The 72,089-nt window shown below is 33.1% G+C and overlaps 4 protein-coding genes and 2 pseudogenes across 4 annotated transcripts; 1 reads left to right on the top strand and 5 right to left on the bottom strand.

The window, feature by feature from the left end:
* The first annotated feature begins 5,718 nt into the window (after positions 1-5,718).
* Positions 5,719-6,825, top strand: LOC120187943. Its single transcript, XM_039191526.1, has 3 exons — positions 5,719-6,006; positions 6,265-6,508; positions 6,570-6,825. Exons 1-3 carry the CDS (start codon positions 5,785-5,787, stop codon positions 6,791-6,793), a joined length of 690 nt encoding a protein of 229 aa, XP_039047457.1. The 5' UTR covers positions 5,719-5,784; the 3' UTR covers positions 6,794-6,825.
* A 10,955-nt stretch (positions 6,826-17,780) lies between these two features.
* Positions 17,781-20,250, bottom strand: LOC120187960 (annotated as a pseudogene).
* A 594-nt stretch (positions 20,251-20,844) lies between these two features.
* On the bottom strand, positions 20,845-21,523 carry LOC120187950 (auxin-responsive protein SAUR71-like). Its single transcript, XM_039191532.1, has one exon. It carries the CDS (start codon positions 21,369-21,371, stop codon positions 20,946-20,948), a length of 426 nt encoding a protein of 141 aa, XP_039047463.1. The 5' UTR covers positions 21,372-21,523; the 3' UTR covers positions 20,845-20,945.
* Positions 21,524-33,619: 12,096 nt separating this feature from the next.
* Positions 33,620-42,097, bottom strand: LOC120187965 (UPF0481 protein At3g47200-like). The gene is made up of 3 exons (XM_039191541.1): positions 42,009-42,097; positions 39,474-40,374; positions 33,620-34,285 (listed from the first exon to the last, which is right to left on the bottom strand). The coding sequence occupies exons 2-3, from the start codon at positions 40,363-40,365 to the stop codon at positions 33,681-33,683; spliced, it is 1,497 nt and encodes a 498-aa protein (XP_039047472.1). The 5' UTR covers positions 40,366-40,374; positions 42,009-42,097; the 3' UTR covers positions 33,620-33,680.
* Positions 42,098-54,538: 12,441 nt separating this feature from the next.
* Positions 54,539-56,043, bottom strand: LOC120187961 (annotated as a pseudogene).
* A 2,876-nt stretch (positions 56,044-58,919) lies between these two features.
* On the bottom strand, positions 58,920-61,516 carry LOC120187962. Its single transcript, XM_039191538.1, has 4 exons — positions 60,897-61,516; positions 59,861-60,477; positions 59,192-59,773; positions 58,920-58,948 (listed from the first exon to the last, which is right to left on the bottom strand). The coding sequence occupies exons 1-4, from the start codon at positions 61,514-61,516 to the stop codon at positions 58,920-58,922; spliced, it is 1,848 nt and encodes a 615-aa protein (XP_039047469.1).
* Positions 61,517-72,089: the final 10,573 nt, after the last annotated feature.

Genomic DNA, 72,089 nt, shown 5'->3' on the forward strand with positions numbered 1-72,089 from the left:
GGCCAGATTTTACGGGTTATGGGTTTTTGCTCTGCGACATTTTAATTATTATTTTTATTTCCAAATGAAGTAAGACAATTATTGTCCTTAATTAGGCCTGTAAACGAACAGAACGCACACGAACGGAGGTATGTTCATGTTCGTTCATTTAATAAATAAACGAACATAAACAAATAAACAAAATTGTGTTCATGTTCGTTTATTAAGGAATATAACTTGTTCATATTCGTTCATTTAATAAATAAACGAACATAAATGTTGGAGACCCTACCTTCCATTGTTCTTTCATGAAAAATAGTCGACAATGCAAATCAACCAAATCTACAGTGACAAATAGCGTAAGAGTTGATTAGCAGTGATGAAATGTTTGAAGATATCAAATATTTCGATCGATCTTTTAAAGATATTAAATGATTCACACGACTTTAATTTAACGCTATAACATTTATCTTTAGTGGTCCATGATTACATATGAACAATCATTTTTTCACTACATTATTCTAATAAATTCGCCGACAAAAAGTTTTGTGACATCAATGTCAGACTTTAGTGAGGTTTGTTAATAATAATCCTTTCTGTTGGCATAGTAGAAAATTTAACAGCGTGAAGATTTCGAACGGTACAAATTGGACTACAAGGCAATAACATAGATTCGAAATCCCTTCGATGCTACATATCGTAACTGATATTATTGCTAAACCACCATTCAAAATTTTAACGTACCTAAAGTCTACTCCACAACTAAAGGTCACACAAGAACTATGAAAACAAAAAATCATTGTCAAAGTGTATTTTCTACTTATTAATGGGTTCTTCCTGGAAAACTCATTACTTCCGCTATTACACTCTTTTTCAGAAATTACATAGAAACCTTTGTTTTGTTTTCTGGCAAATTCTATATATTTTTCTCTTTACTGATGCTCATATACTTCCGATTGTTACATTTATCTTCCCATCTATTTCTAGAAAGAAGTATGATGTTTTCTTGAGTTTTAGATGTGAAGATATCCGCAATAACTTTACATATCAACTATTAAGTCAAATAAAACAGAGAAAGAGATTCAAACAGACCTGTAAAACTTCATATTGCACTATAATATAACTTGTTTTGAAGCTTTCAGCGATCGTCTCCACTCTCCAGTGAACACTAGGGTTTGGGAAAAAAGAGGGAAAATGAATATAGGTGTGAGGTGCCTCACGGGTTAACATATTGGATTTAATCTCCAAATAAAATTGGGTTAATTATGGAGTTGGTCAGTAGAATATTAGATTAATTAATATTTTTAAGATACTTACAAATTGGTCACCAAAATTGATTTAAGAAGATTGGGTTAAACATACATAAACGAACATAATCGAACGAACATAACTGAACGAACATAACCGAACGTTCACGAACGTAAATGAACGAACGAGACCTATGTTCATGTTCGTTCATTTTAATTAAACGAACAAAAAATCTTGTTCATGTTCGTTCATTTAATAAATAAACGCACATAAACGAACTTCCCGCCGCACGGTTCATGAACGGTTCGCTGAACGTTCAGTTCATTTACAGGCCTATCCTTAATAATAGTTTTGATTGAACATAAATAATTTCTTGGCATATTTTGGTGGAAAATCATTTGGATATTTTTCTTAAATATCATAGGTTTGAACTCAAATCCAACAAAAATCATTTATTTTATGATGATAAACTAGTATAAAATAAATACTTGTTCTAGTGAAACTATCACAATTAACATGCCTAACTCAATGGCTTGGTGTCTCCCGTCTCTTTTCAAAAGGCTAAGGCTTGATTCTCATTATCCTTACATTTGAAGTTCTTTTAATAGAATGGGTGATCAGAAAAGTAATATATGTTCAGAATTTTTCTTAATTATTGACAATGCACAAGTAGAAATCACTAAGGCCACACACACGTAAAGTTCAGTGAGTAAATTGAAAAAAATAAAAAGTAAAGTGAATAAAATAAGAGAGAGAGTAAAATTCAATTATCAAACGTGTAATTTACTCATAAAGTTATGTGAGTAAGTAGAAAAATTAATAAATACTTGTTTCGGTGAAACTAACACGATTAATATGCCTAACTCAACGGCTTGGTGTCTCATCTCTTCCCAACAGGCTTGGGTTTGATTTCCGTTATCTTTATTTTTTGAAATATTTTTAATAGTATGAGTGATTATAAGAGTAATATTTGTTTAAAATTTTTCTTAACTATTTACAATACGCGTATACTATGTAGAAATTACAGAGGCTACACACAAGAGCGCACAAATCTATAACCTCGAGGAAAAATAATAATCTCTTTAACTATTAGGACCTCTTGATGGGTTCCCTACATTTGAAATTAACGCACGCACACCATATAATAATCATTGAAAACACATTAACGCACGCACGAACCTAGAGCATGAAAGAAGAATAACAATTTCTTTAACAATTAAGACATGCTGGTGTGTTCTCTGCAATTAAAATTTTCTTAGATTTTAATCTTATATTAAATATATTTTATTTTCTTAGATTTTAATCTTATATTAAATATATTTTCTGGTGAAAGTAACACAATAAACATGGTTAGCGTAGTGGTTAGGCTCTTATTTCTCACATATTTTATTCTTGTATGTTCCTTAATTTTCTAAGAATATATGATTAAAATCATATGATTACATGATTTTGAAAGAAAAAAAGAAAGAGTGATAAAAATATAAATGAAATAATAGGTATTAAATAGTATAATAATCTTTTGAGAAAGTTTATTTCTATAATTCATATTTAAAGTTGATTCTCATGAATCAAGTAGTTTTCGTGGTAAAAGAATTGTTGGTATCCCTTGAGGACAAGGGTTTGAGTATTAGGAGCGTGAATGTTCAATATCAAAAAGTTAAAAGTTATCTTTAAACATATATTGCCTTGTACTTATCTAGATTAATAAAAATTTAATTTTAGTTTTATGGCTGGTTTTTTTATAAATTTTACACGCCAGTCAACTGGTAATTAAAATGCATGGGAAGTGACAAAGGATTAAAAGTGGTCAAGATAAAAGAGAAAGGATCATTATCCTTAAAGAAAAATATTAAAAAATTATATAAAATTTATAAATCAGAAAATATAATATTAAATCATTAAAATTAATAAATTAAATATATATATAAATTCTTTGATGTATGAAATTATGATTTTGATATTTCAAATTAATTGATAGAATCCACAAGTAACTCTAAATATCTATTATATAAATGTAGAGATATATTGGCATTGATTTCAGAAATGGAGTTAACTTGTGGAATTCATTTTGTAATAAAGTTGAGAATGAATGAGACTCAGAATTTCTGGTGAAACATTAGATGAGTGTAGCTTAGGTTCAATATATATTTAGACAGAAAACTGCAGGATGCAATTAAGAACATTGTTTTCAGGGCATTTGCAAAGTCTTATTCACTATCAATTTTCTGGTCTGATTCAAGAGGGACATGGGAATATGACTGCTCAATATGGTGCGTGTATTGGGATTAGTGCTCACTATCCATACTTTCAAACATATCGTTTAGACCTTATGATCACCTCGAATTAGTAAAAATAAAAGTAAAGGATACAAATAATCCTTACCGTTTGAGATTATGAAATCAGATTTTATAATATCCCAGTCAATAGGTTAACATACAGCTCAGACTGTCGTCAAATTTTTAACGGAAAAAGATGAGTTTGGAACAAGTCAGATGACCAATTTATAACTTTTAATAGTTAAAGGTCTCAACAAAACAACTCTCTATAGTTGAAAGACCATTTTGAATAAAAAAATCAAATTGGATTTTAGAAAATTAATATCTAACACAATAATGGTGTTTTATTGCAAACCTTAACCCATTAGTAAAATTTATGAAATTTAAAGCGGAACTAGAAGAGATAATAAATGGTCTTACTATGATCCCTTTAAAAATGGAGAGACATCAATCAATGACCAAGTCTAAATTTTATGCTTCTGGAATTTTCTCCTCGCTAAATTTGTAATTTATTTTTATTTTTCAAACTTACATTTTTTTGAATTAATCACTAGTATCTGATCTATTGACCACTAATCTATATCGGGTATTTCAGAGGCGAGAACGACCCTCCCAACCCAGTTTGCTCTATTCGCAAACGTCAGAATTCGAACCCTGACATTACTAAGGACATAGTGTATCATCCTACTAGACCAACATATTATTGATTCAAACTTACATTTTATTCACAAATAAATCAAAAACCACAACGCGCTGGAGTTAAACATTTAATGTTCTACCAAAGCAACTACACGAGCATTGAATTTCGCATTAAATCACCGAAATATCAAAAGAAATTAGTAGAAATTGATGGCAGAAATTGCAACAAAATTTTTCTGGTAAGAGCAGATTAATGCATGGTTTTGCTTTCAATTTGTTGCAAGTATATTTTCTTTCTGTAAAATAGTATGAATATAACACATTTAATAAATATTCATTTTTTACCACTTAGTTATAGTTAAATAATTAATAAGAAAAAAAAAACAAATCCATATCTAATCATAAAGTTTTCTTAGTTGCATAATTAATGAGAAAAATACATTTCCAAAACAGACGTGCATTATTAAAAATCTATCTGCCTTCAACTAAATGCAATAATTTCGTGTGCCCAAAAATTTAATAAAGTCAAACATGCTTTTCTCCTAAACCAAGACCTTGATTTCTATACGAGCAAAGTTTGAACCAACATTGTTATATTCATCATAGTTTAAAGTATTTCTATTTAATTTGTATTGTTTAGATTTTTCTAGTTTCGTGTTCGTTTATTTACTTTTAAAAGTATTCATGTTTACTTATTTAACGTTCGCAAACATGTTCGTTTAACAGTTACAAAAATATTCATTATATGTTTGCAAATATATTTATTTATCGTTCGCCAACATGTTCGTTTAATGTTCATTTCATTCTGACAACCAACACTAACCTTTTACCCTTTCATTTCAAGCCAAAGAAAATTATGTCACTAGTCCTTAAAGTGCTTACAATTTCACAATTTGAACTTCAAAGTTACTTTTACTCACTTTATCTCATGCCTTTACCAATATTTAAAATATAAAAAAGAAAAAGAGAATCGAATAAACGAGTCGATAAACGAACTTCTTTGTGAATATAAACGAACCGAGCACATATATATTATTGTTCGTTCGTTTATTAAATAAATATTAAAAAAATTATTCATGCTCATTTGTCTAACTTAATAAACGAATATTATACGAACAATTCACGAATAATGTATACAAAGTAAACAAAATATGTTATAACATACTAAATTCAATTCAATATAAAATAATAATTTATAAAACACGTAAAAATTATTTCTACAAAAATTAAAAAAGAATCATAATCACTATCGTACTCTAGGCCGAAGCGACTCACACGTGTAGAAATCTACTTCTAATGGTTGTCTACTTGTATTTCGAAGCAATTAATGTGGCCATTTATTTGCACGCCTTTCCCATTTTTATTGAATTTCTCACTCTCCCTCCTACCATAAATAAATATGCAAAACAATAAATGAAACAACTAACTATAACAAATTAAAGCATTGGGTTAATTTATTTCTTTTAAATTGAAATTTAATTAATTCAACATTAATACCACTTTAATTTTATTAATTTTTTTATATTTTTCAAAGTGGGTATAATACTCAACACTTATAAATGACTCATTCATTGTTATATAAACAAGGGAAGAACAAAAGAAAGCCACTCATTTCCTCCTCCTCAAGAAACCCTCTTTGGCTATGGCTGCCGATGTTAGCTATTTACATAGAGTTTTAAGCAGGTACAAGGATGATCGAATGGCGAGAAACGAATCCGATGGAGCAAAATCAACGGCTTTGATCACCAGAGACTTGCTCGGAGGTGGTGGCTCCGCCTTGATCAATATGAAAACTGATCAATCAGAAGAATTTGATCTTGACCTTCAAGTCCCTAATGGATGGGAAAAGCGCCTAGACTTGAAGGTATCTTGAATTTTCTCATCTCACAAGTAATGAAACGATTTCCTTAATTTTTTTTTCATATAATAAGATCATGTATGATAACTTATTACTTGATTTTAATCATGTTAACCGGATGCAAATATGATTATTTTATTTTTCTTTTAGAAATATATTTTGGAAATGAAATGATCATTTTCATTTGGAAATTTTCCTCTACTTTCTTTGATTCACTTGTGCTATATAAAGTATGATTCACTAATTATTTTTTAATGGTTGCAGTCTGGCAAGGTGTACTTGCAAAGATGCAATTCATCAAATTCTTCACAATCATCGGATGGAACCAAACACCAAAACAATCGAACAGTGTCAAAGCTTCAAGATTTGAACTTCCCACCGTCGCCCTCTAAACCTTTGTTAAACCTTCTCGATGAGACCAACTTAGAACTTAAACTAGTCCCATCGTCTTCTACCAATTATCAAAGTGTGTGCACACTCGATAAAATAAAATTCGCACTCGACAGAGAGAGAGAAAAATCCAATCAAGAAGCGGTCGTTTTCATCGTCGTCGTCAACGTTGTGGAAGTCATCCTTGTCACCTTCGTATTCTTCATCCTCATCTTCAATCAAAGATTCACATTATGTCGGTGATCAAGAGAGGTTGTTCTCATTGCCGGTTGCAGCCGGCTGCCCCGGATGCTTATCGTATGTGATGGTGATGAAACATAACCCTAGATGTCCTAGGTGCAATACCGTTGTTCCAATGCCTGCTTCCAAGAAGCCTCGCCTTGATCTCAATATATCAATTTGAGAAGAAAAAATTTGAAGTTATTCTAGCTTTGATGTCCAATGCTTGACTATAATTTTGTAAATGATATGGATAAATTAAAGTTCAAATATTGGCAGAAAATGGAAAAGGATGGCAAATACCAAAAAAGAAATATAATTTTAATATTCACATATTCATATATATTTTACATTATTTATTGTCCTACTCAGTGGTCTTAACCTACATAGTAATTCTTAAATTTCTATTTATATGATGTTCTTGGATTGTGTTTCAAACGATCCAATAAGTTATTAGGCATTGTTTATAGTTTAATATTTGGGGTAAAGTATATAAATGGTCTCTTGATTATATTGTTTTATTAAATTACTACATTAATAGAAGTTACAAAAGGGTCCTATGACTATATAATGTTGCTTTGTTGAGTCCCTCAACTATTAAAGTTACAAAATGGTCACTTGACTATTTATTGTGTTCCAAACTCATCATTTTTCGTTAAAAATTTGATGGTCGTCTGAGTTAGACGTCAACAAGATGAATGAAATATGAAAGTTGTTTGAGATATTAGAATCATATTTTATCATATCACAGTCACATGTTAACATTTAGTTCAGAATGTCATTAATTTTTTAACAGAAAAAGACGAGTTTGATACATAATAAATAGTCAATGGACTTAATAAAGTAACACTCTATAGTCAGATGATCATTTTATAATTTTTGATAATTGAAGGACTAATTATAAAGCAGTACCCTATGGTCAAAGAACCATTTGTGTTTTCACTCTAATATTTATTAGTTTGAAGTTTGAATATATATTTGATGTTATGTGAGCGTATATGTGTATGTATTGGTTGTGAGCCAAATGATATAACCTTTGCCATGGTGGTATCATTTTTATTATTATCGATATATATCAATAGAAAATAAATTGAAAGGAAAAAAAAAACTTAATTATGAATGCCTCAAGTTAGGTGCTCTTGTTCCCAGCGATGGACCTAAGCAGGGGTGGGTAGGATAGTCACTCTTAAAATTTTAAAATTATTATATATTTAAAAAATTTTCTATTTATTTTTTATTGAAAATATACTTTCGTCTCTCTAGAATTTTATAAGTTTAAGTTCACACACCTGAAATTTTATAAGTTCAAGTTCACACCTTCGACATAAAATCATGCATTCCTCCCTGTGTTTGTTTCTTATAATATATTTCAATATGAGCCTTTCAAAACGATATTGTTTTGGAAAGATTGTTCGTATTCTAAACAACATCGTTTTGATTATCTAGTATGATATTCGACCCATACGTGAACTAGATCCACAACCAAGATCTGTGTTTGAAATCTTTGGATAAATTTCAATTTTGGTCTTTCCGCTCTTGTTCCCAACGATGGACCTAAGCAGGGGTGGGTAGGGTAGTCACTCTTAAAATTTTAAAATTATTATATATTTCAAAAATTTTCTATTTATTTTTTATTGAAAATATACTTTCGTCTCTCTAAAATTGTATAAGTTTAAGTTCACCCACCTGAAATTTTATAAGTTCATGTTCACACTCTTAACATAAAATCATGCATTCCTCCCTGTGTTTGTTCCTTATGATATATTTCAATATGAGCCTTTCAAAACGATATTGTTTTGGAAAGATTGTTCGTATTCTAAAACAGCATCGTTTTGATTATCTAGTTTGATGTTCGATACCTGAACTAGATCCACAACCAAGATCTGTGTTTGAAATCTTTGGATAAATTTCAATTTTGGTCCTTCCGCTCTTGTTCCCAGCGATGGACCTAAGCAGGGGTGGGTAGGGCAGTCACTCTTAAAATTTTAAAATTATTATATATTTCAAATTTTTTCTATTTATTTTTTATTGAAAATATATTTTCGTCTCTCTATAATTGTATAAGTTTAAGTTCACCCACCTGAAATTTTATAAGTTCATGTTCACACCCTTAACATAAAAATCATGTATTTCTCCCTGTGTTTGTTCCTTATGATATATTTCAATATGAGCCTTTCAAAACGATATTGTTTTGGAAAGATTGTTCGTATTCTAAAACAACATCGTTTTGATTATCAAGTATGATGTTCGACCCATACCTAAACTAGATCCACAACCAAGATGTGTTTGAAATCTTTGGATAAATTTTAATTTTGGTCCTTCCGCCTTTCTAACTGTCGTAATGTTGACCCGTTTTGTTTTAATTAATATTATTGTGTTCTTTTAACTTCATGTTTTTTGCAATTTAGTCCTAACATGGTGGTTTATTTATTTTATTTAAATTTTGCAATGTTTATTTTTTCTACGTTATAATTATTTGTTATAACTATTATTATTAGCATTCTTTTTTTTTTCATTTATTTTAAAAACAAAATAATAGGTACTCAAACTCAAACTCAGCTACCACTCGAACTCACAAATATGAATTTCCCTTCCTGGTTTCACCAATTGAGGCACCTCTCATTGGTTTGGATTTAACTGGTTATATCACTGGTGATACTCCCTGTCCACCAAAAACCATAGTCTCGACAGAAAAGAATGATGCTCATGAATCTAAAGAAGTTCCGAATCCTGAGTACCATCTTTGGGTACGGCGATAGGCTCCTCTCTTTCAGAAATTGTTGTACTGGTGATGGCTAAATGTGCCACGTCCATGGAAGCAATGAACAAGTGATTGCTGTCTTTCTAGCAAAACAAAATCGAGAGTGATAGCACACAAAAGATCCTTGACGATGTTGACGCAAGGAAACAAACCCGTCGTTGAATTCCTTCAAACCGCCAAGACCTTGGCTGATGAACTCGCCCTAGCCCAAGCCCGATCCTTGATGATGAATTGGTGATTCATATCTTCAGCGGAATTAATCCCAAACTGAATGGTGTTGTCACTGCATTGAAAGCAAGGGAAACAACACTCACTTTTGAAGAGGTTTTTGATAAATTAATTGATCACGAGAAAGACTTGAAACGGCAAGAAGAATGGCTCATCACACCTCTTAGTGTGAATTATGTACAACGAGGAAGAGGTAATCATGCTTCGCGACCACTAAACAAGGGAAATTACCGTGGTAACAATTTTGATCCTAACTTCAGAAATCGAAAGAAGCAAACTTTGGCCGAAAATTCTGTTCAAGGTCCCCAACGTTCAACCTATCAACTTTGTGGTAAATATGGTCATGATGCCAAGAGATGTTGGAGGTACATCGTAACTCAAAATCAGCAAGAGCAGGCAACAAAACGTATACTTGACATACATGAGCGGTTCCACATGGAGGGAGCCAAACCTACCTCTACACCAATGTCTACGACCACTGTGATCAAAGCCAACGACGGTTCAGGCGTGAAAAATGCCACTGAGTTTCGACAAATCCTAGGATCCCTACAATATGTACTTTTGACAAGACCGGACATTGCGTATTCAGTAAATAGATTGCAACAATACATGCATGGTCCAAAGGCCAGTCAATGGGCAATGGCAAAACGTATCCTTCGCTATCTCAAAGGTACAGTAAATCACGGATTATTCTTGAAGAAAGGAAATGCAACTACAATAACAGCATTTAGTGATGCTGATTGGGGAGGTAACAGAGATGATAGAACCTCTACAAGTGGCTATGTGGTATATCTAGGTGACAATCCGATCTCTTGGAAGTCAACAAAGAAAAGAACCGTCGCATGGAGCTCAACAGAAGCAGAGTATCGATCTCTAGCTAATGCCGCAGCAGAAGTCAAATGGCTCATCAACTTGTTACAAGAATTACATATTCCGATCGAGAAACCGCCAAACTTACTATGTGATGCGACATACTTGAGCGCCAATCCCGTCTTCCACTCAAGAATGAAACACGTAGCTCTAGACCATCACTTTGTACGGCAACAAGTACAAGAGAATGAGTTGAAGGTCCAATATGTTTCCTCTACAGAACATTATGCGGATGGACTTCGGAAACCTCTTTCCAGGCAACGGTTCGAGCATCTATGGAACAAGAATGGCGTCCTTGATGGGAGCTCATTCTTGCGGGGGCATGTTAAGAGAAAGTCTACGGCCAAAAGATCAATCGAAAGTTGCTGCTCCAAAATATCCTAATTACATGCAATTACTATTAATTCTCTAATTGTAATTTGGTTGTCATATTACATTTTTTATACATTGAAATTCACCAAAATAATTATTAATCACAAAATTAATAATAATCTAACTAAATTAATTTATCTTTTACTTTTAAGGTCTATACTTAGAGACAAATTTTAATTCTAATTTCTATTATTCGACGAAATATAATTAACAAATTCCAACTCCATTGTACGCTATATTTCAAAAATTAAGAAATTTTCCTTTTTCCCGATCATTACTTGTTAATAATATCTATAATTTTTTAGATTTCAGATGTCATTCCTATTACTTTTTTTACAATATATTTATCTATTAAACTATTGCATAAACTTTTTATTCAATTCATCTGTAATATAGGCAGATGATAAAAAAGGGATGGTGATGGACCGAGAAAATGAAATAAAATATGGTTATGTCATATAAATGTTTGAAAACTGCATTCACCTAAACTTGGTCACATATATTATGGTTGCTGCATGAAAGCTAATTAAAGGCCATTTACTAGACCAATTCATTAATATACCTAACCTTATTTAATGAGAATTTAATTTCATCATGGCCTTTAATGTCCTTCTACCTACCTTTCGTTTGTGTTTTAATGTTTAGTTCCCAATACCAATCCTTATATTTCTTTTCAATTAAACCAACCTCTAGTTGGCCTAATTAATTTTTGATGTGAAAATTAAAAAAATTATATTCATTAATTATACATTAATTTTAATTGAAAATAATTTAATAAATCCAATTTCTTAAATAATATGGTGATATATGTCACAATTTTGTGATGGGGTGAGAGAACTGAACTTGGGTATTAGAGTGGGTTTACATTTGGCAAAATTGGTCCAACAGGTTATGCGGCTAAAAAATTTAGCATATTAAATTATCTTCAAAATTAATTTGAGATCTACGATAAATGTTACAGTAGAGGGTAAACTCGTCTTGCCCACATATCGAGTTTTCCCTATTAATATTTTTTTTAATTTAAACTCATCATGTCAATGTGATGAGTTCAAATAAAATATACTTTTTTATTTAGATTTTATCACGTAGAATTGACATGTTTCAATAAAAAATTATATACTTCCCAAAATAAAATATCTAGTGTTGCAAATGCTAGCTGGAAATCAGACCTGAAGTTGCTCATCTCTTCTCGGGTCAGGTTTGTGGCCTGAGCACAAGGCAAGTCTGGGATAATTTGCGTGTTGATGCCCCTAAAATTCCCTGACACCATCTGATCTGGTTCTCTAGGCGCATTCCCAAATTTAGCATTGTAGCATGGATGGCAATGCTTAATAGATGTCTACTAGGGTTAGGCGTACATATGGGCTTATCCATTGAAACTGACATGTGTTTCCTGTGTGGCACTGCGTCAGAAACAAGAGAACATTTATTTTTGAGTGCAGCTTTGCTAAGGAACTATAGGGATCCATCCTTGATCTATGTGGCATTGAACGTGGAGTTAGCAGCTGGAACGGTGAGCTGACCTGGACTGCTCGTTTTTTTAAAGGCAAGTCTCTTCTTGTTTGGGTTCTAAAACTTGCTTGGACTGGTCACATAAATGGTATTTGGATGGAAAGAAACACCAGATTATTTGGCAAAAGGGAAGGACATCAAGAAGATTATTCGAATCCGCCTGCAGTATTCGGCTTTTAGCATAACAGAATCGACCAATGCTGCTATGTGTGAAAAATGGGGTATTACTTAAGAAGAGTTTGTTATGTTGCCTTCTTTTCCTACGCAACCTGGGTTAGCTATGTTTGTTGTCATGGTTATGCTTAATTGTATTGTTTATTAATTTTGGACTCTGTATTCTGTAGCAGTTTCCTACTTCTTGGGTAATGAAATAGAATTATCCAAAAAAAATCTAGTATCGTATTAGACTAAATAATTAATCTGTCTACGATATTGGGACAAAATTACGTTTACATTTACCTTAACCAAAAACCAAGTTTATTATTTAATTCAATGTTAACAATCAATTACATTTAGTTTAATTTTTGGTTGATACATTAATATAAAAAATATATAAAAACGATAGGATCACAAGAGTTCAAACTTGGGATCTAAAAGATGTAAGAATAATATTTAACCATTGAACCAACTTAAATATTTATTTTATGATTTTTTAAAATTTACATTTATGTTAAATTGTGTTTGATACAATTTTTTATATTTTAAATTTAATTTTAATATTTTTTCTTTTTTTTTTTTACAATTACATTTATATAACGCATACTAGTTTTAAACCTAATTATAGTTACCAAATTTATTCGAGTATAAGGCAATACATTTAATTCGATGTCACTTTTACTCATACAATTATCAGCTAAATTTTAAATAAAAATAGTAAGTTAGTATGGATCTAAATTTTAAATTTGGAATTGGGTTTGGGTTTTTAAAATTTGAGCCTTAAAATTCAATTGTGATTTTTGAATTCGGATGGGCCATTGGACCCTTTGTATCTCGGATTATTATTTTTAAATGTTTTAATTATTATAACATAGGAAAATACATCGTCTAAGGAGTATCGATGAGAACTACTAACAATGAGTACCATTAATTTAATTTATAAAACCTTAAAATTATAAGATATTCAACGTGTAATTATCAATTAAACATTTAAACGTAAATTATTTAAAATAAACGATTAATTACATTATTTTTATAATCTTATTTTAAATAATAATTAAATCAGACATTAACCCCTAAATTAAAAAATTTCTAATTATTTTATTTTGACACGACGATAGTAGCGGTGGTGGCGACGGTGGTAGCAGTAACGACGACAGTAACAACAGTGGCAACGATGACAGTGATGGCGGTAACAATAACGACGACATCAGCGATGATGACTTAAAAAAAGAATATAAGTTTTTTAATTTAGAGATTAATATTTTGATCTAATTATTATTTAAAATAAGACTATAAAAATAATATAATAAATATTTTATTTAAAAATTTACGTTTAGATTTTAACTAATTTATAATTATATGTTGAATATTTTATAATTTTAAATTTTATAAATTAAATTAATAGTACTCATCATTAATGATACTAATCGGCGTTCGTCAAGCGTGGCAGAATCATCTTATAATATAAATATACGTGTGTGTGTGTATATATATATATATATATATATGATATTTTATTATTATTACATTCAGAGGATAAAATATATTAAAATTATAAAAATAAGAAAAAATCAAAAGGGGTTAATGCAATTAATACATCGATTTACTCTTACAGCCGACACCTCTTACAGTGGACACCTCCTACACCCCATTGTTAAAGACTTATTCTACATGCGACACTTAAACACTTATTTTAGTTCTAAGACCGACTAAAACCTTTAAAATATATATACGATAGAAACTAAATGAAGTAGAGAAAGAAAAACAATATACTTCAAATAAAAAATAAATAAAAAACTTTGATATTCATATTTAAATAAAGTTTTATTAACTTTAGAGAATACTTTATAAAGTTTAATTTAATTAAATTGAGTTAAAAAATTTAAGTTATTTAAAGAGTTAAAAAAATTCTAAATTATTTGAATTAACAAGTCATATTTTACAACTCTAATTTAACTTGAAAATTTTTTGAGTCGAGTAGAGTTATTCAAGTTTCTATGCTAATTTTATTATAATTATTTATGGTATTATGGTAAAGATTAGTTCTAACTTTCTCTACTTTTTCTAAACATATAAGATATATATATATATATATATCATATTCTTTCCACTAAGCCTGTAAATGAACCGAACGAACATGAACGAGGGTATGTTCATGTTCGTTCGTTTAACTTTAATCGAACACAACGAACGAACACTAAACAACTAAACGAACGATTTATTATTCATGTGTGTTCATTAAGAAACAGTGTTCGTGTTTGTTCATGTTGTTTGTTAATATGATAACGAACACAAATGAATGAACGAACATAAACAAACAAAAATATAAAATTATTTGGATTATATTTGAGAAGAGTTTTTTTCCTTTCCTTTGATTCGAGTATTTTTGTTTGGGTTTAAAATTAACTGAGCTTTAAAATATTAATGGGTTTAAGGTTAAAATTTATTAGTTCTTAATATTTCAAACGAGCATGCAGATTGGGCTGAACGAACATAAACAAACGAAATTAAACGAAACAAAAATAAAATAATATAAACGGACATAAATGAACGAACATAAACTAACGAATTATCAAACATTTACGAACATAAATAAACGAAGTGCCCTTTGTTCATTTAATTAAACAAACATAAAATTTTGTTCATGTTCGTTCTTTTAACAAATAAACGAACTTCCGCCGAACGATATGCTAAATGTTCGGTCGTTTACAGGCCTACTTATCACATTATAATGTTATTTATATATCAAAAAATATAAAATTATAAAATATATTCATAATTGTCGCAACCACCTTTCGGGTGGGCCCAAAATTTGGCTTCGACTTAAATAAAATATTGGAGTCGCCACCGATCGTTTATTTTTCGTAAAAAATTTGGTTGATCAGATATCATCTTACCTGATCTGCGTTTTACCAGAAATATGTCGGATTCGGGAGTCGATTACAGTCAATGAATGATTAGCACCCTTGAACATCCCTTTCGGTACCATTTAATTTGTCGGTTGTCTTAATTGCGAAAATTAAAATTAAAATTTAGAGATTCGATTATAATAATTGACCTTTTTATCAATTAAAATTATCCATAAAAATCATAAAAAAAAGTAAAAAAATTAAACTAAGAAAAACAAAGAGTTATTATTAAGATCAAAATGTATAAAATAAATAAATAAATAAAAGGGAATGAAAGAGAATTTATAAAATAATAATAATAATAAATTAGAAATAATTAAAATTCACGGATCGAATTAATTCTAGTAATGAGCTGCAAGAGAAAAACAAAAACTTAAGGGATTAAATAGCAAAAGAAAAAAAATTAAAGTACTAAAATAGCATAAATAAAAATTAAAGGATTAAAGTAGAAAGATCTAATAATCAATATGAACAAATAAGATCTTCAACAATCAATTTAAAATAAATACAGGGGCCTAAATTGTAATAAAATCTAATTATATAGGTTAAAGTGCAATAAAACAAAAGATGGTAACTAAACAAAAATAAACATGGATCGAAATGTAAGGAAATAAAATAATCTAGGCTAAATCAAAAACTAATAGTGATTAAAATAAAGGAAATGAAAGCTATAGGTATAAATCATTGCAAAATATAATATATTGGTGATCGAATTGAAAATAATGAAAATAAAGTGCCTAAAATAAAATAAAATAAAACGTGGAGGTTCGGTGACTAGAATGTAAAAACAAGGTAATATTAGAGGACGTAAACGTGATTAACCTCACAAGTTTGGTGACTGATTTTTAAAAAATGCGATAATGGAGTGGCTTAAACATAAATAGTTCAAAATTTTAAGAGACTAACATAAAAGATGACAAGAAATTAAAGGGCCCCTGTGTGAGGTTAACTCAAACTTAAAATGAAATCATTTTTTACTTCCCCCAATTCCGGAACGCGTGAACCACTTTCCCTTCCCCTTTATCTTAATTATGTGCAATGAACTCTCACATTTTCTTAGTTTTTCTTCCTCCTCTCACAACACTCATCGCCGCTCACGGTGGAGCCATAATCCGCGCCACCTCGATAAGTTTCTAACCCATTTTCATATATATATATTTGAAAGCATTGAATATAAACGACAAAAAAAAAAAACTATAAACTAAAATCTACTACCTTAATTGCATTTCAATAACTAAACTAATAAACCGAAAATGAAATCAAATTAGAAAATACCTCTTTGCTTTGAAACAAATTCGGTTCTGTTTTTGATTCCTGAAGAATTCTTTTTTTTTTCTGTATTTTTTTTGCTCGTTCTTTGCTGAAAAACCGAGAGGAACTCCCCCCTTTCCTTACATTTTCATTCGGCTATTTATAACCCTTATTTTACATAGCTTTAAATAAAAAAATAGCAACTTGATGTGACCATGCTTTAGATCAGATTTCACATGCATTTTTATCCTTGTGAGTTGGCAGGAAACATGCATTAGTGGAAGCTTGGTTTAATGCTGGGATGAGGACAAAATCTGTGGTCTACAATAATATTATATTTTTCTTTATTTTGAGAGTAAAATATTATTGAAAGTATAAAAGAATCAAGGAATTGATGGGAAGAAAGAATCTCAAAACAATTGCAATCAAAATACTAAATTAAGTAAAATACAATATTAAGAGTCTAAATAGAGAGAGAGAGCATATTTTTAGTAAAAAAATAAGAATTGAAGTACATATGTGTTCTTTATTGGTTTATGAGCATGTCGTTCAAATTTGATAAAAAGTGACTTAAAATAAAAGATAAATTGAAGAAATAAGAAAATTATGAAAAATTGAGGGATTAAATTAAAAAATAAAAAACTTGTTATCAAAAGAGGAATTGAGAGTAGATATATATTCTACAATGGTTTAGGAGCATGTGAATCAAATTTGGTTAAAAATGAACTTAAAATGGAGGAATCAAAGGAATAATGAAATTAATGACTTAATTGTAAAATTGCCAAAATACATTGTCAAATTCTCGATTTTTCGAGTAATTTGAAATTTCCAAATTTCAACTCGAATTCGAAAATAGAATTAATAATTTGAGTTGACTCGAATAATTCAAAATTAAAAAAAAATGAGTGGAGTGTATGTACAGAGTCAAAGAGTGCATACCATAAACCTTCATGATTTCCAGAAGTGGCAAGCTGTTCTTATTGACATTGAACACAAATGAAAGCTGCATTAATTTTAAATTTTAATGTTATTAAATGATTATACAGATGACTGGAATCGACATTGTCATTGATTTTTTGAAGAATCATGTTACAATCTTCTGGAAAGTATCAAATGTGTTTCCTGTTTCTGACAGTGCATTCAACAGGTCGGCCCTGAGGGAATCGTTTTGCGTCTTTGCATTAATTGTAAACCATGTAATTCTTTTGCACCCATGTCATTACTTTCTGACTGGAAGAATCCATCTCCTGCGAAAACCAGGCACTGTTATTCGACGAATTCGAAGGGCAGGAAGAATCTCCATTAGACCAGACACAAGCATTAGCAGTGAAGTTCCTGAAAGACGCTGTGAAAGGTGCCTGGTTTCAATCGGTCTTCACTTGGCCTCCTCTCGTGGCCCAATCATCCGCATTCCATAGGCTACAATACATTCTCATGGCTTGGTTTTTCGGGTACTGAACACCAGCTTGTTCCAGGTTTTTTAACTCTCTAATCGGTCTACCATCTACATAGAAACTGGAACAAATATTTGTGCCAACGTTGAGAAAAGAGTTGCAAGAACGAGATGACAAGAATGGATGTTGATAAATCTTTATATATACTTACAGAACGTGTCCGGGATTCCAGAGAATCGAGTAAGTGTGGAAATCAGCAGTGGGGTCGAACCACGGGTAGAATCGTTGCTCCCTGTCACCTTTGCCTTTCGTCTAAACATTAGTGTGAACGATGTACGGATCACCACTCAGGTTCCCCAAGAATTCGAAATCGATCTTATCCCAAGACGATCCTTGTGATTTTAACTGCAGCAAACGAGCAGAAAACCGTCTGTAATTAACGAATTCGTACAAAAAAACAAACTTTCGAATGTACTATATAATCAATTATATATAAAGTTACTTACGTCGTAGGCAGTGCCTGGCAGAGCTGCCAGGCACAAGTTTCAGTTGCATATAGAACTTCCCGTACAGAAATTCATTCTTGGATTGGAAGCCTGAGCCAGAGGCTTTATCGAGGGAGAGAGTAAGAAGCTGGCCATCGTTGAGGATTTTTGCACTACCATCTCCCCATGTGACATGGACATCCCGGTTAAAGTTGCCCGCAGAAGCAACCATTAAAGTTTGAACCACGAGAGCACCAAGGAGAAGCATTTGTAGAGCGTTTGGAAGAGTGGAAACTGTATCCGTTGGCTGTAGTTTAGACTTTAGGGAATTGATTTAAGATTGAATTGTTACACTATGAAAGATTTGAGGTTGTGGTTATTTATTGGAGCGTAGGGAATGTTTATTGGATATTGTAAAATTGGTTGTTGGAATGATCTACGAATTGGACAGCTGGATGGCATAAACAAGCACAATATTATAACAGAGTCCAAATGGAAGGGGTGTTCTAGGACCTATAATGTATAAGATTAGCTGCTTCCCAGGTTGTAAATGTATGAGTCATCCTACCCAGAAATAAGCGCGTGTTGGGTGTTCTAGGTATATGATAGACTCATATACTTGGGGACGATCAAGGGTTGGGTCCAATCAGATTTTTAGCATATTTGAATTTGATTAAAATATTATGTTTTTCCATTAGTAAAATTAGCGCAATAACAATGATGCCAAAAATATTTTAAAATATACCGTAAGTAGAAATTTATTTTAGATATATAATATTTATTACATTGTTTTACAATTCATCATATTTACGTGATGTGTTTCAATTATAAATTATTTTATTAAAATTTATCGCGTGAGCATGATAAATTGTCGAGTTTCAATAAAATATGATTTTTTTATTAAAACTTATCATGTTTCTTTGACAAATTCTAATAAAAGAATATATTTTATTGAAACTCATCATACTCATACCCACGTGATGTGATAGATCTCAAAATATATTTGAAGGTACCAATTTCGCTAATTTATTATTTTGCCTGTATTATTTACTTGATTTCATCCTTTCTATTAGTATTTGATTCAAATTTAAAAATATTTTATCTAATTTTATTTTCAATTTATCTTCTCATGTTTCTTCTTGTTTTCTGTCAAATATATTTCAATTAATTTTTTTAGCTGAAATCTGATTCCCTGTAACTGAATAAATGAATTAAATGATTAGGTATATCCTTTAATTTTATCAGTTTATTCCAGAATTAACCGTAAAAATTAGAGATCGTAATCTCTCATAAATGTATATCCTTTCAAAACATATGCATTATTCATTGTACCAAAACGAATCAGTCTTTTATAACTGAAGTCCAAATATGTTAAGAGTGAAGTAAACAAATAGTCTCTCGATTATAGGAATTGTTTTATTGAGTATTTCTATTATTAAAAGTAGTAAAATAGTTTTCTGACTAAGGATGTTGTTGAGTCTGCAGACTATTAAAAGTTACAAAATGACCGTTTGATTATTCATATGTTTCAAACTCATATTTTTTCATTAAAATTTGGCAATCATCTAAGTTGGATATTAACTTATTGACTAATATATGATAAAATTTGATCCAATAAATTGTATTTCGTGGATTGACTTTCCGTTTACATTATATCACCAATCTAGTGCTTGAAATACAACCGTGTTACCAATAGACATCGTTAAGATGATTTTATCATATCTTAGTCAACAAGTTAATATCTTTTTCCTGAAAAAGTACGAGTTTTGAACAAATGATTAATAATGTGATAATAATATAACTTTTAACAGTGAAGAGACTCAATAAAATAACATTTCATAGTTAAAAATTATTTTAAAATTTAACAAAATAATATTTTATAGTTAGAGACGATTTGAATACTTTACATATATATATATATATATATATATATATATATATATTAAATAATATATATTTATACGTTAAAAGTTGTAATAACCTGTCCCAATTTTCAACCTTCCCGAAATACCCTTTTCTCCGGTGCCTATTGTTTCTGGCAAATTATATAAAAAAAAACCTACCGAGGAAATTAAAAGGAAAAAAAATCAATTTGGGTCATTTTGGATTCTCCTGAGTTCCAAGAAAATAAAATAAAAAATTAAAGGTTTTTACAAGCTTTGGTTTTCTTGGAAACCAAACAAAATTTTTTTGAAGCATTGTTTTAATAATTTCTAAAATGAAAATTGAATCCTAAAAAAAAAAAAAACAACTGAACTCCGCCATTGTATTCAATCCTCTTTACACTACCAAGTACTACGAGGGAAACCCCCCCTAATTTTCCTTTACTTTCCCTATAAGTTTCTATATTTACACAAAAAGATCTCCCGAAAAGAAACGACGTCGTTCTAATCTACTACAAATCCAGAAAACAGTCGTCGGATAAAGAACGGAGGAGATCCTGGAGGTCACGTGACTCGGCCCCGAGCCTCAACGCTTCCATAACACGTTCAAAAATCAGCACGTGACACGGAATATGAAGTACCCCTTTCTGGTTATATCCATTGGCCGACTTGTTGAGCAAGCCAACGAAAACCGGATGGTTGAGCAACTCCGCGTTCACCACGAACCGTTCCATCTCTTCCCCGACGTATACCGGCACGTGGCCCTCGAGTACCGACCGGCGCAAATGCTTTTTCAAAGAAGCGACCGCGACACGGAAAGATACGGACCGGAGTCTGACCGCGGTGCGATGGCGCATGGAGGCGGTATCCGAACGGATAAGTATGTACTGCTCGGAAGTGTCGGCGAAACGGGTGAAACGGCGGATGAGTTGCTTCATAGGGTAATCAATGAAAATTAAAGAGAAAGAAACGAAGAGAAGAAACGAGAAGTCGTCGGGTTTAAGCAATTGTCAGTTTGTAATCGTCGTCGGAATCTGGAAATATTTCTGTTTGCTTGGAGAGAAGATATGAGATTAGAAGCGAGAGGAGAATTGGGAATATATAAGACAGAGGGGGGGAGGTAATTAAAGATAGAATTTTCAAATGAAGAGAGGAGAATGGTCGAAGCTACCACATAAAATTAATGAACAAAACAAAACAATATGGAAAAAAAGAGAGAGAGACAAGCTTTAGTCCAAAGCTTGACAATTAATTGATTTGAAAACAAATAGGAGTCCAGCCGTACATGTCCCATGCTACGGACATAAGTATTATAATAATTGTGTAATAGAATTGAAAATTTTAGTCAATATGTGTGCAACAATTTCTTTATTCACCTTAGCCCACAAATTTGCAAATGTTGACCGACTCAAGCTTGAGATTAGGGCAAGATCGGTGCCCTTCCACCTGCTCCGCTACCACCATTTCTTTCTAGAATTTTGCTTTTATAATTGTGTTGTCGAAATCAAGAGAGACTTCACTCCCTTTGTTTTTTGAATTAATCACTTCTACATCCTCTATTCATCGTTAATTCAAATCGAGTGTTACAAAGACTCATTTAGGATAATCCTCTTAACTTAGAAAAGAACAAACATGAGACACAAATTTTACAGATTTTGATCGGATTTTTAAAAAAAAAATCAAGTTTCGATCAAGTCGGGTTTGGTTTTCTTAAAGTTATGTTCGGGGAGGATCCAATTCAGGTTTAGGATAAAAAAATACCCGACCTGACCCGACCGGAAAAAATTATAATTTTACCTTATATATTTAGGGATAATTGTAATAATACACCTTTGTATATTGTTTCCTTTCAATTAAATACATATTTTTATTGAATAAAAATAATATTTTTATTGAATAAAAATAATATTTTTATTGAATATATCATTTCGGGTCAGATAGAGTTCAAATTTTATCTCAAAAAATTGGGTTGGGTTCAGGTCAAGTGGAAGGGGTATAGTTTTCGGGTCGGGTGAATGATTTACATTTTTTGAGTCAGATCGGATGGATTGAAAAATCCGACTTGATCTGACCCATGCCCATCCCTAAACCAAATTTACTCTATATAAAAATCATCATAATTCAAACATTTGACCTTATTTAAAGAGACTAGTACCTCATCCCACTAAATCAACTCATTATTGTTGTTGATGCTTCACTTTGTTTTTATTTCATTAGACCTTTCTAACAATTTTATGTCAAGTTGTACCATTCATGCCGCGATACCACAACTACCAAAATGATAAGTTTCAAACCTCATGAAATTCTAGACTAATGCTTCACTTGGATTCCTTTTAAGATATTTTTTTATATTTATTTTACGAAATATAATTCAAATTTATAACTAATGTTTGTAACGTTTCCTTAAAAATGTTGAATTGGAATTCTCTCATTAAAATGTAATGTGCCTTGTGATCACACTCTACTCATTAGTCTTTATTTTATTTTATACCATGTTTACATTATATTTAACCTTTGAACCCCAGTTATATTAAGACTCAATTAATATGTTAAGATTTTTTTTGCTATGATACATTAATTTGCACAATTTCTTTTAGGCTCAACAACGAAAAACTTACTCCGACTCTTAAAATTTGTAAATTTTTTTCTCAAGTTATGACTTTTTAATTACAAGGGAAAGATGTGTTTGTCATATGAACTATTTGATCCCACCTAACATATGAAAAGTTTTTATTGAAATTTGATTATTTGAAGTGATAGAAAGCCAAGAAGAGTTGTTGGGTTAACAAGTAGGGATTGAAGTTGGTGTGTAAGTAAAGAATACCTGAAGAATTGAAGTTTGATTAACAATGAAATAGCAATCTATAGGACCTTACGATTAACCTTAGGGTGCGTTTGGTTCACGGAATGTAAGATTACCAGTGGGAATAGAAGATACCAGGGAATAGGATTACTGGGAATGTTGTATTTTGTGTTTGGTTGGTTTAGCAGGAATATAAGATTACTGTGTTTGTTTAAAGGAATAAAAGATTATTGAAATGTATATTTGACTAAATTGTCCTTATTATATATTTGTATAATATTACAAATTGTAAAATTTATATATTTTCTTTAAAAAATTAAATTCATAATATATAATTTTTTTACAAAATAAAAAATATAAAAAAGGTTTAATGAAAGGGTAAAAAAAAATTTAACCCCTGAACTTCATATAAAATTTTAATTATAGACTTTTTTTTGTAAATCTAAAATAATTTAAGGATAAATTTGTAATTTAACCTTCGTAGAATTTTTATTATTCAATGATAGAAGAAGGATATTTTTGAAAAAAAATAAAAAATTAAGGGTATTTTAGTCCAAAACGCCGGTAATGTTACAATACCTAAGTGAAGGGACGTAATGACATTCCCGGTAATATACCCCAAAAAATCTACTATTGGTAATAAAACATTACCGGAAATGAGATTCCTGGCCAACCAAACATGAGAATGTGGGATTCTCATCCTATGGGAATCCCACAATCCTTGAACCAAACACCCCCTGAGGGTCTGGCCTATAAGGCTATCTCTCAATAATATTTTTGAATTAATTGCACCGTACGTCCTCAAACTATAACTCTTATTTTAAATTAATCCTTAAACTTTTGAATATTTTAATTTTATCGCTAAACTATGACTCTCGTTCTAAATCAATCCTTAAAGTTTTGAACATTCTAATTTCATCCATAAACTATATTCCTCTTTCTAAATTAGCCCTCAAACTTTTGAATATTCCCATTTCATCCCCAGTTTCATCCAAATATGTAATTAATTTCAAGCATAGGTTAACCCAAGTTTATTATTTTTTCAAACAAACTATATATAACTTGGCCTAATGATTCTATTAACAAGGGATTCAATTAGTATATATGTATAGTTTGGGATGAAGTCAAAATGTTAAAAAAGTTTAGGGGTCAATTTAGGATAAAGGTTATAGTTTGGGGATGAAATTGAAATGTTCAAAAGTCTGAGGATTAATTTAGGATGGTAGTCATAGTTAGGGATGAAATTAGAATATTTAAAAGTTTAGGGATCAATTTAAAATAAAAAATATACTTTGAGGACATATAATGCAATTACTTCTAATATTCTTATAAGATTTAAATTTGATTTCTTATCAATTCATTAATTCACCGACTAATTAAGGATGCTCATATTTATCTCATATTATTTGAGTTTGAATCTCGACATTTATCTTGAAAATATATATTTTTTTAATATAATATATTTTACCATCATCTAATATTTGTTGATTATATATATATTGATACATGCACAATATATTTTCTTAAATATATAGTCGTGGAAGTTGGAGTTAAAATGACCCAAACTTTCCAATAAGGAATAGTGGTAGAGGAGATGTGAAATTTGAAATTTGTTTAGGTTAACACATTAGGTTTGAACTTTAGGATGACGACAATTTTAGGAAGGACATTTAAGATGAAACTTTAGAAATAAAATTTTAGCTGCATCTTATAATTGGAGTTAAAAATTACATCTGTTTAAAATATAGTCATAGTCGGTCGTCAATATTCAAGGCCGGAGCCCAACGATTTTATTAATTATAATATATTAAAATCCTAACGTGTTATTGAAATTATGAATGAACATTCGATCGAGTTGAGTTAAAAAACTTTAAGGTATTTGAATTGATGAATTCTATTTTATAACTCAAGTTTTATTTTATTTCTTTTAATCGATTCAAATTATTCGTGTTTTTGTTTAAGTTTAATTATAAATATTTATAATATTACAATACTATTTTATTCTAATTTAAAAGTTGTTATATAATCATGTACAATACAATATAAAAATATTACACTCTGCAACTAATTAAAGTGAGATGATACAGTACATTAGAAAGAAAAAAACAGTGATCAGACAACATATTTTTAGAATTTTCTTAGTACAATACAAACACACCAATTACATTTATTTTTATTATTGAAGTTATCCAATAGATTCGACCCGACAACATATGAATATAGATTAAAGAGCGATAATAACACATACGGCTTGTATGAAAGTGAGGACAAGGAGCGCAATAGAAGCAACCGGAGCGACACTTCTCCACAAAGATGAAAAGTAGTGTAGTCTGAGCTTTGAACTGAATTGTGAGCATTGAGGTCCCTGAAAGTCTCCGAGTAATGGTTATTATCCTTGGGAGGAATATGTTTGCAGAGGTTGTTGAATAACTTTACCACTGCCGTGTGGTTTTCCAGCCGGTTGATGATAATTCTTTTCTGAACAAGTAAATCCACATCAGTAGATCTGATGAGATATTCCATTAGAAAAACGTAGTCACAAACGTGGGTTTCTTTTGGATAATAGCTCTGCTCCCACCCCATTATGTTTCGGAAAAATGGTTCAGTCCACTCATCTACTTGCGAGCTTACCATTAGTTTTGTTAAATTTTATGTCAAGCAAGCATTAGCTTGAGCTCTCTCTAAACTTCACGCCCGTTCCACACAGTAGAGTTGCACTGTATAAATATTTAGTTATTTACCTGGACCCGACCTGATTCTACATCTGAGTTGTCCTCTGTCGTTTGGCATTTAAGCAAACAACGAAGACCATATAAAACCAAGGCAAGCTTTGATCCATTTGAACAAGGCTTTCCAGCTAAAGGATTTGCTATTGCTTCCAGGGCTGTCAAATGAATATTGTAGCTGAAGCAAATCAGTAAAATGCTTAGCACCCTCCAGCTTGGCTATAAAATCAACACGAGGTTGGTTTGGTTTAAATAAATCAGTGATGGATATGTTTTAGTTGAAATAATGGCGGAAGAAATGGCAGCTGAGATGAATAAACGAAGGGTGATCGGGTTTATTAATAAAGGCAAGCTCGTATATTTGTTTAAGAATAAACAAGGGAAGTTGATTGTGAGCCAAGAGCAAGTCTCGTCTGACATTATGCGTCTTCCCGAAGCTATCCAATGATACTTGTGTAAAGACAATAGCACCAATGATGACGAATAAATTAAAATTTAGAGCCTTAATTTAATATTTTTGTATATATATTTTTAATAATAAAAAAGAGGCTTTGAGGGTAGTGGCTCCCGAGACATAAGGTGGCTCCGTCCCTGTTAGTAACTATTACTTGCTTGATTTCATCCATAAATCTATTTTCTTTCATTTGATTTTTAGTTTTCTTTTTTAGATTAATTTAGGGTGATTATAGGTGGTAATATCTATTTTAAAGCCTCTCAATTTTTCATAATAAAAGCTCAAATATCTTGTAGTCGTTAATACTTAAATTCGATACTTCTAAAGATAACAATTATCTCTTTAATATTTTAGTTATATTAAGATTATGTTCACTCATATTAATAAAAAGTAGTCAATTTTATTTCAATAAAAAAGTTTCATATTTTTAATACATTTATAAGTTTTTTTTTTAACTTTTTAGTTTTAATAATTTATCATTTTGTAATTTTTCCTAAATTTTACTATTATTTTTGAAAAAACTTTTAATTGTATTTTTATTAAAATGACAGTATACGGGCACCGTGTTCACCACAAACATAAAATAAAATAAATAAAGGCATTGTGATTCACCCACAAATATAAAATAATAATACATAAAACAACCAATAAATGACAGTATACGAGTAATTTTCGTGAAGGTTCAGTATATACAATAAATATGTTTTACTCACTCTATAATATAATTTGAGATTTCAACTCTTGATTTAGTCAAGAAGTTGGCTAATTCTACAACAAGTTATAAATAATTTAGGGTAAATTACTTTAAATATCACTCACATTTAAGCTAGGACTCGTTTTATCACTAACATTTTAATTTTATTAATTTTAGCATTAACGTTTACTTTTAAGTACAATTATACCACTCCACCGTTAATGATCTAATAGGATGATGACATGACAGTCGTGCGCTGTGACGCTGGTACCTCACCAAAACGAGATTATTTTGACTTGACTGTGTTTGGTGCTAAAAACTCAAAACGACGTACTTTTGTTTCGAGAAAATTTAGTAGATAATGCAAACGAAGGGGAGTTGAACTCAAGACCCTTTGAATTAAAGGCTAGGCTAACTTAACTAGGGCTGTAAATGAGACGAGACAGATCGCGAGCTACTCGAGATCGACTCGATCTTGACTCGATAAATACTCGGATCGAACGGACTCGACTCGAGCTCGAACTCGACTCGAGTTCTTAACAAGCCATAACGAGCTACTCGATACTTGACTCGAAAAGCTCGTGAGCAGCTCGAAAAAAATGTTATATTATAATTTTAGATTTTTTAAAATTACATTATTAAAATATATTAAAAATACAATATTGATGAATAAATATTCTTGAATTGAAAATTGTTAAAAATTATTTTGAATAATTTTTTTATATATATTTTAAATTAATAAAAAAATTATTTATCTAATGACAAATATTTAATATATTTGTAATAACTAATTTTTTAAATTATTATTATATTTTGAGGTTTCGAGTTCAAATATCATAAATATCAAGGGTTTGAGCATTTAATATAAATATAATATATTGTGCTTACCTCATAACTAATTTTTATTTGATAATAAATATAATATAATAAAAAAATATGATTCAATTTAAATATTAATAATTTAAAAAATATATATCAAAACAAGTATACTCTCTATCCTTTCACTAAGCCATCACATTCCTTTCACTAAGACATATATGCACATTGAATGTGAATTTACAGTTGTCCTAATCTACTGTTTGAAATTTGGATGACCAAAAAGATCTTAAAATGCTAAAAGGAAGGCTTTGCCGCTAAGTTTTAGCATGCTCACACCAGTGGCCTAGCAACAAAGTAACAAACTACATACTGTCGGTGTTCGGCAAATAAATCAGAAATGAAAAAAGTAAATAACTGCAAGGCTTCTTCGATCATGATATCATGTATTTGAAATTTTGTTAAACTGACTTAATTAGACTTATAAGAATTTACAAATATAGAAAACAACTTGATGGTTCACAACTAAACTTGAATACAAATATAAAATGATGGAAAAAGAAGGCTCACTAGAAGTTTCATCCTACAGGCTAATGAGTCATCATAAAAATATATAAGAGAAACTTACTTCCCACTTTCCAGAATTGAATTACCATATAAACAAATAGCAAAATTGCCATCAACTCCACTCAACCCATTGCAGTTCGTCATCTACAGCTGCATTAAGCCATATCATTGAATTGATAGTTTCATATATTAATTAGGCTACAAGTTTTTGATGAATTCCATTCTGAGGTGATAATGCCTCACCCAGAACATAAACTATACATGAGAATCCTAATAAAATGATTAAACAAATCATTTCATTTTCATTAAACCCTAAACCCTAAATCCTAAATTATAAAACCATAAACCTTAAGCCTTAAACCTAAGCCTTAAACATCAAATCCTAAACCTTAAACCCTAAGGCCTAAAACATGAACCTTAAACCTAAATGTAAACTTAAAACACTAAACTATAAACTATAAACTATAAACCCCAAACCCCAAACCCTAAATTATAAACTATAAACCTTAAACCCTAAATACTAAACCTTGAACATAAATTTTAAATCATAAAACCTTAAACCCTAAATCCCTAAACTATAAACTATAAATACTAAACCCTAAATAATGATTAAATTCAAAATATTGAACAATTGAAAGTTGAAATTAAAGCTAAATGATAAAATTAATAAACAATAAGAGACTTGTTTTACAATAATATATATCAATAATTATATATATTTGATTTGACTCATATCTTAAACCAAATTAACCTGAAGATCTAAATTTTAGCCATAATAAAAAACTAGTCGATTTGTTATTGACACGACCTGAAAATTTATCGATTTGATATTAACCTAACTCAATATTTGATTAGACCTAAACAAACTTACTATAAACTTGAATTAAATAAAAAATGAATTCGCTTTGACATCAATTGAATCGGATATAATTTAGATCCAAAATAACTTTATTCAAACTTGATTCAAACAATCTGATTAGTACCTAAATTCAGTTTCATATTTGCAATCACATAAAATAAATTCCCGTGTCACATTACAAAATTAAAAAATATAACAATAAACCAAAACTACAAGATTTTAAAATTTGAAATTTAATAAAAAAACAAAACAAATTATTCTCTCGGATTAATATAAGGAATTATTCCCAATGACAACATTCTCTTGAACCTCATTCCAACGTTGGAAGCAAACAAGCAAGAAAACCTTAAATCCCGAGCTATTTCTGACAAGCTATATAAACACATTATTTTGGGGAATTTATTTTAATAAAAAAATCAAAATGGAACTTGCTTTAAGTACTTCCAAAATATTTGTCGAGCATGCCATGTATTTTCCTATTATTATTATTATTATCATCAAAATGTGAGTTGTTTCTTTGTACATTTATCAACGTGTAAACGAGCTCCATCACCCCAAAAAAAATCAATTAATAATTGATTATTGTTGAGCTGTCCAAGAACATGCTAGGGCCATTGTTATGGTCGTGTTGGGAACTGATAAAAGAGTTTATTTTTTCTATTGACGCCTTTGTCGGTTCCTCAGGTTTGCCCATTTCCCTTTCGTTTTCATTATGACCCGTCTGGTTTTTTTTATTGCAATTTCGAATTTTCATTTTCAATAGTTAATATGCTAATCGTTTTAAGATCAGCTAGAAGAAGATACAAATGTTCATTAGAAACCCCACTCTACCGTGCATTCAAAACTGAGGAATCGAAGCATTCCATCCCCATTGTTCGTCTAAATGCTTGCGTCTGTGTGTTGGCGAACTTTGACTATACTTTCATGTCCCGGCTTCCACGACCGAATAGTACATTTCCCCTCTGGTGAGTTTGTTTATGAGTTTATGAGCTTGTTTATCTTTAAATAAATAGTACCTTTCCCCTCTGGTGTGTTGGTAACATGAAAGAGAGGTTTGACAAGTATTGGGGTGAATGCAATTTGTTAATGGCAATAGCTTCAGTATTAGATCCTAGATTGAAAATGAGGGTTGTAGAAATTGCCTTTCCCAAAATGTTTCCATCACATTTAGTTAGGGAGAACATTAGTAAGGTCAAAGACATCATGTATCAACTTTTTGATGATATTTGACGATGTATTCTTCATCTTGTAATGTGGAAGAAAGTGAAAAACATGCATTTTCTATGGATGTTCATGGAGGTGATGTTACATCTAGTGGTTTGTATGAGCTTTTGCAAGACGTTTTTAATGGAGAAACATCTGTACGCGTGTGAAGTATGAACTTGATTCATATTTGGATGAGGGGTGCATCTTTAGTCAAGATGCGAAATTTGATGTCATTGCTTGGTTGAAGGAGAAGTCAAACAAATTTCGCATTTTATCTAGGATGGCAGTAAATGTATTGGCTGTTCCTATTACTACTGTGGCTTCTGAAGCCACATTTAGTGTGGAAGTCGTGTAATAGATCCTTATAGGCATTCCCTTACTCCAGAAACAGTTCAAATGTTGATGTGTGCAGGTGATTGGTGTAGATTCCTTCATTGAGTGAAAAGAAAGAATAAGGTAAATGTATTTTCTTATAACAAAGTTTGTTTACTTTTTTTAAATATATGTAGATTTATTTGAGTTTTTAAATTATTGCAGAATGCTGACAAACAACCGAAAGAAATTATTATATCAATACCTTCGAAAGAATCGATACTGTGACAAATTAAAAGTTTAATATTTGAATTTGTTAATCTTGTAATTTTTTACTTCATATTTGTAATGATTTCATGCTTTTTATAGAATAATTTATTATTATTTATTATCTTTTACTCTTTTTTATAGGTTCTATGTATGGAAGCTTGGACATGTTACTGTTATTTTTTTGTGAATTTGAGTTTTATGGTACATAACAGGTAGATTGAAATATTTGTTGTTGGATTTTGTGTTTCTATGGAAGATTTGCCTTTGTATTTTGAGTTTTGAAACACTACTTTTATGGCAAAAGTTGTTGTTTTGCTTTGGGGAGGATTGTAAATAGGTGTCTGATGTAGGCACGTGTTTGATCTTATGTGTTTAGAACCTGTTCTACAACCATAACTACTCTTGTATGCATCCTATAAAGTTTCTGAAATGAGTTTATATTATCATAAAAAAATGTATTGGTGATGGTTGATTAAAGAGAAAATTATTTATATATTTTAAATGTAATATAAGATTTTTGTAGGTTCAAATTCGAGTTCGAGCTTGAATCGAGTTCGAGTTTGAATCGAGTTCGAGCTTGAATCGAGCTCAAATTCGAGCTTGAATCGAGCTCAAAATCGAGCTTCAATCGAGCTCGAGTCTCGAGCTTCAATCGAGCTCCTGATTTTTTTTTTAGTTCGAGCCTTTTCGAGTTCGAGTCGAGTTTCTATATTATCTTTCGAGTTCGAGTCGAGCTTGAAAATTTTAGGTCGCGAGTTTTCGAGTCGAGTCGAGTCTACATTTAAAGTTTTCGAGTTCGAGTCGAGCTCGGCAATACTCGGGCTCTTAACCACTGTACCAACCTAAAATTTTAATATTATCTTACAAACATAATATACATAACATGAGTCAAGCATTCCAAATGTTATTTTTTTTAAAATCCCATAAAATTATTATAATTCCTAAATAACACCAAAAATTCCAAAAAAAACTCTTAAATTCCTAAAAATCCAAAATATTTTCGGGAAACTAAAACAAAATCTTCCAGGAAAACTAGTCATAAAAACAATCTTTACATATAAAAAATAACAATATCAATAATAAAACAACAAATTTCCCTATTGACTAATTTAATAAACCCTAAGATTTAAAAATACAACAGAAATATGACCCCGAAAACCCCAGAAATTTTTAAAATTTTAGAACTTGATTTTTTTAGAATTTTAGGATTTTAGGAGTTTTTTTTTGGAATTTTTGAAATTTAGAGTGTTATTTAGGAATTTTAATAATTTCATGGTTTTTTAGAAAATAACATTTGGAATTTGTGACTAATGTTATGTATATTATATTTGTAGGATTGTGTAAAAATATTAAGTTGGTATAGTGATTAAGCCTTAGACCTTGTTTTTTTTAAGGGTTTTGATTTCAAATTCCTTTGACTCTCTCAAAACAAAACTACATCGTTTTGAGTTTTTTAGCATTAAACATAGTCATGTCAGCAACGTCATGAAGCACGACTGCCACATCATTGTCCCGTTAGATATTAACGACAGAGTGACATAATTGCATTTAAAGGTAAACGTTAGTTCTAAAATTGATAAAATTAAAATGTTAGTCGTATAAACGAAACTGAGCTTAAAAATGAGTGATATTTGAAGTAATTTACCCAATAATTTATATGATTAAAACCAAACATATAAATATTAAATATAAGAGAGTGCCCATACGAAAAGATTGACCCATGGAGTTTTGGGCTAAGTACACTTATCATAGTCTTTGGGCTCCATTTCCTGTGTTCTGCATGTCTTCATACTGATATTTATTTTTCTTCAGTTATTTTTCCAACAAATAACACACTAAGTGTCTATTCAAATAAAATAATAAAAAATACAAAAAATATAATAGAAAAACTAAAATGTAATTTCACGATTTATGATTCACAGAACTACTTAAAAATCAAGCCTAATACAATCAAGTTAGGACTGAAAATATATTTTTTTTTTCACGTGAAGTTCAGTTCGAGTTCAGTCTGATCCAACCTTTGAACATCTCTACATTGGTGAGGAATTTTAGGTATTAATTTATTTGTTTTTATATATAAAAATTATTTTATAGCAAAATTTAATTAATTAATTATTTTTATATCTTGTGTCATGTGATTTAAAATAATCAAAACATTGCCTTCCTCTAATGTCTCATGCAATGTTTACAAATTTTGTATACGATAAATTCGATTTGAATAATTTGATTTGTCAAACTTGAATAGCTTGTTATCTATCTAGTCTCATTTTCAGCAGTGATATGGTCGATTGTCCTGTTACCGGTTGTCTTCGAGCTTCAGCAGTTGAGCATCACATTCCGTTGATGTCTCTTGTTTTGTCCATTTAGGACCAGAAATGGATTCACTCAATTTTTGTTATTTCAGAAGGGGTGCTGTGAGGGGACCAAATGTTTCAACAACGTTGCAGACATGAACTAAAAGTTTGTGTGAAAACTTAAAGAGAATCTGGCTCAAATTCAAATCACATGGAAATGATTACACACAGAACATATGATATAGACTAAAGGGAGATGAGAGCACATATGGTTTGTGTCAGAGTGAGCAAAAGGAGCGCAGTAGCAGCAAGCGTAGCGACACTTTTCCACAAAGATGAAAAGTAGAGTAGTCTGAGCTTTGCCATCCAACCATGACGTCGAACCGAGTTGTAAGCATTGAGGTCCCTAAAAGTCTCCGAGTAACGATTATTCTCCGTCGGGGGAATATGTTTGCAGAGGTCGTTGAACAAAGTCACCACGGCCGTGTGACTCCCCAACTGGTTGATGATAATCCTTTTCCGAACAAGTAAGTCCACGTCATCACTAGATTTTATGAGATATTCCATTAGAAAAACATAGTCACAGACGTGGGTTTCTTCCGGATAGTAGCTCTGCTCCCACCCCATGATGTTTCGGAAAAATGGTTCCGTTGATTCATCCAATTTCAGTGGAGGAATACTGAGCTCACCATTAGTTTTGTTAAATTTTATGTCCAGCAAGCACCTGCTTGAGCTCACTCTGAACTTCACACCCGCTTCACGCAGTAGAGTTGCACTGTATAAATATTTACCCTGGACTCGACCCGACTCCAGATCTGAATTTTCTTCTGTCTTTTGGCCCGATGGAAACAATGAAGTGTTGGAAGCGTAGATGGGCTCACGATAATTTATAACACTCAGAAAATTTTATTTATACGAAACAAAATATGTTACAACGACACTCTCAATATTACAATACTGCAATACTAGCTGCTGCTAGTTTACAAACTCACCAATATATTTAAAGCTTTGCTAAGCTTCACAATATATCTCTCAAATCTCTTTATTTTTTCACTCCTCAATCGTATTTACGCTCACTCACTTTTTTATTCACGCTCACTACTTCACACCAACTAAAGGCTAAGCACACATATATATAGGTTGTATAACCGACTTATTTGAGGACCTCTGGATGCTTCTCAACTTCTCTCCTTAATTCTTGCTTGACATGTTGCCGTGTGAATTCAAACAATTAAAGAAAAATCTTTGCCGACATATGCATGTGTGGTTTAGTGTACTGCCAAGCATTTCCACTTTGTTTTGTTTACTTGTGAATCTATCTTCATTGCCACGTTGAACTTCTACACAATTCCAAGAGTTTGACTTCTAACACTCCCCCTCAAACTCGACTTTCCATTCCAAGCTTTTCTTTGAGTCGATTGAATATATCTGCTCTCAATGGCTTTGTGAAAATATCTGCTAGTTGATCTTCAGTTCTGCAGTAAATTAGCTCCACATTTTTGTTCTTCACCTGCTCTCGTATAAAGTGATATTTGTATCAATATGCTTGCTTCGGCTATGAGAGACTGGATTCTTGGCAAGGGAAATTGTAGACTTGTTGTCGACATAGATTGTAGTTGGTTCTTCTTGCGCCAAATTTAGCTCGTTCAAAATATTCCTTAACCACATTGCTTGGCAAGTGCACGCTGCTGCGGCTATGTATTCTGCTTCACATGTTGAAAGAGCTACCGTTTGTTGCTTCTTTGATGACTATGAAAATACTGCAGAGCCGATATGAAAGAGATATCCAGTTGTGCTTTTCCGATCGTCTAAGTCTCCCCCATAATCACTATCAGAATAACCAACCAGCTTCGAATTTTCTGAATGCGTGTAGAATAAACCATAACCTGTTGTACCTTTGACATATCTGAGGATTCTTTTTGCTGCACTCCAATGATCTTGTTTCGGATGCTCCATGAATCTGCTTACCAATCCCACAGCGTATATTATGTCTGGTCGTGTAATAGTCAGATACCTTAGACTTCCAACTATGCTTTTGAACAACGTCGGATTCACTTGCTCTCTTGTTGAATTCACACTTAATTTGACTCCTGGTTCTGCTGGAGTGGCTACCGGCTTGCAATCTTCCATTCTGAATTTTCTTAAAATTTCTTCTGCATACTTCTTTTGTGATATAAATATTCCTTCTTGCATTTGCTTCACTTCAACTCCAAGGAAGTATGACATTTCTCCAATATCTGTCATTTCAAATTCTTTAGTCATAGCTTTCTTAAAATCATTGAACATACCTGGATTATTTCCTGTGAAAATCATGTCGTCCACATATAAGCACACGATCATGATATCACCGTCTTCATTTTCTTTGTGTATAAGGCATGCTCGTATGGACTCTTCATGAACCCATTTCTCTGGAAATATTCATCAATCCTTGTGTTCCATGCTCTCGGGGCTTGCTTCAAACCATATAGAGCTTTCTTCAATCGGTAAACTTTGTCTTCATGTCCCTTTTTAATGTATCCAGGTGGTTGCTCAATATAAACTTCTTCTTCTAGGTAGCCATTTAAAAATGCTGACTTCACATCCATTTGATAAATTTTCCATCCTTTTTGTGCTGCGACTGCTGTGAGAAGTCTGATGGTCTCGATCCTTGCTACTGGAGCAAATACTTCATCATAGTCTATTCCTTGTCTTTGTTTATAGCCTTTGACAACTAGCCTCGCTTTGTACTTCTCAACATTTCCTTCTTTATTGGTCTTTGTCTTGTAAACCCATTTTACTCCAATTGGGTTATGGCCTTCTGGTTGTCTTGTTAGCTCCCATGTATCATTTCTTTCTATTGATGCAATTTCTTCATCCATTGCATTCCTCCATTTGTCATCTTCAACCGCTTCTTCGTATGTTATTGGATCACTGTTCACAAGCAAGCAGAAAAGTGAAACATTATTTAGTTCATAATCGTTGTACCTTTCTGGCATTTTTCTCTCTCTTGTGGATCTTCGAAGTTCTGTGGGAGATGCTTCAGGATCTTCTATTATGTTGTTGGCATCGCTGCTGCTGCTTGACGATGATGGTAGATTTTGTCGAGGATCTTGATCATCATCTTGTTCATCTTGATTGATAAGATCACCATCTTTATCTTCAAAAAATAGTCCTTCAACTTTCTTTTCCTCTTCGCTCCATCTCCAATAGTCTGCTTCATCGAACTCGACATCTCTTGAAATTATTATCTTCTTTGTGAGAGGATTATATAATCTGTAAGCTTTGCTTCTTTCATCATAGCCAATGAAAATACATTTTTCTCCTCTGTCATCAAGCTTCTTTCTGGTCTGTTCGGGAACATGGGCATATGCGATGCATCCAAAAATCTTGAGGTGTCCAACTCCTGGTTTCTGTCCACTCCATGCTTCGTTTGGCGTCATATACTTCACGCTTTTTGTTGGACATCGATTCAATAAATAAACTGCACATCGAACTGCTTCAGCCCAGAAATTTCTCGGTAGTTGCTTACCTTTTATCATGCTTCTCGCCATATCCAGGATTGTGCGGTTCTTCCTTTCTGCAACTCCATTTTGTTGTGGCGTGTATCTGGCTGTCAGCTGATGGATGATACCATGCTCTTTGCAGAATTCTTCAAATAACTTTGATGTATATTCGCCTCCTCTATCTGATCTGAGTATCTTCAAATATTGACCGCTTTGTTTTTCCGACATTGCTTTGAATTCTCTCAATTTTTCCAACGCTTCTGACTTTTCTTTCAAGATATAAATCCAACATTTTCTACTAAAATCATCAATGAAAGTTAGGTAGTACCTGTTACCGCCAAGCGATGGTATGTCAAAAGGACCGGCTATATCTGTGTGTACTATCTCCAGTGGTCTTCGGGCACGCCAGGATCTACCAACTTCAAAGCTTTGTCTATGTTGCTTCCCTTTGATGCAAGCCTCACATAATTGATTTGGAGGGTTGATCTCTGGTAGTCCTTTCACCATGCTTGTTTTTGACAACAGCTTCAATCCAGAAAATCCAAGATGTCCATATCTTAGATGCCATAGCCATGAATCATCTTTGATCGCGGTCTTTATGCACATTACTTCTCCTGACTCGATATCAATTGTAAAGAGACGATTTCGAGTCATATCAGCTTGGGCTATCAATTCTCCTTCTTTATTTTTGATGGCGAGCGAGCGATTCTTCATCTGCACTTCATATCCTTTTTCCAGGAGTTGACCAAGACTGATGATATTGCTTTCAAAGCAGGTACATAATAAACATCTGAAATATATTTCTTTTCTCCATTTTTCTGAGTAATCATGACTTTGCCTTTTCCTTTTATTTCTGCGTGCGAGTCATCTCCGAACGTTACTCGTCCATGAACTGTTTCATCTAATTTCACAAACAGTTCCCTTTGACCACACATATGGTTACTGGCACAATTATCAAGATACCAAATATTTTTCTTGAATTCTTCATTTCCTTTATAAGTGAGGAATACGTGAGATTTTTCAATTTTTTCTTCTTCAGCTGCTGCTACGTTATTTCTTTCTTCTTGTTTAGGAGCAGATCTACACTCATAACTATAATGACCATACTTATTGCAATTATAACATTGTACCTGGATTTACTTCCTTGTTGATATCTGCCCCTACCTCGGCCTCTGAATCCTCGTCCACGACCTGATGTTGGATTGCTTTCACTCATTTGATCGGTGCTATGTGATCGACCACCACGTCCACGAGTTCCTCGTCCTCCTCTATATCTTCCACGATAACCACCACGATTTCCTCGTCCTTGTGTGTAGCTGCTGCTAGCTTTTCCTTCGTGACATTCATCTTGCTTTGTAGAGCTTGCTCCAAATTTTCAGAATCCTCATTTTGTTTCATTTTCTGCTCATGGGCTTGAAGTGAACCCACAAGCTCATCAATCGATATCTGAGATAAATCTTTTGATTCTTCGATTGCCACCACCACGTAATCGAATTTTCTTGTTAATGACCGCAAAATTTTTCCATCACTCTAACATCATCGAGTGATTCACCATTTCTTTTCATTTCATTTACGACCGTTTTCACACGGCTAATATAATCATCGATGTTTTCTGTATTTTTCATTTTTAGCATCTCAAACTCAGCACGGAGAGTTTGTAAGCGTACCTTCTTTGCTTTTTCGACACCTTGTAGAGATTTTTGCAAAATCTCCCACGCTTGTTTTGCGGTCTTTGCATCAGAAATTTTTTCAAAGGTAGATTCGTCTACTCCTTGAAAAATAAAGAACAATGCTTTTTTATCTTTTCTCCGGGATTCCTTCAATACCTTCTTTTCTTCATTGGCCAAGGCTGCTTCTGCTGCTGCATTTTCAGGCTCGGTGTAACCATCCTCGATGATATCCCAACAATCTTGGGACCCTAGTAACGCCTTCATTTGAATGCTCCAATTGCCATAATTTGTCTTTGTCAATCTCGGGATTTGAGGTTGAATCATGTGGCCATCTTCTCACCACGTTGAACTCGAACCAAGCTCTGAGGCCACTTGTTGGAAGCGTAGATGGGCTCACGATAATTTATAACACTCAGAAAATTTTATTTATACGAAACAAAATATGTTACAACGACACTCTCAATATTACAATACTGCAATACTAGCTGCTGCTAGTTTACAAACTCACCAATATATTTAAAGCTTTGCTAAGCTTCACAATATATCTCTCAAATCTCTTTATTTTTTCACTCCTCAATCGTATTTACGCTCACTCACTTTTTTATTCACGCTCACTACTTCACACCAACTAAAGGCTAAGCACACATATATATAGGTTGTATAACCGACTTATTTGAGGACCTCTGGATGCTTCTCAACTTCTCTCCTTAATTCTTGCTTGACATGTTGCCGTGTGAATTCAAACAATTAAAGAAAAATCTTTGCCGACATATGCATGTGTGGTTTAGTGTACTGCCAAGCATTTCCACTTTGTTTTGTTTACTTGTGAATCTATCTTCATTTGCCACGTTGAACTTCTACACAATTCCAAGAGTTTGACTTCTAACATGAAGAACATTTGAACATTGGTTTACAGCTAAAGGATTTACTATTGCTTCCAGGGTTTTGAAATGAATGTTGTAGCTGAAGTGTTCTAAGCAAATCAGTAAAATGCTTAGCACCCTCCAGCTTGGCTATAAAATCAACATGAGGTTGGTTTGGTTGAAACAAATCATGGATGGATATGTTTTGGTTGAAGTACTGGTAGAAGAAATTGCAGCTGAGATGAATAAACGAAGGGTGATGATCGGGATTATTACCAAAGGCAAGATCATATATTTGTTTAAGAACAAACAAGGGAAGTTGATTGTGAGCCAAGAACAAGTCTCGTCTGATATCATATATCTTCCCGGGGCTATCGAAGACGAAATCGATTTCCGATTCCGGCTGACCTTCCTTGTGATAGATTCTCAAGAAGAGTTCAATAATGAAGGCTGCATCCGCTAAAACCATCTCTATGAACCACTGGAGGTTGTCGTCACTCGGCGGTATGTTCTGTTGGATTTGGTGTGCCTTAAAATCGCATCTCCGGTAATATGTTTCTTCGTATCGGCTTCGGATTTCGGGTGCGGAGGCTGTGATCAGTTTGCAAAACTCGTTCAAGCTAGCACCGACCCCAGGTCGTTGGAGGAAGGAGGCTAGATATATTCGCTTCTGCAATTCCATGGGCTCTAACAGAGAAGTGTAACAACGAAGGGGGCCGATTATGACGAATAGGGGTCGGTAGGCTGCTTCATTTACTCGACGGAGCAAAGGGTTTACAGAGCGGATTATACAGTGTTGCACAGCGGGACGCTTTGAACTCTTAACGAACTTTAACGTGGATTCAATATCTTTCGCCAGATGGTCTAGATTTTCATCGGAGGTGTTATTTTCTGTTCCAGGCTCATGGTTCTCCATCTGTCAAGTCTATATTTATTTTTTTCACATCAGACAGATAAGAAGACAAACATAATTATTTTTTTTAATTATTATATTCAATTATTGATCGATTAATTTAAATTAAATTTTTTATAGTTTAACAACTCTTCCATAGTTAAGAGTGAAATATAATAAAATAAACTACTCAAACAGTCACTTAATTATGATAGGGATCTAATTTGATTAATGATCTATTAATTTAGTTAATTATGACACTTAGTTATTTAAATGATATAAATCGAGTGATCCTTTATTAACAGTTCACAGAAATATTAACGTGATAATTAAATAAATTTTTATAGTTACACATTTAATCCTCATTACGTATATAATTTATCAATTTATTGAATTATATTAAAATTAAGAATAAATTAATAGATTATATAAATAATTAGGATAAAATATGTAATTATAAAAAAATATTTAACTGTCACATCAATATTTTTTTAATGATTAATTATTGATGATTTAATTGATATTATTTAAATAGTTACCTGACGTAATTAATAATCCTTTTAATTCAATGATCTAAATAAAACCTACTACAATTCAATTAGGTTATCTAGTATAATATCATCCATGGGTGAGAAAAAAAACTTAAGGGTCACCTTTGTCCATGTGGTAAATTAAATTTATCACTTTCGCCTCTATCGTATTTTCGCATTAATTTAACCCTCAAAGTTGTTTAATTGCATTATTCTATACCCTTCCCCCAACTTAAAATCTTAAATTATAAATACTAAGTTAGTGTTTAGAGATAATAGGGTTATAATACTTTAGGGTTTAGGGATTATAATTTAGGGTTTTAAGTTAGGGGTAGAGTTATAGAATGATGCGATTAAGTAACTTTAAGGGCTAACTGATACAAAAATACGATAAAGGCGGAAGTGATAAATTGGATCTACTATAGGGACAAAAGTTACCCTTTTACCGTGAGAAAAATTAGCAATCAATTTAAAGACAAGTCTAGATGAGCTTCTGTTTTCAGCAAATTAATGATGCTGTAAAATTGGTTCCTAGTATAGTTCGGGAATTGCAAGTGAAATTTACATATTGTTCTATTTTATTAATCTAAAACAATTAAAAATGGTTTAAAATTACTGATAAATTAGGTATGCTATACTTCTCAAAAGATAATTTAGATTGAGATTTTAAAAACAATATTATCCGGAGAGAAACATAAACCCCAAGTCCATACCATACAACAGAACTAGGATATATTTAAGAGAAGCCTAAAATATATTTGGCATTTTACTAAGTAAGGACACAACTTCTTATAGGCTCCCATCTCCACTTTTTTATGCTAATTTGGCAATTAACTTTGGAAAGAAATTTAAACAAATTACAAAAGAAGAAAAAGAAAAGGACCAAGATGTAAGAAAACATCACATTATCTTGTAATGTATATGGATCTCTCCTTGTCTATATACGAGGAAGGGAAGGATAAAGTTATGGTTTTTAATTTGTAAATTTCAAGGTTTTTCTGTCAGTGGTTCAGCTAAGCAAATAAATTATTCATGATAAAAGAAGCAAAACCAATCTGAAAAAAATGTAAGAAATCACCGAATACTTGTACAAATTAATCAAAGAGAAGAGAAAAAAAGACAGGACAGAGTTGGTACCTGTTGTTTTGAAGGAGGTCAAACACTAGCTTCTGCACTGTCCGAAGAACACAGATGGACAAAGGGAGAAGACTGAGGGAATAAGAGAGCCAGGTTTCCCTTCCCCGGAATGGCAGGCACATTATATAATGCCAATGGGAAGAAAATATATAATTAATCCATTATCATTTTTAATTTAAAAATAAACAAATATTATAGCCCTGTAGACTAGTTGGTCATAAAATATTAGTAATTAATATCTAATTGACCTGGGTCAATGCCGCTAAGCTGTTTACAAACCAAACCTAATACCCATGAGTAGGAATGGCAACGGGTCGGGTTCGGGTCGGGTTCGGGTCGGGTTTTACTCGTCCCGTCCCTGAACCCAAAATGAATCCTCGTCCACGACCCTGACATGATCCCCAACAGATTTTTTATCGGGGCGCCTCATCGGGGATTTTTTTCCCTTCCCCAAACCCGACCCAAAATATTATACCCAAACCCGAACCCGAAAATATTTTTATATATAATTAATATAAAAAATATAAAATATTATATATATAATTAATATAAAAAATATAAAATATTATATATATATATAATCGGGGCGGGTCGGGGATACCTTGCCCCGAACCCGACCCGAAAAATCCCCGATACCCGACCCGATATCATTCAAACCGACCTGACCCGAACTTGATCGGGTTTCGGGTTTCCCCGTCGGGTTCGGATCATACTGCCATCCCTACCCATGAGAGAAGAAGACAACCTTATACGACCAATTATCAGGTTTAAGCACGAACCAAATGAATTCAGTGATAGAGAAAATAATTATTATTTTTTGAGGTTCTGATTTTGAACACCAGGAATTCTGGGGTTGTGAACGTTTACTGTCAAATATTTGAGAGTCAACTATTTATCTGCGGAGTGGAAAAAAAACTCAATTTATTAAGTCCAGCAAATGAATTAAAAAACTATAAAGTTAAGTGAGAAAAATAAGAGAAATAGTAAATTTTAGTGATTAAGTTTGTAATTTACCCTAGTAATTATTATATCTGATATGCGTCCACCCGTCCACATCATATATTCCGCCTCGTGAAATCAACGGAAGATTCCCGGTAAATAACTCCCCCTTTCCTGCATTATTTTATTGGGTAAAATACAGTTCAACTCATTCAGTTATGTATTTGCTAACGAATGTGTTACTTATTTCTAAAACTTGCAAAAATATCACTGACTCTTAAATATTAGACGAAATAACGATGTGGCCTAATATTATAACAACTTTTAGTCTCCAAAACATATGTTCTATCATTTGGTCCTTATTTGAAAAAGTCAGTAAATTTAACTCTTCATATTTAAAAATTCTAACAATTTAGTCATTGTTCTTTTGTCATAAATGTTATATTACTTTCTTAATATAATAATAGTTTAACAATAACTTGTTCGTTGTTTTATGACATAATACATTTATTCAACTATTGTTTTAGTCTAATAAATTCATTTGGTTAGAAAGTATCATAAAAAATACTAAATTCATGTATTTTTTTTAAAAAAAGAAAGCAATCCATTTATTATCCAACACATAATTAAACATACCTAATATTTAGTTTTTGTTTCATTTTAGTACCCTTATTCAAAATTTAACGTTAAGTTTTGAAGAAAAAATAGAAAGCTTAGGTACTAAAAGGGACTAAAACTGATAGTTTAGGTACTAAACGCATTAAGTTTTAAACAATGAGGTACTAAAATGAAATAAAAAATAAACATTAGGTATGACTTTTAAAAAATTAAAAATTTAAATACTAAAACAGACCAAAAATAATATTTTAAGTACTAAATGCATAATTTACCTTATTTTTTTATTTATCACTGATGTCTGTCACACTTATTACGCTGACTGTTTAAGTCTTTAAAAGTCTCTATATTGAAAATGAACGTTAATCGATATTTGAAATATGTCCCTTTTAATATAAGAATCTTGTACCATAAATCAATAGAAAATTTATGAAATTGAAGCTAATAGTATTAAAAAAATAGAGTGGTTAGTGCGCCCTACCAAACATTTTCACCTAGAGAGTATAAAATGATAAACGCGTTTACTCAGATGTGAACAAAAACTAAAGACGAGGTGTAAATCAAAACTTTAATGTACAAATGGATGAATAAAAAATGAGAAGAAATTTGAATACGAGGTGCAAAACCAAGACTTTAGTATCTTGAAAGAGGAGAGAAGGTTCCTTATTATATAAAGAATGTAGCACAAGGAAACATCTGGGCAATGAGCTCAAATCGAAAGTTCGGTGAAAAATATTTCATTTTTCTATAGCAAAATCGTTGCAGAAATTAATGTATATAAGACTGAAGGAATAGGCAACCATCGTCATCAGCAAGAAAAGCGTATTAGCGTAATATTCTCCCAGAATCACGCTACTGCTTAGCCTTAGTGATATCGTAAGTATTTTATCCAAATATGGAGCGGCAACAAGGAGAAGTGTTGGACGACGAGTATCTGGCCCTAGAACTTGGCAATGTACGTGGGATTCAAGGTAAGTCCGTCACCGCACCTGCGGTTCAGGGAAGTTCCGTCACTGCACCGGCGGTTCAGGGGAGCTCAACCACTGCACCGGCGGTTCAGGGAAGTTCCTCCACTGCACCCGGGATTCAAGGAAGTTCCTCCACTGCACCCGGTTTAGATGGGCGTCCTCTCATCGCTACATGGGCATTTATGTCTCCAGAAGTTGAAGCCATATTTAGGGCTCGTGGAGTTACACCCCCATGGGAGCAGTGATGAGCTATTTATGGCTTCTTCTATCGTCCTTATGGTGATTGTGATGTTCCATGTCTGCCTTTCATGTCTTCTTTGGCTGTTGGGCTGGACATTGTGTTGTATGTTTTTTTGTCTTTCAAAATTCAATAAAACTTAAAAATTACAAAAACAGATCATTTTCAGATCTTTACTGTATTAAGTACCATATTATTATTGTTATATTTATATAATTAGTATGAACTGAGTGATATTGGTGATAAAGAAATTGTTATAATTCTTTGAAGTTCGGATTCGAGTATTATAAATGTCGGTACATGAATGATCAATGTCAAATAATTAAAAGTATCTTTGAACATATACACTTATCTTATATTAATACATTTTTTTATATAATTGCTTCAATTTCTATTAAAAAACGATAAAAATAAACCATTAGGTATTTCAAAAATGTAAAGATGAAGTAAATGTTAGTAAAATACGTCGATATGAAAGAAATAGAAATTAATCTTTACTTAGACGATAGTAACTGAGGACAATTAGATACCTTGACCTCTCTCTCCAATAGCCAATTTCTTTTACTCTCCCTTTATATCTTAGAATTTTTTTGAGTACAAAAGGTAGAAAAGATCTAAGCTAGTTTACTATGTTTCCTCTTCGATCGTTCATCCATAGGTTTTTTATCCCCACCGGAGGGTCTTCAAAGTTGTGGAGTCCGAATGGGAGGTTCCATGCCATCTTTGCTAATCCGTCTGCAAATTCGTTTCGTTCTCTCGGAATATGTTCAAAATGTAACTACCACTTTTGTTGAATTAACCAGACGACATGTGGTACCATCGGTAATACTCTATCCATCAACGCACATTGCATCAAAAGTTTGAATACTTCTTTACTGTCTGTCTCAACCATGACATTTCGTAAATCAATATTCCATGTCATTTCAAGTCCCACGACCACTCCCTATAGTTCTGCCTCTAGTACTTAACATTGTCCTAAAGTTTTTGGGAATCCCATGATCCATTCGCCGTTAGAATCTCGTAGAGCTCCCCCACAAGCAGTAACTCCTATATCTAATTTGCGAGCTCCATCAATATTCAACTTCCACCATCCCTCTGGGGGAGGCTACCATTGTTGTTGTTGTTCATGATGTATTCCTCGTTTTATTGGTGTAGTTGATGAAGATTTAATGCATGTGAAGCTTCCATTTGAACTCGTATAGCCGATTGCAATACGCTCTCAGTCTTAGTAGATTCAGGGTCGAATATGAACTTGTTTCGACGAAGCCAAATACTCCATATAATTGATCCAAAAACAAGGTCACACTCCTCTCGTCCTCTCGAGAAATGGCTTGGTTCTTGCAAGTTGGTCTGTATCCACTAATCAATTGGCATTGAGCAAAATTCATCGATCTTATCTGGTTTAATTAATTCGCTCCATGTTGTTCTTGCTATGAAGCATTCTCGGAATATATGAGATGTTGTTTCTTTAATAGCACCACAACAGCTACAGGATGGATTATTTGAGAAGTGTCTTCTGGTTTGTTCTACATTTGTCATTAAACGATCTTTACAAATCAACTAAAGTAAACATCGAATCCTCGACAGTCCTCTATAACATGAGATGGTTTTCCACACTGGTGATGTTGTGTTCCCTGTAGCTTTTATCCGTCGGCAGTAAACACTTTTTAACGTGAACTTTCCATTCTCCTCCCATCTTTATATTGGTGTATACTCCCCTCCATTTTTCAATGGTGGTCTTACAACCGCAATACTTAATAAAGCTGCCTGGGGTCGGTGATTCCAAAGTAATTCCCATTTCCAATCTCCATTTAACCCCATAATGTACAAGTTTGCAGCTATCTTTTCGCCTTTCAGCACCACAAGCGCTCCACAGAATACCTTCATGATTCCTTTCCGTGTTTCAATCTTGCTTGCATTATTATCCAACAATCCGTAGGATAATAAATTTTTCTTTAGGCCTTTCAACGTGTCGCACATCTCGAACAACTTTAATTGTTCCATCGTACATCTTCAATTTGATGGTTCCCACTCCAATGATCTATAAGGCATGATCATTGCAACTATACACAGATCCTCCTGAGACAGGTTCATAATGATGGAACCATTCTCTTCTTTGAGGTCATGTGATATGTTGCTCCTGAATCAATGAGCCATATATTTGTAAATCTTTTTCTGCCTTCCATGGTGGTTGACGCTTCACAGCATAGAACATCTCCATCATTTGAAGTGTTTGCGGTATTGCCTTGTGGATTGGAGTTTTTATTTAGACTCCAAAAATCCTTCTTCAAGTGACCATTCTTTCCATAGTTGTAGCACTTTAAATTATTTTTGCTTCTCGACTTCGATCTACCATGTTTGTGACTGATGTTTTGGCCACGTTCTGTTGATCTCCATCCCATCGTTGTCATCATTGTCAACGCTTCTGCTTGTTGTAGATTTACTTGTCTGTCTTCCTTTTTATTGCACCGGTTTTCTTCTTGTAGAACAGCAGCTGCAACGTCATCGAAGACTAGACTGGTGACATTATTGTTTGTCAAGTTGATGACGAGTTGATCATACGAATCCGGTAGACTTTGAAGTAGAAGTTCATCACGTTCTTGTTCTCATATTTTACAGCTTAAAGATGTAAGCTGAGAAAATAAAGTGTTCAGTGTATTTAAGTGCTCCGTCACTGAAGTAGATTCTGGCATACGGAGAGTGTACAATTTTTTCTTAAGGAAAATTTTATTGTGCAGCGATGTGGCCTCGTACAGTTTGGTGAGATGATCCCATATCTCCTTAGCTGTCTTTTTCTCATCGATGCTTGACAATACTTCATCTGCTAATGCTAGATGAAAGTTTGCCATAGCATTCTCGTCCATTTCGATCCATTTGTTGTTATCTGTGAAATCCACTGGCCTTTCACTGATAGCTGCTAGACAACTGTCTTTCCTCAGGATGGCCTTCATCTTCAATTTCCACAATGAGAAATTTCTCCCATTGAATTTTTCAATATCAAATTTAGTTGCAATAGCTTCTTTTACAGTTAGCTCTCACTATTTCACTATCGTGAATAGTTCTCTGGAACCTTCAAAGAATGGGTAATAACTTCTTACTTTCTTATGTTGGATGATCCACCTTTTGGTGGCAACCACAAAGACAATAAGCAGATATTACACACTCTAATCTAGCTCGGATACCAATTGTTGCGAAAGACGGCTATCGGATAGAGCAAAATCACAACTGATAATTTGAGAAAATAAAAATGAAGATATAAAAATGAAGATAAAAGAGACACAAAATTTACATGGAAAACCCCTAAATAATATAGGGTAAAAACCACGGGCAACGGTAGAAGAATTTCACTATGAGAAAATGGGAATTACAACTTCTCTCGATCTACCAAGGAGAAAACAATGATAATTCTCTCTTGATAAAAAGGAGAAAACAACTCTCAAGAAACTCTCTAAATTCTCTCTAGTATTGGAAGAAAGCTAGAATGCTTTGGGATGGTTTTGAAGCTAAATGAGCTAGGGTATTTATATTGAAGCTTTAAGGACTAAATTTATAAATACCCTAAAGTTCAATGACTAATTGCATAGTTTTACCATCACCAATTTTCAACAATTTATGCACCTACCATTCGGTGCCTACTATTATTGACTTCATTTATTTTTCCATGCACTTTCGGTGCATGTGCATGTTTTTCAACAAGCAAGGCTTTCCAGCTAAAGGATTTGCTATTGCTTCCAGGGCTGTCAAATGAATATTGTAGCTGAAGTGTTCTAACCAAATCAGAAAAATGCTTAGCATCCTCCAGCTTGGCTATAAAATCACCATGAGGTTGGGTTGGTTTAAATAAATCAGTGATGGATATGTTTTAGTTGAAATAATGGCGGAAGAAATGGCAGCTGAGATGAATAAACGAAGGGTGATTAGGTTTATTAATAAAGGCAAGTTTGCATATATGTTTAAGAATAAATAAGGGAAGTTGATTGTGAGCCAAGAGCAAGTCTCGTCTGACATTATGTGTCTTCCCGAAGCTATCCAATGATACTTGTGTAACTACAAGAGCGTCAATGATGCACTGCAATTCAGTTCTGATTCATACTCGATAAAGGATATTTGGGATGATATTAGACCTAAAGGCCAAAAAGTCCCTTGGCATAATCTCCTTTGGTTTCCACTGCATATACCGAAGCATTGTTTAATCGTCTGAATGGCCATGCAAGATAGATTGCCTACAAGAGACCGTCTGTAAAATATGGGGTTAAATACTGCTGCTTTTTGTGTTAACTGCAGAAATTCTCCTGAGACTCGAAACCATCTTTTCACAGAGTGTTCACTAGCAGTTCGCTTATGGAACATTATATTGAATATGAATGGAATGAATGCTTTCAATTTGACATGGTATGACATGGTTGATAGAGCAAGCACCTTATGGAAAGGGAAGTCTCTTATTATCTCTATTTTGAAGATTGCATGGTCTGCTTTCATCTATACTATATGGCAGGAAAGAAATCAAAGAATATTTCAAGCTCAGTCCAGATCTGTCGCCACCGATCGCTTTAGGTGGATCGGACACCATCTTATCTGATCTGCATTGTACCAGAAATGTGTCGGGTTCGGGAGTCGGTTACGGTCAAGGAAGGATTAGCACCCTTGAACCGCCCTTTCGGTACCAATTAATTTGCCAGTTGTCTTTAATTGCGAAAATTAAAATTTAAATTGAAATTTAAAACATTCGATTCAAATTACTTACCTTTGATCGATTGAGATCACTACGAAAAAGGTCAGAAAACAATGTTAGATAGAAAAATAAATAAATAAAAATAAAAGAAAAAACATAAAATGAAAAAAAAACATAATAATAATAAAAATAAATCAAGAAAAAGAATAAAAAAATAGAATAAATAGATAAAAATAAAAACAAAATCTAAGAAGAAAAAAAATAAAATTTAAAGGTAATAAAATGGAAACAATATGAAGTAAAATAAATAATACTCAATATAATTAAAACATAATAATAATAATAATAATAAGAATTTAGGTGGTCAAATTGTAGAAAAATGTAAAATATGAAAAGGGACCGGGTTGAATAAATTGAAATCCAGTGGCCAAATTGCATACAGTGACTGAAATGAAATACGATTCGAATGTTGGGGGACCACGGAGAGAATTAAACTTTCTCCTAATTACCAAGAGACCCCTGGTATATAAATACCCTAAAACCCTCTTTTCCTCTTCATTATCAACATTCACTCAAGCTCTCACCTTTCTCAACCGAGAGAAAACTCTAGCCCAGCCCTCCCTTGGGCGATTTCCGGTCACCAGTCTGGTGGCCCTTAGCAAAATACTCCCTTTAACCCCGTACACCCAAACCCGAGACCTAAAACACCAAAACTTACCCCTACCGGCGTAGATCTAAGAAAGACCTTTCGGGTTTTTACCTTCCTCGACGGCTTTTCTACTTCCTGAGGCTCTTTGTCTGTTGTTCTGCTTGGCTTTGTTGTGTTTATTGCTTTAAGGTTGGCTTTCTCTTGTGATTTCGATCTGTTGGCAGTGTTTTGGTACTGTTTTTGTGGTTTCTGTTTGGTATTTTTATGGCTCGATTTGTTGGCTGATATAGTTTCTCTGGTGTTGATGTTGTCGTTTCTGTGGTTATCTCGATGATTCGTTGTTCTCTCTGGTTTTGGTTTACTGGCTCTTTTTTTACTGTGGGTTCCGAAAGATCTGTTAATCTTCTTGTGTTTGGGTTTTTTGTTTTCAACTGTATCTATTTTGGGTTCGTGGTTATATATTATTTTTTGTGGTGTTGATGTTCACTGTGGTCCTACGTTTGGTTCACTGTTGATGATATGTTGTGGTACCGATGATGGTGTTTTGGGACCGTGTTGTGGCTGGTTGGCTCTCTCGTGAGTTGATGATATTGGTCGTGTGGTCGGTTCTTTGGTTTTGATAACAAACCCGTCGTTGGCCGAGGATTTCGGGATGGGTCAGTCCCGATTTTCCCGGCCGAAATCTCGCGCCGTTGTGACGTGCCTTGACTGGCTCTCGGTCTCCCTGTTTCCCTCCTTTACGGCACTTTGATTCTGGAGATAAAACCATAATATGCTTTTGGGCCTGACCGGGTCTGCTGGGTCAGGCTACCCGGTTGGGCCCACTGGACTTGGACTAGTCCTGAGTGGACCTAAAATGAAAAAAATAAAATAAATAATAAACGAAATAATAAAAAAATAGATAAATATAACAAAAAACATTTTTTAAAACCATACAATATATGTTTTGTTTTTAAAACCATATAATATATATTTTTAAAAATATTTTAAAATTATATATTATATACTTTTTTAAAAAAATGTTTTCAAAATTATATAGTTTTCAAAAATGTTTTTAAAACTATATATTATATGTTTTTAAAAGGATTTCAAAAACTATATAATATATATATGTTTTCAAAATGTTTTTTAAAAACTATATATATTTTTAAAATGTTTTAAAAACTATATAATATATGTATTTTCAAAAATGTTTTAAAAACTATATATTATATTATTTTTCAAATTTTTTTTAAAAACTATATAATATATATATTTTCAAAAATGTTTTGAAAACTATATATTATATTAATTTTCAAAATGTCTTAAGAACTATATAATATATAAATGTTTTGAAATATGTTTTCAAAACTATATATTATATATACATTTTAAAATGTTTTCAAACTGCATATTGTGTATATATATATATGTAAAAAAAATGGGGCGAAAATGAGTGTCTACAGATTGGTTGATTGGTTTGTAGCAAAACTTTGCTAATTTGGGTAATAAATATCTGAATTATCCAAAAAAAAATAAAAAATAGAGTTTTGGGGTATTGGCCTGTGGGATATAAGGTGGCTCTGTCCCTGTTAGTAAATATTGTTTGATTTTATCCATAAATTTATTTTCTTTCATATGATTTTTTTATTCTTCGATTAATTTAGGATGATTATAGGTGGTAGTATATATTTTAAAGTCTTTCAACCATTTCATAATAAAAGTTCAAATATCTAGTAGTCGTTGACACTCAAATTCGAGACTTCTAAAGATAACAATCATCCCTTTAATAACTTGGTAATATTAAAATTATGTTCAAAGAATAACAATATACTCATATTAATAAAAAGTAGACAAATTTTTCAATAAAAATGTTTCATATTTTTAATACATTTATAAGTTTTTTTTAACTTTTTAGTTTTAATAACTTATCATTTTGTAATTTTCCCTAAATTTTACTATTTATTTTATAAAAAAAACTTTTAATTGTATTTTTATTAAAATGACAGTATACAGGCACCGTGTTTCACCACAAACATAAAATAAAATAAAGGCATTGTGATTCACCCACAAATATAAAATAATAATAATAAAACAACCAATAAATGATAAGGCAAAAATCTAAATTAGAAGTAAACGCCAATTAATCTTTAAAATATATAAGTCTTCCTTAAATTTAAGAATCTTATATGACAAATAAATCTAAATCTATAATAAAGATGGGAGCAGGTTCCTCATTATATGCAAAAATAATAAAAAAAATAAAATAAAAAGTAGCATAAGGAAGCTGCTTGAGTACGAGTAATTTTCGTGAAGGTTCAGTATATAAAATAAAATGTTTTACTCACTCTATAATATAATTTGAGATTTCAACTCTTGATTTAGTCAAGAAGATGGGTAATTCTACAATAAGTTATAAATAATTTTACGGTAAATTACTTCAAATATCACTCACCTTTAAACTAGGACTCGTTTATACCACTAACATTCAATTTTATCAATTTCAGCATTAACGTTTACTTTTAAGTGCAATTATACCACTCCGCCATTAATGATCTAATAGGACGATGCCATGGCAACCGTGCGCCGTGACGTTGCTACCTCACAAAAACAAGATTATTTTGGCATGATTGTGTTAGGTGCTAAAAACCCAAAACAACGTAGCTTGTTTTGAAAAAATTTAGTAGATAATAGCAAACAAAGGGGAGTTGAACTCTTGACCCTTCGTATTAAAGGCTAAGGCGCTTAACCACTGTACCAACCTAAAATTTTGATATTATCTTACAAACATAATATACATAACATGAGTCATGCATTCCAAATGTTATTTTTTTTAAATCCCATAAAATTATTATAATTCCTAAATAACACCATAAATTCTAAAAATTCCAAAAAACTCTTAAATTCCTAAAAATACAAAATATTTTCAAGGATGAAACTAAAACAAAATCTTCCAAGAAAACTAGTCAAAAAACAATATTTACATATAAAAAATAACAATATCAATAATATAACAAAAGATTTCCCTAGTGACGAATTTAATAAACCCTAAGATTTAAAAATACAACAGAAATATGACCCTGAAACCCCCAAAAATTTTAAATTTTTTAGAACTTATTTTTTTAGATTTTTAGGATTTTTTTTTGGAATTTATGAAATTTAGAGTGTTATTTAGGATTTTTAATAATTTCATGGGGTTTTTTAGAAAATAACATTTGGAATGCGTGACTAATGTTATGTACATTATGTTTGTAGGATTATGTAAAAATATTATGTTAGTATAGTGATTAAGCCTTGGACTTTGTTTTTAAAGGGTTTTGAGTTCAAATTCCCTTGACTGCATGATTTACTAAATTTTTTCAAAACAAAAATACATCGTTGAGTTTTTTAGAATTAAACATAGACATGTCAGCAACGTCATGGCGCACGACTGCCATGTCATTGTCTCGTTAGATATTAACGGCAGAGTGACATAATTGCATTTAAAGGTAAACGTTAGTTCTAAAATTGATAAAATAAAAATTTTAGCGGTATAAACGAATCTGAGTTTAAAAATGAGTGGTATTTGAAGTAATTTACCCAATAATTTATATGATTAAAATACCAAACATATAAATATTAAATAATAAGAGAATGCCCATAAGAAAAAGATTTGACCCATGGAGTTTTGGGCTAAGTACACTTATCATAGTCTTTGGGCTCCATTTCCTGTGTTCTACATGTCTTCATACTGATATTTATTTTTCTTCAGTAATTTTCCAACAAATAACACTCGAAGTGTCTATTCAAATAAAATAATAAAAAATATATATATAATAGAAAAACTAAAATGTAATTTCACTATTTATGATTCACAGAACTACTTAAAAATCAAGCTTAATACAATCAAGTTAGGGACTGAAAATATATTTTGTTATTCACGTGAAGTTCAGTTCGAGTTCAGTCTGATCCAACCTTTGAACATCTCTACATTGGTGAGGAATTTTAGGTATTAATTTATTTGTTTTTATATATATAAATTATTTTATAGCAAAATTTAATTAATTAATTATTTTTATATCTTGTGTCATGTGATTTAAAATAATCAAAACAATTGCCTTCCTCTAATGTCTCATGCAATGTTTACAAATTTTGTATACGATAAATTCGATTTGAATAATTTGATTTGTCAAACTTGAATAGCTTGTTATCTATCTAGTCTCATTTTCAGCAGTGATATGGTCGATTGTCCTGTTACCGGTTGTCTTCGAGCTTCAGCAGTTGAGCATCACATTCCGTTGATGTATCTTGTTTTGTCCATTTAGGACCAGAAATGGATTCACTCAATTTTTTGTTATTTCAGAAGGGAGTGCTGTGAGGGGACCAAATGTTTCAACAACGTTGCAGACATGAACTAAAAGTTTGTGTGAAAACTTAAAGAGAATCTGGCTCAAATTCAAATCACATGGTAATGATTACACACAGAACATATGATATAGACTAAAGGGAGATGAGAGCACATATGGTTTGTGTCAGAGTGAGCAAAAGGAGCGCAGTAGCAGCAAGCGTAGCGACACTTTTCCACAAAGATGAAAAGTAGAGTAGTCTGAGCTTTGCCATCCAACCATGACGTCGAACCGAGTTGTAAGCATTGAGGTCCCTAAAAGTCTCCGAGTAACGATTATTCTCCGTCGGGGGAATATGTTTGCAGAGGTCGTTGAACAAAGTCACCACGGCCGTGTGACTCCCCAACTGGTTGATGATAATCCTTTTCCGAACAAGTAAGTCCACGTCATCACTAGATTTTATGAGATATTCCATTAGAAAAACATAGTCACAGACGTGGGTTTCTTCCGGATAGTAGCTCTGCTCCCACCCCATGATGTTTCGGAAAAATGGTTCCGTTGATTCATCCAATTTCAGTGGAGGAATACTGAGCTCACCATTAGTTTTGTTAAATTTATGTCCAGCAAGCACCTGCTTGAGCTCACTCTGAACTTCACACCCGCTTCACGCAGTAGAGTTGCACTGTATAAATATTTACCCTGGACTCGACCCGACTCCAGATCTGAATTTTCTTCTGTCTTTTGGCCCGATGGAAACAATGAAGAACATTTGAACATTGGTTTACAGCTAAAGGATTTACTATTGCTTCCAGGGTTTTGAAATGAATGTTTTAGCTGAAGTGTTCTAAGCAAATCAGTAAAATGCTTAGCACCCTCCAGCTTGGCTATAAAATCAACATGAGGTTGGTTTGGTTGAAACAAATCATGGATGGATATGTTTTGGTTGAAGTACTGGTAGAAGAAATTGCAGCTGAGATGAATAAACGAAGGGTGATGATCGGGATTATTACCAAAGGCAAGATCATATATTTGTTTAAGAACAAACAAGGGAAGTTGATTGTGAGCCAAGAACAAGTCTCGTCTGATATCATATATCTTCCCGGGGCTATCGAAGACGAAATCGATTTCCGATTCCGGCTGACCTTCCTTGTGATAGATTCTCAAGAAGAGTTCAATAATGAAGGCTGCATCCGCTAAAACCATCTCTATGAACCACTGGAGGTTGTCGTCACTCGGCGGTATGTTCTGTTGGATTTGGTGTGCCTTAAAATCGCATCTCCGGTAATATGTTTCTTCGTATCGGCTTCGGATTTCGGGTGCGGAGGCTGTGATCAGTTTGCAAAACTCGTTCAAGCTAGCACCGACCCCAGGTCGTTGGAGGAAGGAGGCTAGATATATTCGCTTCTGCAATTCCATGGGCTCTAACAGAGAAGTGTAACAACGAAGGGGGCCGATTATGACGAATAGGGGTCGGTAGGCTGCTTCATTTACTCGACGGAGCAAAGGGTTTACAGAGCGGATTATACAGTGTTGCACGGCGGGACGCTTTGAACTCTTAACGAACTTTAACGTGGATTCAATATCTTTCGCCAGATGGTCTAGATTTTCATCGGAGGTGTTATTTTCTGTTCCAGGCTCATGGTTCTCCATAAGTCTATATTTATTTTTTTCACATCAGACAGATAAGAAGACAAACATAATTATGTTTTTTTAATTATTATATTCAATTTATTGATCGATTAATTTAAATTAAATTTTTTATAATTTAACAACTCTTCCATAGTTAAGAGTAAAATATAATAAAATAAACTACTCAAACAGTCACTTAATTATGATAGGGATCTAATTTGATTAATGATCTATTAATTTAGTTAATTATGACACTTAGTTATTTAAATGATATAAATCGAGTGATCCTTCATTAACAGTTCACAGAAATATTAACGTGATAATTAAATAAATTTTTATAGTTACACATTTAATCCTCATTACGTATATAATTTATCAATTTATTGAATTGTATTAAAATTAAGAATAAATTAATAAATTATATAAATAATTAAGATAAAATATGTAATTATAAAAAATTATTTAACTGTCACATCAATCATTTTTTAATGATTAAGTATTGATGATTTAATTGATATTATTTAAACAATTACGTGACGTAATTAATAATTCTTTTAATTCAATGATCTAAATAAAACCTACTACAATTCAAGTGGGTTATCTAGTATAATATCATCCATGGGTGAGAAAAAAACTTAAGAGTCACCTTTGTTTATCACTTTCGCATCTATCGTATTTTCACATTAATTTAACCCTCAAAGTTATTTAATTGCATCATTCTATACCCTTCCTCCAACTTAAAACCCTAAATTATAAATTTTAAATTAGTGTTTAGAGATAATAGGGTTATAGTACTTTAGGATTTAGGGATTATAATTTAGGGTTTTAAGTTAGGGGTAGAGCTATAGAATGATGCGATTCAGTAACTTTAAGGGCTAAACTGATACAAAATACGATAAGGGCGGAAGTGATAAATTGGATCTACTATAGGGACAAAAGTTACCCTTTTACCGTGAGAAAAATTAGCAATCAATTTAAAGACAAGTCTAGATGAGCTTCTGTTTTCAGCAAATTAATGATGCTGTAAAATTGGTTCCTAGTATAGTTCGGGAATTGCAAGTGAAATTTACATATTGTTCTATTTTATTAATCTAAAACAATTAAAAATGGTTTAAAATTACTGATAAATACAGGGTAAGCAGGAAGGTATGCTATACTTCTCAAAAGATAATTTAGATTGAGATTTTAAAAACAATATTATCCGGAGAGAAACATAAACCCCAAGTCCATACCATACAACAGATCTAGGATGCCACAGAGCTGTTTACAAACCACATTTTGATGCTAATTTGGCAATTAACTTTGGAAAGAAATTTAAACAAATTACAAAAGAAGAAAAAGAAAAGGACCAAGATGTAAGAAAACATCACATTATCTTGTAATGTATACGGATCTCTCCTTGTCTATATATGAGGAAGGGAAGGATAAAGTTATGGTTTTTAATTTGTAAATTTCAAGGTTTTTCTGTCGGTGGTCCAGCTAAGCAAATAAATTATTCATGATAAAAGAAGCAAAACCAATCTGAAAAAAAAATGTAGGAAATCACCGAATACTTATACAAATTTATCAAAGAGAAGAGAAAAAAAAGACAGGACAGAGTTGGTACCTGTTGTTTTGAAGGAAGTCAAACACTAGCTTCTGCACTGTCCGAAGAACACAGATGGACAAAGGGAGAAGACTGAGGGAATAAGAGAGCCAGGTTTCCCTTCCCCGGAATGGCAGGCACATTATATAATGCCAATGGGAAGAAAATATATAATTAATCCATTATTATTTTTAATTTAAAAATAAACAAATATTATAGCCCTGTAGGCTAGTTGGTCATAAAATATTAGTAATTAATATCTAATTGACCCGCGTCAATGCCGCTAAGCTGTTTACAAACCAAACGTAATACCCATGAGAGAAGAAGACAACCTTATACGACCAATTATCAGGTTTAAGCATGAATCAAATCACTTCAATGATAAAGAAATAATAATTATTTTTTGAGGTTCTGATTTCGAACATTAGGAATTTTGGGGTTTTGAACGTTCAATATCAAATGATTGAGAATCAACTATTTAACTGCGGAGTGAAAAAAATTCATTTATTAAGTCCAGCGAATAAATTAAAAAACTATAAAGTTAAGTCATAAAAATAAGAGAAATAATAAATTTTAGTGATTAAGTTTGTAATTTACGCTAGTAATTATTATATCTGATATGCGTCCACCCGTCCACATCATATACTTCCGGCTCGTGAAATCAATGGAAGATTCCCCGTAAATAACTCCCCCTTTCCTTCAATATTTTATTGGGTAAAATACAGTCTAACTCATTTAGTTATGTATTTGCTAATAAATGGGTTACTTATTTCTAAAACTTGCAAAAATATCACTGACTCTTAAATATTAGACGAAATATTGATGTGGCCTAATATTATATCAATTTTTAGTCTCCAAAACATATATATTCTATCATTTGGTCCTTATTTGAAAAAATCAAGTAAATTTAACTCTTCATATTTAAAAATTCTAACAATTTAGTCGTTGTTCTTTTGTCATAAATGTTATCTTACTTTCTTAATATAATAATAGTTTAACAATAACTTGTTCGTTGTTTTATGGCAGAATACATTTATTCAAGTATTGTTTTAGTCTAATGAATTCATTTGGTTAGATAGTATCATAAAAAAAATACTAAATTCATGTAATTTTTTTAAAAAAAAAGTAATTCATTTATTAACCAACACATAATTAAATTATAAAATTGTATTTTTTCTACCACAATTCTTTAACCAAAATTACCAAGCTTTTGGTAGGGTTCTCTGTTGACGTAAAACATGTATGTATTTTATGCTTGCTTGTTTGATTTGTTAGAGATGTATTATATTTTTTTTTGGGTTAAGTAAAGTTTTTATTCATCCGAAAGAAAACAACAAGCTGCTACAAGGAACATTACAAACAGCTAAATCAAATCCCAATCAAGACACAACCTCCTATTTACATTATCCAATCTGTTCAAATGACACCTATACAATTTGATTCTAACAGTCTCTCTAACTCTATTAACAATTACCTCAGTTGGACGGATCACACCTCTAAAAATCATGTGATTCCGTTCCTCCCATATAAAATAAACAAATCCAGTCCAAGCTAGCTTGAGAATTTGAGTTAGAAGAGATTTACCTTTCAAATTCAATATCAGCCAGCGCAAAGCGTCATTCCAACAGTGCAGCACCTGAAGCTGAAGCCCACAAGCTTGCAAAATAGCACCCCAAACCTCTGTTGCATAAGAACATTCCAGGAAGAGATGATTACTGGATTCCTGTCCAACACCACATAACCCACATACGTTATCAGTCACCATGCCAAATCTGACTAATATGTCCTTTGTTGGCAGCCTATCAAGAATCACCATCCAAGCTATAATAGAAAATTTGGGAATATGAGCTGCAAACCAGATAAGTCTATGCCAATCAACTTTGTCCCTCCTATCACAAACATTATCCCAGATCCAACCATCTTTGATCCGTGTCAAATTGATAGCAGACCAGAACAGTCTCCTAGCTTCATCCCTTAACTTTAGCAATTTTCTGAGAATCCAGCTAAAATGGGTTTTGCAACCAACATTCCAATAATCCATAGTTTTGAAGCAATAACCTTTGATCCATGCAATCCACAAGGAACCATCATCAACAAGGATTTTCCTAACAAGCATAAGGCAACAAGCCTTGCTCCAATCAGTTAACTTCCTCTGGCCCATACCACCTTCAGATTTTAAACAACAAATCTGACTCCAGCTCACTCTGGTCCCCTTGCTGGAATATCATTTCCCTTCCAAAAAAAACCTCATACAAAGCTTTTCGATGTCCTTAATAACACCTTTTGGCAAGACCAGCTGTCTACTCCAATAGCCAAAGATGCTAAACAGAACAGATTTAACAAGCTGAAGTCTCCCCCCAAAGCTTAGGTGCATGCTAGACCAAACATCAATTCTGCTCTTAATTTTAATAAGTAAAGCCGAGCAGTCCCTACTTGTAAGTTTCTGAGTAACCAAAGGCACTCCTAGGTATCTAACAGGTAGCTGGCTAATTTTAAAGCTAGTAGCTAATCGAATCTGCAACAGACTATTCACAGACACCCCACAAGCAAAAAACTCAGATTTCATAGCATTTAATCTTAAACCAGAAAGTTCATAAAACCTATCAAGAATGCTAACAACCCCCATAACAGAATCAAGAGACCCATGGCAGAACAGGAGCAGATCATCAGCAAAACAAAGGTGGGTAAGACAAATTTTCTTCCACTTTGGATGAAACCTAAATACACAATCCCTTGCAGCAACATTCAGCAGAACTGAAAGCACATTCATTACAATAACAAAGAGGTAAGGAGACAATGGATCTCCTTGCCTCACTCCTCTTGCTCCCAAAAAATACCCTACCAAACTACCGTTTAAAGAAATAGAATACCTAGGAGTAGTCACACAAGTTTTTATCCATCCACAAAAAATGGCAGGTAAACCCAAAGCTTCAAGAACATTCAATAAGAAATCCCAGCAAACTGAATAGAAATCTTTTGGAGGTCTATTTTCAAAGAAAATCTAGGAAAAAGGTTTTTCCTAGAGTATCCCCTAACAATCTCCTGAGCAAGCAAGGTATTTTCAGCAATATCTCGACCTTTTACAAATGATGATTGGTTGTGAGAAATCATACCAGGAAAATAAACTGCCAGCCTAGTGACTAAAATCCTTGTAATTGTTTTGTAAATTACTGAGCAGTAAGAAATAGGCCTAAAGTCCTTAGCCATACAAGCATTCAAGGACTTAGGCACCAAGGCAATTATTGTGGCATTAAAAGTAGACAAGAGAGAAGATGAATGAAAAAAATACCTTATAGCATTCAAAAAATCTTTACAAACAATCTCCCATGCTACCTTGAAAAACCAAGAAGTGTAACCATCTGGCCCTGGGCTTTTATCCTTTTCCTGTATGAAAAGTGCTTCCTTAATCTCCTTATCTGTGATCTCACCAACAAGGGATACATCAGCTCCATCAGGCAAGGAGTAATCCAACAGGGATTTCAGCCATTCTACAGAACAGCCCTTCACCAAAGGGTCAGGTGTGCCAATGAGACCCTTGAAAAAATTAACAAGTTCAGAAGCGATGCCATCAAAAGATTCATGGAACTCCCCATTCTCATCTTTGATCATTATGATAGTATTCTTTTTCTTATTTGACTCAACTCTTTGATGAAAAAATTTAGTACTCATGTCGCCTTCCTTCAACCAGTGAGCTTTTGCTTTTTGTCTATAGAACTCAGATTCTGCAGTTTCCAATTCAATTAATTCTGCCTGAACCATTTTCTCTTCAGCCACTCTTCTACGATCAACATGGCCAAGATTATAAATCTGAATCGATTCCAGTTCAGCTCTCTTAGCAATCACTCTACTTGAGATGTCAGAAAAATAACTCTTGTTGAATTCCCTTAACAAAGGCTTTAGCCTTTTCATCTTACAGAAAAGAATTTGCATCGCATTTCCAGCACACTGTTCTTGCCAAGAATCCCTTACCACCCTTAAAAATTATCATTTGCAGTCCAACAATTAATAAATTTAAAAGGCTTAGGCCTATGGACTTGGACACTCCTTTGAGACCAAACTATGCCAGGGGTGTATCATAGACTCCCTGATCTTGGAACTCCACAAATGAATCAGGGAACTCCAGTAACCACTAAGAATTTATAAGAATTCTATCCAGCTTTCGAGACAAATAAGAGTTTTCTTGCTTATTTGACCAGGTGAATAGGGGGCCTGAAAAAGGGTGATCCTGCAACTCTAAATCCACCAAGCATCCTTTTAAATCATCCATATCAGAACTGCTATGCACCCCCAAAGAGTCAAAAATCTGAACTTTCTTGTGTATTGGCAACAACATTGAAGTCACCCCCTATAAGCCATGAGAGAGAACCAATGTCAGCTTCAAAATTCTTCAAATACTCCCAAAGATCCCTCATAGTTAGTCCATTATTACTGCCATACACAGCAGTAATAAGCATGCTATAACCAGCTACATCTCCAGCAATGGTAAGGGCCTGATCACATCCTCCTAAGAAAGTAAATGTCAGCCCTTTCCTCAACAACACCCAAAGTCTACCTCCATCAGAAAAATCATAATTAGCAGCAAAATTCCAATCAGCACTCAAGACTTCAAAAACCTTTGAGAAATTAGCACTTCGAACTCTGGTTTCTATAAAAAAATAACATCAACACATAAAGCCTCCAATCTCCTTATAACTCTTCTCAGTTTAAGGCTATTATTGATCCCCCTAACATTCCAAAAACTAATAATCATTTGTTAGGAATATGAGGGTCTCCACTACCAACACCACAAAATACCTCACTCTTAGCTTTATCCAAATGTTCTTTCTTTTTTGTCTTGATTTCATTCAGGAGTATAACAACTCCCAAGGATGCTATCCTGGTCTTCCTTGGCCCATCAAGAACACCTCCTCCAGCAAGAGACTCAATTTTACTAGAAGAACCAATATTATCCTTCTTTTTCCCCTAGCCTTTTTCTTTTGATTTAAGGAATCCTGTAGAGATGGAAAATCTCCACCAAAGTTTGTAGCTATAGGGTTGATTTTATCTCCAGCAGTAACAATCAGATCACCACTACCAGAAACTTCCTTAACAGAGTTAGTAATAACAGCATTCCCAGGAGAATGGGAAATAACACTTTCCTTTACCTCAAGTACACTACCTTGAGAAGCAAGATCAGGCAGCAGCTTAACCTGATCATCTTTCCCAGGAATATCTGTCGTTTTCTTTTCCACCTTCAAAGTGGTAGCAGTAAGTTCCTGAAGAGCAAGAACATAAACTTTCTCAACAATACCCAGTTGCAAACTGGTAGCCCTCTGCATCTCACTATTTGGTAGAGTCTTCTATGTAGCAGAAGTAGAGGGAGCCAAAGGTAAACTAGAATTGCCAACCACCCCATCTTTGTCAGCATAATCAGGAGCACTTGAATTCACATTCTTTCTCCAAAAATGAGTTTCTTTAGTTTCCTTAGTTTTCGAAGGGCCTTTTAGCACTTCAACACAACTACTTGCTAAATGGCCAAAAGTATTACACTGTAGACAAATCTTAGAAAACCAAGGAGTATACACTCTAATTTTTGCAAAAGAGCCATCCGTAAGACTACATGGATCACCTCAGGGATCACTGCCCCAACTTCAACCTCGACACAAACTTTGGTGAATTCGATCCTTTCCTTTGAAGCAGTAACAGAATCCATATACAATGGATTACCCACAACACTTGCTATATAACTGAGACCTACTCGAGAAAAAAGTTCTAAGGGAACATTGTACAGCTGAACCCAAACAAGCATGCATTTAAGATCAAAATCAAGTTTCCTTAGGTTCGGTTCCCATTTCCTTAACACGAGAGGCTTGTTTTGAATGTGCCAAGGGCCATTCTCAAGCACCCAGTCTCTCAATTCCGAATTATAGAATGAAAAAACATAGAGATTGTGCCCAACCAAGCTTACCTTAACATGCAAAGCTTTCCCCCACAGAATCTTTGCAATACGCTACATGGAGCCAAAATTAGGAGAGTCTCCAATGAATTGCCCAACCACAGCACAACCCCATTCAGCGATTCCCTCTTCAATTACATCAATAGGAGGCTTTACAGTAGAAATACCCTCCAACAATTCAGGCGGAAAATACTCTAGGGATTGCTCTTTCGTTCCTCGAAAAAGCTTTCTCCAATCGAGTTCAGAAGACAAGGGTTCCATAAAGTTCAAGAAAGAATTGAGAAACCAGAACAATTACAACCAAAATCAGGAAGAAAATCCAGCAATCAACAGCGAGGAAAACGAAGATCCGAGTGCCCATTAGACCTGCTATCAAGCGCCCAGAGCAGTTCCATCGCCATTCAAAATCAGTAATGATTGTATCCAGTTTAGTTTCATTCCAAAAGGTAATTTTTAAACAATTATATTATTGAATACATCACCATTGTAATATTTGTAAACAATTATGTATCTGGTACAAGTGTAATCTAACACTTCAAATAATTTGTATACATGAGATGAGTGATTTTAACACTTTAGTGGAGGCGATATTTTTAGGGTAAATTACGTGTTTTATATCTAAATTATCAGTTTTGATCCATTTTAGTATCTACTTTTTTATTTTTTTCAAAATCACATCCAAAATTTAGTTTTTGTTTCAGTTTAGTACCCTTGTCCAAAATTTAACGTTAAGTTTTGAAGAAAAAATTGAAAGCTTAGGTACTAAAATAGACCAAAACTGATAGAATATGTACTAAATGCGTTAGGTTTTAAACAGCGGGGTACTAAAATGAAATAAAAATAAACATTAGGTATGGCTTTTAAAAAATTAAAATTTAAGTACTAAAACAGACCAAAAATAATAGTTTAAACACTAAAGGCATAATTTACCTTATTTTTTTTATTTATCACTTATGTCTGTCACACTTGTTACGTTGACTGTTCAAGTCTTTAAAAGTATCTATATTGTAAGTGAACGTTAATCGATCTTTGAAATATGTCTTTTTTAATATAAGAATCCTGTACCATAAATCAATATAAAATTTATGAAATTGAAGCTAATAGTATTAAAAAAATAGAGTGGTTAGTGTGCCCTACCAAACATTTTCTCCTATGGAGAGTATAAATGATAAACGCGTTTACTCAGATGTGAACAAAACTAAAGACGAGGTGTAAATCAAAACTTTAACGTACAAATGGATGAATAAAAAAGAGAAGAAATTTGAATACGAGGTGCAAAACCAAGACTTTAGTATCTTGAAGGAGGAGAGAAGGTTCCTTATTATATAAAGAATGTAGCACAAGGAAGCATCTGGGCAATGGGCTCAAATCGAAATTTCGGCAACTTTTTTTTTCATTTTTCTATAGCAAAATATTTGCAGAAATTAATGTATATAAGACTGAATGAATAGGCAACCATCGTCATCAGCAAGAAAAGCTTATTAGCGTAATATTCTCCCAGAATCACGCTACTGCTTAGCCTTGGTGATATCCCAAGTATTTTATCCAAATATGGAGCGGCAACAAGGAGAAGTGTTGGACGACGAGTATCTGGCCCTAGAACCTCGCAATGTACGTGGGATTCAAGGTAAGTCCGTCACCGCACCTGCGGTTCAGGGAAGTTCCGTCACTGCACCGGCGGTTCAGGGTAGCTCCACCACTGCACCGGCGGTTCAGGGAAGTTCCTCCACTGCACCCGGGGTTCAAGGAAGTTCCTCCACTGCACCCGGTTTAGATGGGCGTCCTCTCATCGCTACATGGGCATTTATGTCTCCAGAAGTTGAAGCCATATTTAGGGCTCGTGGAGTTACACCCCCATGGGAGCAGTGATGAGCTATTTATGGCTTCTTCTATCGTCCTTGTGATTGTGATGTTCCGTGTCTGCCTTTCATGTCTTCTTTGGCTGTTGGGCTGGACATTATGTTGTATGTTTTTTTGTCTTTCAAAATTCAATAAAACTTAAAAATTACAAAAACAGATCATTTTCAGATCTTTATTGTATTAAGTACCATATTATTAGTGTTATTTATATAATTAGTATGAACTGAGTGATATTGGTGATAAAGAAATTGTTATAATTCTTTGAAGTTTCGGATTCGAGCGTTACAAATGTCGGTACGTAAATGTTCAATGTCAAATAATTAAAACTGTCAAATAATTGAAAGTATCTTTGAACATATACACTTATCTTATATTAATAATTTTTTATATAATAGCTTCAATTTCTATTAAAAAGCGATAAAAAAAACCATTAGGTATTTCAAAAATGTAAACATGAAGTAAATGTTAGTAAAATACATCGATATGAAAGAAATAGAAATTAATCTTTACTTAGACGATAGTAACTGAGGACAATTAGATACCTTGACCTCTCTCTCCAATAGCCAATTTCTTTTACTCTCTCTTTATATCATAGAATTTTTTTGAGTACACAAAGGTAGAAAAGATCTAAGCTAGTTTACTATGTTTCCTCTTCGATCGTTCATCCATAGGTTTCCTATCTCCGCCGGAGGGTCTTCAAAGTTGTGGAGTCCGAATGGGAGGTTCCATGTCATCTTTGCCAATCCGTCGACAACTTCGTTTCGTTCTCTCGGAATATGTTCAAAATATAACTGTCACTTTTGCTGAATTAACCAGACGACATGTTGTACCATCGGTAATACTCTATCCATCAACGCACATTGCATCAAAAGTTTGAATACTTCTTTATTGTCTGTCTCAACCATGACATTTGTAAATCAATATTCCATGTCATTTCAAGTCCCACGACCACTCCCTATAGTTCTGCCTCTAGTACTTAACATTGTCCTAAAGTTTTTTGGGAATCCCATGATCCATTCACCGTTAGAATCTCGTAGAGCTCCCCCACAAGCAGTAACTCCTATATCTAATTTGCGAGCTCCATCAATATTCAACTTCCACCATCCCTCTGGGGAGGCTACCATTGTTGTTGTTGTTCGTGATGTATTCCTCGTTTTATTGGTCGTAGTTGATGAAGATTTAATGCATGTGAAGCTTCCATTTGAAGTCGTATAGCCAATTGCAATACGCTCTCAGTCTTAGTAAATTCAGGGTCGAATATGAACTTGTTTCGACGAAGCCAAATACTCCATATAATTGATCCAAAAACAAGGTCACACTCCTCTCGTCCTCTCGAGAAATGGCTTGGTTCTTGCAAGTTGGTCTGTATCCACTCATCTATTGGCATTGAGCAAAATTCATCGATCTTCTCTGGTTTAATTAATTCGCTCCATGTTGTTCTTGCTATGAAGCATTCTCGGAATATATGAGATGTTGTTTCTTTAATAGCACCACAGCAGCTACAGGATGAATTAGCCGAGAAGTGTCTTCTGGTTCGTTCTACATTTGTCATTAAACGATCTTTACAAATCAACTAAGTAAACATCGAATCCTCGACAGTCCTCTATAACATGAGATGGTTTTCCACACTGGTGATGTCGTGTTCCCTGTAGCTTCTATCCGTCGGCAGTAAACACTTTTTAACGTGAACTTTCCATTCTCCTCCCATCTTTATATTGGTGTATACGCCCCTCCATTTTTCAATGGTGGTCTTATAGCCGCAATACTTAATAAAGCTGCCTGGGGTCGGTGATTCCAAAGTAATTCCCATTTCCAATCTCCATTTAACCCCACCTAACCCCACCATGTCACGCACTGTAATTTTGCTAGTGTCGTTTATTCCTTCCCCAAGTTTAATGTCTTTCAATGGCACAATCTCTCCTAACCAAATATCATTCCAAAATTCAACAGATTTTCCATCGCCTAAACTCCAACGAATGCCTTCTCGGATTTCTTGCCAAAGTGTACTAATGTCTTTCCACAAACGAGAGCTTCCTTGTCTTGTGATACTTTCCGGTACTAGTTCTCTGACTTTGTACTTTGCTCGTAATACATTTGCCCATAGCTGGTTTGAGTTAGCAACTAGTCTAAACCCTATTTTAATAATAAAGTCTTCATTTCGAGCATGTAAATTTCGTAACCCCAAGCCCTCCATTTCGCTTGGTTTACAAACTTCTTCCCACTTGACAAGATTTACTCTACGTTTTTCGTCAGCATTTCCCCAAATAAAATCTCTAATTGTCTTCTCCATTGCATCACACGTGCCTTTAGGGAGAACACATGTTTGCATTGCATAAGATGAAAGTGCTGCTAAAACTGATTTAGCCAAAACTATCCGTCCAATTTTAAGTACTTTGCTTTCCATCCAGATAGTCTGTCTCGCATTTGGTTAAGCAAATATTCATAAGTTTGTCGTGTTATGCGTTTATGAAGTAGTGGAACCCCTAGGTACTTACCAAGATCATCCACTCGGGAAAACTGGAATTCTTCGCTTATGACCGTGCAAATAGTTTCATCAATGTTCTTTGAGAAATAAATATTAGTTTTTGCTAGAGTTACTTTTGGTCAGGAGCTGGCACAGAAATCTCGGAGTATCCTTTTAATAATATCTAGTTGTTCAAGTGAGGCTTCTGCAAACAAGATCAGATCGTCTGCAAAAAAGAGGTGAGAAACAGCTGGATCATCTTTAGATAGTTTAATCGGTTTCCATTCTCCGTTATCAACCTCCATCTGAATAGCTTGTGCTAAGCGATCCATGCATAAGACAAAGAGGTAAGTTGAGAGCGGGTCTCCTTGTATAACCCCTCTTGTTGGCTTAAAAGATTCAGTTGGATGTCCATTCCATAAAATTTGAGTAGAAACGGTTGATACATAGCTCATAATCAAGTTATGTGATTTCGTCGGACAACCCACATCTAATAATGTGTCATCAATAAACGATCATTCCAATCTATCATACGTTTTTTTCCAAATCTAATTTGATTCATTTTTTTTTCGCATTAATTGCACCACTTCTTGTGCAATGACGAATGACGATATTATCAGAAATATTTTTCCCCGGGATGAAGCTAGTTTGGCTTTCAGAAATCTAAGTGGGTAATAATGGTTTAAGTCGATTAACGACGACTTTTTTTTATTGCTTTATATAGTACAGTGCACAAACTAATTGGTCGAAATTGGCCAAACTTTTCCGGAGCCTTCACTTTTGGAATTAAAACTAACAAAGTTCGATTGATCTCAGCTTGTATAGCTTCGTTCTCAAAACATGATCGCACCAACTGGCACACTCCTGGGCAAACTACGTCCCGATTGTGTTAGAAGAAAAAAGCATGGAACCCGTCAATCCCTGGTGCTTTGGAAGGAGACATGTCAAAAATTACATATCTAACTTCATCATTTGTTATCGGATATGATAAGAGGTTGAGTGAATCCTTTGGAACTGTCGCAAATCGCCCCCTAACATGATATGAATATCCCCTTCTCCTCCACTTGTGAACAAATCAACATAAAATTTACACGTCATTTGTTGTAATTCAAGTGAATTGGTGCTCCAGCTTCCATCCTCTCATCGCAGGGTTGTGATTGTGTTTTTTCGTTGTCGAATTTTTACCTTCACATGAATTTTTTTGTATTTCGATCCCCATGAATCATCCACTCACTTCGCGATTTTTGCATCCAAAGGCTTTCTTCTTGCTCAAGAACCAATTCCAATTCAAGTTTCAATTTTTCTTTGCAACTCACTAAGAAAATCTGAATGTTTGAAAATTAATGCCTTTTCAATACCCCTTAGGCGTGCTATTAAGATTTTTTTCCTTTTACCGATTCTTCCAAATACAGAATAGTTTCATTCCTCAATCTTTGGTTTTAATTGGTTTAGTTGAGACCAGATATCCTTATCGTCGTTTCATGCCTCTCGAATCAAATTGCCAAATTCCGAGTATTGTTGCCATGAAAATAAGAATCGAAAAGGTTTGTGAAGATGTGTAACCTCCTTTGGAAGAGATCTTAGTAAGATTGGATGGTGATCAGACCCCATTCGGTCAAGATGAAAAATCGTGGTGTTTGGGAATGAATTGAACCAACTAGTGTTTCCTAAGCAGCGATTCAGTCGTTGATGCAGCGTTCCCCGTGACCAGGTGTAAGGTATTCCTTTGAATCCAACATCAAGTAATGCATTGTCAAATATAAAATCCGAAAGGCTCTTGCTTCTTCCATTTCTTTTGTGAGCGCCTCCAATTCTTTCTTCTTGGTTCAAAATCGCATTGAAATCTCCTGCAAGTAACCACAGATTCTCTTCTCGTGGATTAATTTGTGCCTAGCTGAGCCTATAAATGCTTCATGATCGATATGTGACGGTTCGCACACTACAGCAAAACTGATATGTAGCGTCGTTTTTAGCGGCGTTTGGAGAGAAAATGCCACAAAAGTTAAACATATAGCAGCGTTTACAATCGTAGCGCCACTAATTGATACTTTAGCGGCGTTTTTAGTAAAAACGCTGCAATATAATTGACATATTGCGGCGTTTTTATAAAAACGCCGCAATAGGGTGATAAATTAGCGGCGTTTATATCACAAACGCTTCAATAGATTATAAATTTTGCGGCGATTTAGCCAAAACGCCGCAATATAGTGGTAAACTGGCAGCGTTTTTACCACAAACGCCACAATAGAATATAAATTTTGCAGCGATTGAGTAAAAACGCCGCAATAGAGCGGTAAATTGGCGGCGTTTTTACAAAAAACGCCGCAATATATACACATAAAGTGGCGTTTGTTCCTAAAACGCCGCAATATAATAGTTCCTTAGTGGCGTTTTAGTAAAAAACGCAGCAATAGAGTAGTTATTTTGCGGCGTTTTAATATAAACGCCACAATTGTCCTTTAATTTATCAGATATCCCTAATTGCTCAGCCGAACCCCTTATTTGTTTTATCCCCAAATCTTCTTCCTCGAATTAGCAGTGCGAGAACAAACGATTAGTATATACAACAGCTTCTCTTCATTTTGATTCTCCATATCTATTCATTACGAATTTATAATTTTGTGAACAAACGGTTAGTTGATCTATCACTTGTTTATTTTTCTTTCTAGATTTCCTTTTCCCATTTTGATTCTCGTTCTTTGGAAGTCGGTGCTGGGTCAGGGAAACTGAGTTACAGGCATTTGTTTGCGGTTGGAGAAGACCAACCATTGCAGTTTAAGGAAACTCTCACCTGCAACCTTTGGATTTGAACCCCTTGAGTTCTGAGAGGCAGCCATCCGCTTCTTCCGCAACCGAAAAATCATCTAACAGCTTCTGGGCAAAATCTGATCTCTTTGTCATGCTTGGTATTGGAATGCAAACAAGGTACCACTCTTCAACTCTCTTTGAGCTAGAATAACGATGGAATTTTCTTTGCATTTATGTTTTGCTCATTACTCTAGGAATATGAATGTTTTTTCTTCTCCTTCTTCTTCTCTTTTAGTCGGGAGAGTTCTTTCAAAGTTGGGTAGGTTGGGGAGTCTAGTCTTGCTTGCAATATAAATGGAGTTTGATTTTTTTTTTGTTAGATAGTTGACGTGAAAGTTAGCTCTATATCTCTCTCTGGAGGGTCTCTGTAAGTATTTCCTGACTTTGGTTCTAATCCAAGCAATGGCAGAAAAAAGGTTCCATTCAAAGGGCTTCCATCCCAAGCCTTCTTTATCAGCATCTTCCCCTTTTTTTATTTATCACACTCCCTCTTTATTTCCCTTGAGTAAAACCCTTTGCATCAAACCAATGGTCAATTGGCAAATTGGTCTCTGCATTGAAGCTATTGATTTGCTTTGGTTTAATATTTTATGGTAGGAGATAACACAATAAAATTAAAGATAGTTAACAATGGCAGGCTTTTGAATAGGGAGAGATGAGAGCCGACACTTTTGGGAGCTTTTAACTGATCCCACCATTACAAAAGAAACAAAATTGGGTGTCAAGTAATTAATCCAAGTGATGAAATTACATTTATTTTTTACTTAAATAAATGTCGAACTTTACATGTGATTGTTTTCTTTATGTTGTTCAGATTTTGATGTTTTGTGTGGGATATATTTATTTATTTTTATAAAAAAATTCAAGATATTTAAAAAACGCATAAAATTGGTGATGTGTGGTGGAAGTATTTTTATACTATTTTTGTCTAGTTCTCGGTCATTATCTTGAACTAACAACCGTAAAGCCATATGATTTTGTAAAGGGGAAAAATGGGATAGCAGAAGGAATGTCTGATATATTTTGGTGTGTACATCCAAAATAGTGGCTGTGGATGAATTAGGACTGGGTGTACCATCCAAAAGATGCCATTTTCCTTGGTTATAATAAAGTAATGATTAGTGTGAGGAAAGGTTGATTAAGTGCCATTTTTTTAAAATATCCAGATTCAAGTAACTGTATTTATAGGATATATATATATATATATATATATATATATAATTAAGTGTTTGCTACAAAGATCAAGTTGATTCTACGTGATAATTCTCTTATTGAAAAATAAAATTACAAGTTTCCTTTAAATAGATTAAATACATGTCAGATAGAATTCTATCATATTAAGAGATAAGGGTTATAGAATATCTAATATACTTAATTATTAGAGATAAGAGTTATATGATGCCTAAACTATTTAG

The sequence above is a fragment of the Hibiscus syriacus genome, unplaced genomic scaffold (genome assembly GCF_006381635.1).
Source record: "Hibiscus syriacus cultivar Baekdansim isolate YM2019G1 unplaced genomic scaffold, ASM638163v2 tig00116925_pilon, whole genome shotgun sequence".
Classification (NCBI taxonomy): domain Eukaryota; kingdom Viridiplantae; phylum Streptophyta; class Magnoliopsida; order Malvales; family Malvaceae; genus Hibiscus; species Hibiscus syriacus.

What these genes read in the sequence shown, in the direction of transcription:
- LOC120187950 (XM_039191532.1), bottom strand. Translation starts at nt 21,371, where the DNA reads ATGAAGCAACTCATCCGCCGTTTCACCCGTTTCGCCGACACTTCCGAG.
- LOC120187962 (XM_039191538.1), bottom strand. Translation starts at nt 61,516, where the DNA reads ATGAAAAGGCTAAAGCCTTTGTTAAGGGAATTCAACAAGAGTTATTTT. An exon ending in GATTTTTTGAATGCTATAAG is followed by an intron (nt 60,478 to 60,896) that starts GTATTTTTTTCA and finishes GACTACTCCTAG; the next exon opens with GTATTCTATTTCTTTAAACG. An exon ending in TAAGGACATCGAAAAGCTTT is followed by an intron (nt 59,774 to 59,860) that starts GTATGAGGTTTT and finishes TAAAATCTGAAG; the next exon opens with GTGGTATGGGCCAGAGGAAG.
- LOC120187965 (XM_039191541.1), bottom strand. Translation starts at nt 40,365, where the DNA reads ATGGAGAACCATGAGCCTGGAACAGAAAATAACACCTCCGATGAAAAT. An exon ending in AATGTTCAAATGTTCTTCAT is followed by an intron (nt 34,286 to 39,473) that starts GTTAGAAGTCAA and finishes CCAACACTTCAT; the next exon opens with TGTTTCCATCGGGCCAAAAG.
- LOC120187943 (XM_039191526.1), top strand. Translation starts at nt 5,785, where the DNA reads ATGGCTGCCGATGTTAGCTATTTACATAGAGTTTTAAGCAGGTACAAG. An exon ending in AAAAGCGCCTAGACTTGAAG is followed by an intron (nt 6,007 to 6,264) that starts GTATCTTGAATT and finishes TAATGGTTGCAG; the next exon opens with TCTGGCAAGGTGTACTTGCA. An exon ending in AAAATTCGCACTCGACAGAG is followed by an intron (nt 6,509 to 6,569) that starts AGAGAGAAAAAT and finishes CGTTGTGGAAGT; the next exon opens with CATCCTTGTCACCTTCGTAT.